This window comes from Balaenoptera ricei, chromosome 16 (assembly GCF_028023285.1).
Source record: "Balaenoptera ricei isolate mBalRic1 chromosome 16, mBalRic1.hap2, whole genome shotgun sequence".
Taxonomy (NCBI): domain Eukaryota; kingdom Metazoa; phylum Chordata; class Mammalia; order Artiodactyla; family Balaenopteridae; genus Balaenoptera; species Balaenoptera ricei.
The window spans coordinates 38,068,518-38,135,603 of record NC_082654.1 but is presented as its reverse complement, the minus strand read 5'-3'; the positions used below and the strand labels follow the sequence as shown (position 1 = coordinate 38,135,603).

Genomic DNA, 67,086 nt, shown 5'->3' with positions numbered 1-67,086 from the left:
AACAACAAACATTTATTTTTTTATGCTCACAAGTCCACAGTCTGGCTGGTATGGCTCTATTTTACACTGAGATCACCTGGGCTTGGCTCAAAGCTGTGGGTTGGGTCCAGGTCTGCTCCACATCTTCTCTTCATTCTGGAACTAGCAGCTCTCAGGGTTATGTTCTTCACATGACAGATGCCAAGAGCACAAGAGGGCTAGCTAGATCACGCTAGCATATTTGAACCTCTGCTTGTTCACATGCCTTTGGCTAATTCAGATCACATGACCAAGCCTTACCTCAGGGGGGTAGAATAGTCTGCTTCACCTACAGTGGGAAGCTGCAAACCACATGGCAGAGAGTGTGGATATATAATGCTATTATACAGGTAGTGCAGAATTGGGGAAGATACTCCATTCTACCATATATAGGCATAAAATTAAAAAGACAAAAATAGGGAATACAATAAAAAGTAAGTCTTCCTCTTTCTCCCAACTCTTGTCTTACACTCTCCACTTCAAAGACACCTAACTCTTACCAATATTTTGCGTATCCTTCTACAGACTACGCCATGCATATTCTAATGGATCCACAGATACCCATTTAGTTTTTTCTCCTATCTGTACCGTACTATTCATACTTTTCCACGTCTTGCTTTGATCACTTAGTATATCTTGGAGATCATTCCCCATCAGTTCATATGGAACACTATTAAAGGTTACATGGAAATTCATCATTAACAGAGATTAAGATGAATTAGGATTTTTTGTAATTACACACAGTGTTGTAGAAAATAATGTACAAACATAAGTTTATACTTTATACAAATATCATTTATACCTACAGGATAAATTATCTTTGAACCAGTAATTCTGGTTCAAAGAGCATGTAGAATTTTAATTTTGGATGAAAATATTTTTTAACTTTGTTGCTTGACATGAAATCGCAAATCATAGCTGTTAGGGTGGCTATTATCATTAAAACAAAAGACACCTAGTGTTGACAAAGAAGTGGAGAAATTGGAACCTTTGTACATTGTTAGTGGGAATACAAAATGGCGCAGTCTCTATAGAAAGCAGTATGGAGGTTCCTCAGAAAGTTAAAAATAGAACTACTTTATAATCCAGCAATCCCACTTCTGGGTATTTATCCAGAAGGAATGAAATCAGGATATCAAAGAGGTGTCAGTACTCTCATGTTCAATGCAGCACTATTCACAATAGCCAATGTAGAGAAGCAAACTAAATGTCCATCGACAGATGAAAGGATTAAAAAATGTGATTGATAGATATAAATATAGATATAGATATAGACATAGACATAGACATAGATATAGATATAGATATCTCACAATGGAATTTTATTCAGCTTTCAAAAAGAAGGAAATCCTGTCATATTCAATAACATCGATGAAACATGAGGACTTTATGCTAAGTGAAATAAGCCAGAAAGACAACTACTGCATGATTCCACATACATGAGTTATCTAAAATAGTTAAACTCATAGATGCTGAGACCAGAATGGTGATTGCCAGGAGCTGGGGGTAGGGGACAATGGGGAGTTATTAATCACAGGTATAAAGTTTCAGTTTGCCATTTGAATAAGTCTAGAGAGCTGCGGTACATTGTGCCTATGGATAAGAATACTGTATTGTACACTTAAAAAACATGTTAAGAGGGTAAATTTCATGTTAAATGTTCTCACCACAATAAAAAATTATTAAGCTATATATTTATAATGTGTGCATTTTTCCTCTTATGTATATTTCAATAAAAACATTTTTTAAAATTTTTTTTTAATTTAAGCTTTTCTACTTTAAATCAGTAAGTTGAGAAATATAGAAGAATGCCCCACTCTTACCAATACTACTGCTTTTTTACATATTTTATACTTTAGCTCTGCATATGATAGCAAGTATATTGACTATTATAGGTCAGAGTGATAGTTTACTTTCAGTTAAGAGTTCTACCTTAAATATCTCTTTTAAAACTTATAACCCCATGAGATAGTACTATGGTATGGTCATCTTTACAGATGAGGAAACGGAGACACAAGAAAACTGAGGCATAAAAAGTCAATTTGCCTAAGATTGTGTAAGTGAAGGAGTCATGGTTTTAACCCAGGAAGTCTGACATCCCAAAACCCACACTGCAGCATATACTTGTACAACTGGGCTCAAATGGCATATGGAACACCATAGAGGTCACACTTGTATTACTCTAGACTAAAATTACTTGGAAAATTAAGGCAGGAGATGGGAAAATGGTTTTTTATTTTTAAATTTTTTGTTTTGCAAACTCTAACTTTCAAATTGAGATGAGTGGATAGAAGTACCATATGATCTAGCAATCCTACTTCTGGGTAAATATCCAAAGAAAATGAAATCACTATCTTGAAGGAATATCTGTATACTCACATTCATTGCAGCATTATTTGCCATAGCCAAGACCTGAAACAACCTAAGTGTCTATTGACTATGACACTTAGGTAATGAGAATGTGATATATGTATGTATGTGTATATATACACATACATACATATATGTTCATATATGTATATACAATGGAATAATATTCAGCCTTTTTGGAAATCCTGCCATTTGTGACAACATGGATGGACCTTGAGGACACTATACTAAGTGAAATAAGTCAGATTGAGAAAGACAAATACTGTATGACCTCACTTATATGTGAAATCTAAAAACATCAAACCCATAGAGACAGAGAGTAGAATGGTGGTTGCCAGGGGCTGAGGGGTGGCGGGAATGGGGAGATGTTGATCAGAGAGTACAAACTTTCAATTATAAGATGAACAAGTTCTGAGGATCTAATGTACAGCATGGATGGTGACTATCGTTAACAACACTGTGTTGTGCACTTGAAAGTTGATATGAGAGCAGAGCTTTAATGTTCTCACTGTAGCAACAAAATGGTAATTATGTGAGGTGAAGGATGTGTTAGCTAACCTTATTTGTGGTAAACATTTCACAATATATAGGCATATCAAATCATCACAATGTATACCTTAAACTTACGCAATGTTAAATGTCAACTGTATCTCAATAAAGCTGGTAAAAAATTGAGATGAGTGTAAGATTTCCAGTCAAGTCAATTATAACACATTTTCATTATTTTATCCAAAATATCAGTATCCTTACATGTAGGCATAGAGTCTAGCAATCCATCATGGATGAGGAACTTGGCTACAGACTTTGTAATACAAATTTATGGAAATTTTGGCAATGTTTCTCCTTTTTGTCTTAACCTTGCATTTATGCGAAGCAAGAAACTCATGCTCACAACCCCATAACAGGCTCATTATATTACTATAGTTTCCCAAGCTTAAACAACTCACTGATATTTTTTAATGGAACAGGTAAGTGATAACATTAATTTCAATCAATGCAAATTCATGTCAAATGTAAATTCTTTGGTGAATTTCTTTCAGGAAGTGTAATCAGTTTCAGAGAGGTGAAACCAGACTAAAATAATGGCTTTCTGAGACTCATTAATCCAAAAGCTAGGAAGATATTTGACCATCAGGGGCCTTGCTCAGCTCCAACCACTTCCCCATTCTCCTCCCATGGGGAGCTTACCCACATCTTCCAAGGTCTGGCCAAAACACCACCATATCTGAAAAGTTTTTCCTGAACCTCATGCTCCAAAATTAATAGTTCCTCTTAATAAATCTTTTTTGTTATGTTCCAGAATTATCTCTTTGAAGAGTTTTGTGTAAATCTATCTTCCTAATAAATTTTAGGAAGAGGACAGGAGTGATGTCTTTCTTATCTTTTAACTTTTTAAAAACTTTTTATTTTGAAATGATATCGATTGATGGGAAATTGCAAAAATAGTACAGAGAGGTGCCACCTACTCTTCACTGTTTCCCCCAAAGGTAACATCTTACATAACTATAGCATACTCTCAAAGCCATGAAATTGACCTTGGTACAATCCAGAGTTTATTCAGATTTCACCAGTTTTATACGCACTTGTGTGCGTGTGTGCGTGCGAGCGTGTGTGTGGATGTGTACAGTTCAGTGTAATCTTATGTGTAGGTTGAGTAACCACTATTGCAATTAAGATATAGAACTGTCTGATACCACAAAAATTTCCCTCATGCTATCCACTTATAGTCAACAACCACTCCCATCACCCCCCATCCCTCCTTGGACCTAACCCCTGGCAACCACTAATCTGTTCTCCATCTCTATAATGTTGTATAAATGGAATCATGCAGTATGTGACCTTTTGATGTTGGCTTTTTCTCTCAAAGCAATGTCCTTGAGATCCATCCAAACTGTTAACCTGTATGTTTGTTCCTTTTTATTGCTGAGTAATATTCTACAGTATGGATCCGCTATGGTTTATTTAACCATTCACCCACTGGAGTACCTCTGAGTTGTTTCCAAGTTTTAGCTTTATGTTTTAACTTTTCATTGCTTTCAGCAAGGGGACTTGACAACAGAAAACACTCAATTAGGATTCATTAATTTGAATTAATTCCTAGTCTCACCCAAAGCTGAATTCTGTGCTGATACCATCTCTAACATATATACGGACCTAGAGGGAAATGTCAGTTCTCTAAAAGCTTCCATTGACTTACTACACCATTCTCCACTCATATTTTAATCTGACATTTAGAGATTACAAGATATTGATGTGGTTCTTATTACATTTTAGAGTTCTAATGTGATTTTAGTGCTTTGGGGTAGAGTGAAAACAGATTGCTGGTATTCTTGATAGGTTAAGAAATACTTTCCGTAGCCAGTGTCAAGGTGTGACAGGGCTTTAGTCCCATCAGAACTTCAGTCACTTTTAAAATAAAACAAACAAAAATTTCATCAGCATCATCACATCTCCCACAGAGCCAGTCCAAATACAAATAATAATAATAATGAAAATAATATTGTGCAATCATTAAAAACATTATATAAAGTATAAATAAAAGCACCAATAAGTTTTTTGTGTGCCAACTGCTCTCCTAACCAAATCAGTCAACTGAGCTGAGAAAGTTAATTTAATTGGAATACTATGCGTCCTCAGTAAGCTTCATCAAAATTAGCACTTTAAAAAAAAATACCTTCCACAAGCTGCCACTTCCTCCTCCCCCAAGAAAAGATTCCTGGAAACTCTGCTATAGGTAATGAACGCCTGGTCCCAGACTGTCAAAGCATGTCATCAACAGTGTGGGATGGAGAAGCTCTGCACATTGAAAACAGAAGCCAACAAATCAGCATTGGGGTGGAGCAAAGGGAAAATTACTAACCGCATACTGTACAAGACTTATCATAAGGCTATGTGGTGATAAGTTTTACGTTTATAGTTATAATGAAACAATACTATTCATACTATAAAAATAATATACATGTATGATGGAAAATTAGGAAATGCAAATGTTATTAAAATTGTTTAATACTAGGTAATGTCTTTAAATAGATTTGGGGGAGGGGCATGACATTGGTGTAATGCATATCCGTATATCCAGTTATTTAAGGTTTGAAAGGCAAATACAGAAAATTACAAGTTTTTAAAAAACTATTCTTTTATTGAAAAGACTTAGTTTTTCTAAGTAAGCAAAGATCTGATAACGACAATATGAAGTACAGGAAATATTTAATACGACATAGAATCTTTGCTTCTTAGGCAGATTACATAAAAGGCAAAGAAAAACTTTTATAATCTTTTAATAACAGAAGACCCATGATCTAAGATGTCTTATGATTTTAACAAAGAGGAAATTAAACTCCAGTTTTGTATCAGAACATTATGAGCAAGTCTGGGAAGGTACTCAGGAAACTTTTCTAACACTGAGGATGGCATCAAGGGAAAACCTAAAGTGTTGGCAATGATGAAGCCGCCACCTCAAATGCCTCCTGGGGAAATTCCTGGTAAAGTCCCTGAAGAAAAACTGTCTTCAGATGAAGAGTTCCTTGATCCTCTCCATTCTCCCTCTATTCCATTTTCACCCACCCCCTCTACCTTCAAGCTGAAGGGGTCATCTCCCTGTCTAAACTCTGTAGTTCTTTATTGCTCCTTGTCCTATGGACCTGGCCCTTTCCTACCTTATGTTGCCCTGATTTATAGTCATCGACCAGAGCGAGACCACCTGCGTGCAGGGACTTTCCTTTACCCCTCAGCAAGACTTGCAAGGAGGTTTGCACTAATCCAATGCCCAATGCATGATATCTCACAGATTTTCCATTGGTGATTTGCATTCTTCATGAATGAGAAGGAAGGTGTTTTTCCCTGTCTTGCTGGCTCACCCTCTACCATCTACAGAACCAACTGTCAACAGAGGCAGAAAGGAAATTCCGTCAGTTCATCAGGGGAGGCCTCATGCAAAACAAAGTGAGGGGCAGAGTCATCCCTGGATTCCCTGATTCTCCCCTAATTTTAAGTAGGGTGGTGTTCTACTAAGGCAATATTTCCCAAACTTCAGTCATTCACATTCCTCATTCACAATGTTTGCCCCATCTGTATGCCACCTATAATACTGCTTATTTAAAAGTCTCAAAATCAATTTGCCAGTTTAATTAAATAACTTTTTAAAAGAAACTTTCTACAGTTACTGTAAATGGGAGGAAAAAGTATTATTTGCCAAAATTTGAGGATAATAACAATAAAAAGGAGATAATTAATAATAAATTAGATGACTAGTCAGGACACTCGAGTTTCAGAACTGCCTTCTTTTTGTTAAATATGTGCTCTTTGTTCGAAAGAGAGATTAGCGGGTGCTAGAAACAAAGACATAAACCAAAGTTAGACTTTCTTCTTGATGCACTCAAAAGACTGAAAGAAATTTGAGAGGGAGACTATGGTAGGATGAATAATGCCCCCCCCCAAAGATGTCCATGTCCTAATCCCAGAAACCTGTGAATATGTTACCTTACATGGCAAGAGAGACTTTACAGAGGTGATTAAGTTAGGATACTCGAGGTGGGGAGTTTATTCTGGGTTATCTGCATGGGTCCAATGTCATCACAAAGGTCCTTATAAGAGGGAGGCAAGAAGGTCAAAGTTAGAAAAAGGAAATATGACAATGGAACAACCAGAAGTTGACATGATACACTAGGAGCCAAGGAATGCAGGCAGCCTCTAGAAGCCAGAAAAGGTGAGGAAACAGATTTTCCCCTGAAGTCTCCAGAAAGAATGCAGCCCTATCAACCTCCTGATCTTAGATTTCTAACCTTCAGAACTGTAAGAGAATAAACTTATACGATTGTGAGCCACTAGGTTTGTAGTCATTAGTTACAGCAGCAGCAGGAAACTAATACAGAGACTAACTCTCACAATCATGTGATTCAGCATTATTTAATACCATGCACATGTACCAGTTAAAATCTTCCAGAGCCCCAGCGGTGTATACCTACACTTGGGAAACACTGCCTAATGAACTCCACTAGGGCATCAGGGAAAAAGGTAGCCACAGATTAAAGCAACTGTAGAAGAATTTAAGCCTGAGGCAGTGAAGCTGGTTACTAAAATGGTAGCTGATTATAGGGGAAGCTCTGTGTGGTCGGTGTCCTGCTTCCTCCTCTGCTTTGGCCTCCCTTTATACTGTAGCACCTGAGCCTGAGCAGACAGCATTCCTGAATCAGCCTTCCTTCAGTGAATGGACTCTGTACTGAGGTAGGTCATAGCTAGAGTTCCTTCTACTCCTTAATTACATTGCCTTTCTCTTAGATTAAAATAGGCTTGGGAATATTTTCTCAAGTTAAAAAAAAAAAAGACTTACTGTGTTTTTGTACCATTGCAAAAGTAAAATTGTTTATTACAGACATTTTTAAACATAGAGAAAAGCTAACAAAGAAAATAATAAATAACCAGTAACTTCAGCTCCCAGAGGAAACTACTTGATTAGTATTTTGATAGATTTTTCTCTGGTCTCATTTCTACTCATGTCTGCTTATAACTTAAAAAATATTCAATAAATACTGTGTAGTAGCCTTCATTTTACCCATTAAAACATATTATGAATACTTTTGTATTAGCTATAATACACATCTACAATATTTTTGTAATGACGGAACAGTATTGTGCTGTAAGGATCAAGTAGAATTTCTGTAACCATTTCACTCACATGGCTATTTATGCTGCTTCCAACTTTTCACCCTGTTCCTTATAAATATTTTTGTTCACTATTGCTGGCCCCTAGAAATAAATTTCTGAATCAAGAATACTTAAACTTTTTATACATATTGCCAAATTTCCCATCAGAGAGTTATAAAAATTAACATTGAAAAAGAATGTTTTTAAAAGAGAATTAAATGCATGTCTGAGTAAATAAAAGAGAGGAAAATAAGTGGTAACCTTTTGGGAGAAGAGAGTAAGAAGAATATTTCATATTTTATATGATAAGCAAGGGAATATGCTTGCCTGTTTCTTGACTTGACCATCTACTGGAGAAAGAAGAGGGCAGAAGGAGATGCTCTGGAAATGGAGTGACTTCTTAGAGGGGAAAAAAATAAGTGAGGAAATGTTTAAGGGTGTTTAGATGAATTAATAAACACCTCTAGAATCAGTGTTTTCGGGTTACAGAAAGGTATAGCAGATGGAAAATCCCCATTATGGCAAAATGTGGAAGGTCTTTTCAAGGCCATTGCCTAGTTCAGAAAAGTCTTGTGGAAGGTACACACTCAACCAATAATAGATTTGATGATTTAATCGATACAGACAATCAAATTGTGTAGACAAAGTAAATTTCTGCTTTGGCTGTCTACACAAATTATTAGTTGGAGAACTTCGAAATTCCTCACTTGCCAGGTGCTGTCAAGGTAAAGCCCCTGGTATCCACAGCAGCCTAGCCCAACCAGGCAGCTTCGCCTAGACCTCACATGGCAAACTTCATCCCCTAAAGAGCATGGTCTGTTGTCGGGATCACCCATTCCAGGTTCCGTATACGTTAAAATATGAGGTAGAAAATTTCCAAGTAAGCCTGGTTTTCAGTCTTCTCCACCTCAAGCCAAATTGAACAGAATCCCAATAATAAGAACAACAACAATAAATAACAGCAACATATTAGGGTAGCTTCTGGATGCCAGACATCACTCTGTGCACCTCACACATAATTTTACTTAAGCTTTACAACAATGCTGCAAGAAGGTGTTATTATTATTAACTTATAGGTAAGAAGAGAGAAAATCAGAAAATTGTCCAAGGGTCCACAGCTGGTGAGAAGCAGAGTTGGGATTTGGACCCAGGTCTGTCGGATTCCACTACAGTTAATTGTCCCTTCCAGGTGGGACTCCCTGCTAGGTGTCCCTGTGAATTGAGACCTCAGTTGGTATTTCCAGGCTACATAACTAAACCTACACATTCTCACACTTACCCCTTTAATGACCCTGGGAAAAATTTTTAAAGAAACTCAATGACGGCTAGAGTCTTTTATAATCCTCAATTGTACCATCCTTTATTAGGTGTATTATAGGTTTTAAAGAGCAGGAAAAAATTGTTTTTCTTCTATATCTTTAAGGGCATTGTTTTAAAATTGTAAAGTTTCTAGATTTTTCATTGTTTGTTTTGATCTATTTTATTTGGTCTGTATTAATGTGATTAATAATAGGCTGCATATTCCCTGTTGGAAAGATATACTAGACATATCACAGACAATCAAATAAACATTTCAGGACAGGAACCCTTGGGGAGAATCTTTGGAAATCATACATCATGTTAGTAACAGGGTGAGGTAGGCAATCAGCTGCTATGTTCTGGGAACAAAGAGAGTCTCAAAATCAAGGATGCTCTTGCACTGCTGGTGGGAATGTAAATTGATACAGCCACTATGGAGAACAGTATGGAGGTTCCTTTAAAAACTAAAAATAGAAGTACCATATGACCCAGCAATCCCACTACTGCGCATATACTCTGAGAAAACCATAATTCAAAAAGACACATGTACCCCAATGTTCATTGTAGCACTATTTACAATAGCCAGGACATGGAAGCAACCTAAATGTCCATCAACAGATGAATGGATAAAGAAAACGTGGTGTATATATACAATGGAATATTACTCAGCCATAAAAGGAATGAAATTGGGTCATTTGTAGAGATGTGGATGGACCTAGAGTCTGTCATACAGAGCGAAGTAACTCAGAAAGAGAAAAACAAACATCGTATATTAACGCCTATATGTGGAATCTAGAAAAATGGTACAGATGAACCTATTTGTAGGGCAGGAATAAAGACGCAGGTGTAGAGAACGAACATGCAAACACAGTGCGGGAAGGGGAGGGTGGGATGAATTGGGAGATTAGGATTGACATATATACATTACCATGTGTAAAACAGATAGCTAGTGGGAACATGCTGTATAGCATAGGGAGCTCAGCTCGGTGCTCTGTGATGATCTAGATGGGTGGGGTGGGGGGATGCGGGGAGGGAGGTCCAAGAGGGAGGGGATATATGTATACATATAGCTGATTCACCTCAGTGTACAGCAAAAACTAACACAACACTGTAAAGCAATTATACTCCAATAAAAAAAAAAAAAAAGAATGCATAGAAAGGAGAGGCAACCTCTGAATACAGACACACTTACCATCTAATGATTTTACAGGGGTACAGTGGATGTTGCTAGGAGGTCCCATCCCATGAATGCTAGTGAGGTGATAGAAGGGGCCTCTATTTATCCTGTTTCCTCTCGAGACCTTCTCTCTGTTTTTACTCCCCATGCCGCTTGCTTTCCTTAGCTTCCATCATGCTGAAGCTGGTCTTACACATTTGGGAAAGTTGTTTCCCTCTTCTGGGCCTGTTTTATCTGTGAAATAAACTAGTTGATCTGTTAGGTGTTTGTTAATCTCATTGTGCTTTATTCCTATAAATGTGATCACTTAAAAGATCAGGGCAGATGAAAGCAGAGTTGAACACCAAGTACTTCCACACCCCAGCAGCCAGGGAAATTCCAGTGCCGCCACTTTAGTGTCTTTGCATGACCCTTTCTATGGTTTAGTTCCCCTCTCCCTTCATAAGGATCTGTAGTGCTTCATGCTACTCCCTGTCTGACCCCAGATTTTAAATTTGGATCCACCCAAGCCTGATTCATCTTTCAAGTACCCCTGGACTAAAATAATTCCAGCCATTTCTCTACTGCCTACACCAAAATTTTCAAAATCTCAAAGGGTGACAATATAAGTAGAGACCCTGCTTCAGTTAGTTTAGGGTGGGAACTGAAATCAGCATCATCAATCAGATGATTCTCAGTCTGATTTTCTTGCAAATGAGAGGTAAAATCAAGTCTGAAAACTTCCTCCGTACCTGGTCCAGTAAAAGCCAGTGCTTTGAAATGAACACACAGTTGATATATGTATTTGTCATCCAGAGGATAAAACACTGTGTTCTACAGTTGGTGAGCATAAAACATTTTACTTATGAGACTAGGGAGCATCGCGTAGAAAAGACAATGAGGAAAGGTCACATTTTTTCCTCAACTGCAAAACAGACAGCTACTAAATCATGATAACAAGCTCATATGCAAAACAACTCTAAGAGGATTTGTCAACGGATACAAAAAAAACAATAATTTTAAATACTGATTTTAAAAATATGTTCACATACCTCTTCTAAGTAGAATTTTTTTTTCAGATTTATATTCATGTACTGTGATGACTCTAGGCCAAGATTTCTCAACCTCAGCATTACTGACATTTGGGGTTGGGAAATTCTTTGTTTTGCAGTCCGTCCTGTGCATTGTAAGATGCTTAGCCGCACCCCTGGCCTCTAACACTAGATGCCAGTAACATTCCTATAGTGATGACATCCAAAAACGTCTCCACGCATTGCCGGAACTCCCCTGGGAGATGAAATCACTCCCAGCTGAGAAGAATTGCTCTAGGAAAATCTTGTAAGCTCAGAGGCTTCAGGATTTTGTAATATAAGATGAAAGTGTAAAGGTGGCTTTCATGGCAGTGGAATCAGAAAAGACTATATAGTAAGTGATACTGGTAAAATTAAACAACTACTTAGAAAAAATAACCCAGATTCAATACCTACCCATACTAAAAAATAAATTTCAAATGGTCCAGAGTGCTAAATGAAAAATATTGTAGAAATATTGAAAAGAATATAAACTATATTTGTATAACCTTGGAGTAGAGAAAAACTGTCTTAAAACTCAGAAAAGCCAGAAACCCAAAATGAAAACCTCAAGAGACTTAACTCATAACATTTTAACACTTCCGTATGATGAAGTAATAACTAAAGAAAGGCACCACAATCAAAAAGTTTAAGAGAGAAAGAGAAAATATTTGCAATATGTATAACAAACCGTTTATCAATATTCGTAAAAAATTAAAAGCCCAGACAAATTTTTTAAAAAACACAGAGAAAACAGGCTAATAATTTGCAAAGGCAATTCATAAAAGAAAATCAAATAGCCAAAACATTTAAAAAGTCTCAATTTCATTATAACTCAAGAAAATGCAAACTAAAATTACAATGAGATGCCTTGATCCCATCATATTGGCAAAATTAAAAAGATTTATGAAGTGCAGAATTGATGAAGGAAGATGTGGAGAAACAATCATGTTCATGCCCTATTAGGAGAACTTACATTGGTTTGGTCTTTTGGAGGCAACTTAGCAGTATCTATGAAAATGTAGATGGCATACATTACAGTATAGATTTATATCTATAAATCTTTTCTATAAAAATACTCTCATATGTGCTCACTATATATATATATATATATATATATACACAAGGGTAGTTGCTATGGTATTATTCATAATAATGAAACATTGCAAACAAGCTAAAAGCCATCAACAAGGAATATTTGGTCCATCATCATATCTTGATACATACAATGTGGCTTTATGCAGTCACATAGAATGAGATAGTTTAAAATATTGAAATGGAAAGGACTTTTTATATATGCAAGAGACTTTCAGAGCTGTATATAAATATGTAAATATACACATATTTATGTAAATGAATTCATTCATGTAAATAATGTTATATGTATGTATAACTATCAGTATGCATAATTATGTATATATGTAAACTTATAAAAAGTGTCTTAAAAGACACACATCAAACTATCAATGGGAATTAATTCCAAGAAGAAAAGTAGGATGTACATCTCATTCCATGTGTTTCATAGTGTTTGAAGTTTCACCACAAATATGTATTCTACATACTACATAATTTTTTAAGAAAAGTGATAAAGTTGAACTAAATGATTTCAGAAGTGTATGATTTGGGCTCTAAGAAACTATGACTTAATCCTGGTTTAGAACTAAATCTGAAAACTTAAGCCACCAAGCTTGTGTCCATATCACAGGATCCTTTAAGAAGAAAAGATAAAGGGAAAGGAAAGACAGTTCTTTAAGCACCCACTATGTGCTTATTCCATTTGCATACATTTTCCCATTTATCCTGATAGCACCTCATTTTTTGTTTTTTAATTTTTTTTTTTAATGCTATTCTTGTCTGCTTACATTCTTTTTATGTATGTATGTATGTATGTATGTATGGCTGTGTTGGGTCTCCGTTTCTGTGCGAGGGCTTTCTCTAGTTGTGGCAAGCGGGGGCCACTCTTCATCGCGGTGCGGGGGCCACTCTTCATCGCGGTGCGCGGGCCACTCTTCATCGCGGTGCGCGGGCCTCTCACTGTCGCAGCCTCTCCCGTTGCGGAGCACAGGCTCCACACGCGCAGGCTCAGTAGTTGTGGCTCACGGGCCCAGTTGCTCCGCGGCACGTGGGATCTTCCCAGACCAGGGCACGAACCCGTGTCCCCTGCATTGGCAGGCAGATTCTCAACCACTGCGTCACCAGGGAAGCCCGCACCTCATTTTTACTGAGGCTCTGAGAGGTTAAGTGGTTTAACAAAACTCACAGGGCCAGGAAGGGGCGGAGTCAGGATTCGCACTTGGACCAGTCTGTGGGGGATATGATTGCTGCTCTCTACATCAGAGGTTTCATAGTTTCACTAGTTGATGAAGACACTCCAGCTTACCTTATAAAAGTCAGATCAAAGCACAGAGGGCCATGACTCCACAAGAGCCAGTGTGCCCACAGTTGGGCCGACTCTTGCTCTCTCCCCAGTCCCCACCACGATGTGTGTGTCTGCAATCAGTCCCCGATCCCTAGCTGCTGGACCTGAAGGCACTACTGAGGGCCCCAAGAACACTTGCAGTCACTGTGAGCCCTGTAGCACTCACCAAGGACCACACCGCTGTCGATACTGTGGATCCCAGCAATCTGAGCCCAAGAGACCTCACTCCCTGGTGCCACCACACACTCCTGCACTTGGTGCCCTGCACAACTCGACCTGAGGCCATAGCACACTTCAGCATGCCCCATCCACAGGTAAAAGTCTTCCTTTACCACAGTCAGACCATAAAGTCTGGAAGAGACGACTGTGTGTCCAAATACAGACACCTACACAAGGCTTTAAGGATCACAAAGAATGAGGAATACAGTAAACCTTCATGAACTGGCCCCAGAGAAATGGAGAACCAGGAATTGCCCAACAAAGAATTATAAACAATTGTTCTAAAGATACTCAGCTACAGGAGAACACAAATAAACAATTTGATGGTATCCGGAAAATACAAGAACAAGATGAGAAGTTCAACAAAGAGATAGAAAACATATAAAGAACCAAACAGAAATTTTGGAGCTGAAGAATACAATGACTGGTACTGAATAATAGAGAATTTCAAAGGCAGATTGAAACAAACAAAACAATGAATCAATGAGCACGAAGACAGATCAATTGAAATTATTCAATCAGAGGAACAGAAAACAAAAGATAAAGAAAAGGAACAAAGAGAGTCTATAGGACTTACAGGATAAATTAATGAAAACAATGTACACATCACTAGAGTCCCAGAAGGAGAAGGAGAAATTCCCAAATCTGGGGAGAAATTTGGACATCCAAGTTCATGAAGCTAATAGTTTGCCCCAAAATATCAATTCAAAATGACTTTCTCCAAGATACGTTATAATAAAACTATAACAAGAAAAACGATAGAAAAAATCAATGGAACACTGAATTAGTTTTTTGAGTAGATAATCAAAATTGACAAACTGTTAGCTAGACTATGAAAAAAAAGAGAGATGACTCAAATAAATAAAACTAGAAATTAAAAGAAGGCAACATTACAACTGATACCACAGAAATACAAAGGATCACATGAAACTACTATGAACAATTGCATGCCAACAAATTGGATAACCTAGAAGAAAGGGATAAATTCCAAGAAACATCATGATGTTAATGGACCAGTACTGTATATTCTTGAATTTTCTAGAACTTCATAAGGTGATAAGTTTAGGTATAAATATTTGTGTTTTTAGAAACCAACTCACCTACAAAGGTTATACCTTCTATAATACCAGCAACCTCAATATTGTGCCATGATTATTTTAAAATCCTGTAGTTTTCCTTGTGCTTCAGCATAAACATAAGTACATTCTGTTGTCTTATTTTTCAATAATCTTTAAAATGTTTTCCCAAAGATCTAAATTTTTTTAAATTTAACTACAACTTATTTTAGAGATTAGTAACTTTATTTTAAGACAAAACAATTTATATTTTAAAAAAAGAATCATCACATGTTGATTAATGCAGCTGAGAGATATTGATTGGTGTCAGAATGACAATCGTATATTTTCAGGCATGTCTAACAAACTGGGAGGGCAGATAAACCAAGAGAGCATTTGCCTGATGGCCCTGAGTCTCTTGTGAGATAATTCATATTGAGAGAAGGAGTAGGGCATCCGTTTGTACAAAAGTTTTGGTCATTTGATCATAGAGTGATTCTGACGAGAGCACTGACTTGGACCTTCAGGCAGATTCCATGGCACAGCCTTCATTGGACTTGAGGTTTTGGATTATAGAACCTGAAAGAATTGTTTTAATAAAACTCAATTCAACCTTGGGGGAAAGCAGCACTTGAGAGCCCTTTAACCTGCAACTCAAATAGAAAAGAGGAATTCACTCCCAGTTTTGCTTTTTTTTATACTCTTGTGTTACTGGTGTGTGTGTGGAGGTCGGGGTATCCTGTTTTGTTTAACTGATTCAATTTTTTATAATTTTTACACACAGTACATCTATAGGTAATGATCCTCTATTCACTTTTTTCTTAGATTTTCCTTAATCTCTCTCCTATTTGACCTGTCCCTTTTTATGTAATTTTGATATTTAACTGATTTATAGATAGTGCTCATTAGGGGAGATGTATTTTCTTAGTTTCAAGATGTCAGGATACTTCAGATCCTCCTTTGTGTATTGAGATGGCAAAAAACCCATTTTAAAATATCACAGCTTTCCTTGATGGAAACTTCTAAAGAGAAATCTCTCAAGATAAACAATTCCAAGTTGGAGGTCACACTGGCACATTTGGATTCCCCGTTCTCTATAATGATAATTTCCACAAGCTGTGGGTTGCTCAGGTGTTGAGGGCATTGTTAAAATTCTGCAGTGGGGAAGAGCTATACTTATTTCATATTTGTTCAAAACGTAGCTCTTTGAGGTGGACCTTGCATGTCACTTTCTTGCTTCCAAACTGACAGTTGTGAGCTCATAAAGTCACCCAAGAATTTGATAGCGAAATTGAACTCTATTTTCTCTACATTTGCTTGTATGCAAGGAGAGCACAGTTTCTAAAGGCTGTAAAAGAGGCCGTGTTGAAGGGAAGTAGTCCTACCATCAAAAACGTAGGATTTTTTCAGAACTAATCAGTTTTTTGGCATCAGTTCTTTCATTAATAAGTCTATACAGTATTCACATGTATATTATGTGAGAGTTGACCTCACCTGAATATATTGGAACAATGTGAGATTATATGTCCCAAATTTATAATGAAATTATTGAGAATTGTTCTGAATTTTAAATCCAGAGAGAACTTTTAAAGAGACAATTCACAGAAACTGATGTAATTGCTTTCGATAGTAGGTGAGCCTTTGTCCTTGAATGCAGAACATTGAGATGTTACGTTTTATTCCCATGCGTTAATAATATTCAATGATGAATTAAAACACCTGAATTTTAGTTATGGCCTTGCCACAATCTAGCTAGGTAATGTTGGACAAGGCTTTTTAACATATCTTCCCAAATGAAAATGAAAGGGCTGAATGAGATTTTCTTTCCTTCTGGCTACATAACTATTTTTTTTAATTGAAGTATAGTTCATTTACAATGTTGTGTTAGTTTCAAGTATATAGCAAAGTGATTCAGTTATATATATATATATATATATATATACACACACACATATATGTATATTATACATGTATTCTTTTCCAGATTCTTTTCCATTATACGTTATTACAAGATAGTCAGTACAGCTCCCTGTGCTATACAGTAGGTCCTTGATATTTACCTATTTTATATATAGTAGTGGGTATATGTCTGGCTGATTAACATTTTAAAATCCTAAAATGTCAATATTGGGAGTCCAAGTTCTTTTCCAAAATTTTATTTTGCATAAGTTCGGAGTGAGCTCAGTGGGTGCTGAGGACCTGGGGCTCTGCCAAGTGTTGGGCAAATGCTCCCTCTGCCCTCCTAAAGTAGGTCAGATCGCTACTCCGTAGCACACATGAGATCACTAGTGGTGGGAATGTTGAGACTGCTCCAGAAAAGAGCTGCAAACTCACCTCATGACACCTATGCAGGCGGCCCAGAGTGGGTGAGGCTGAGAGTGTGGGCAGCTGTCTACACACAGACTCACCATTCCTGTTCTGGCTTCCCCTCCTTCACCAACCCACATTCCAAAAGCCTCTCAATTAGTGTGGCTGCTGGTAGCTCAGTTCTGAAGAGCTGATGTAAAAGTAAAGAAATATTTTACTTTAAATAGCATTTTTTCTTAAATTCTAACACATTCTTTACTTAAAATGACAATAACTATTCTCCTGGCCTGCTTAAATATTAGTAGGCTAAGGAATTGCTCACATGGCCACATAGTTGATTGAACTGGGGCATTTAGTTCATGAAAATAGCTAGGCTGCAACTCCTTTTAGTTATTGCAGATGATTTAATGACCAGGTATCCATCAAAGGAATCTCTCAGCAATTAACTAGTGATTACAAACCCAAATAAAACTTTTCATGTCTATTTAGTTGAGCTACCTAGAAATGGCCTAAACATGGAAGATTCATTTTCTTCCAATCAATGTTCTTGCCCATAACTAAAAATAGAAAATGTCCTAAAATTTTTTGACATTCTTGATAAGTAAAAATGCTTATCACTACATTGACCTTCAACCGAAGGACAATGATCGTTGAAGCCCCAGACTGTGACTCTAAAGGGAAATAAAGTTTTCTACAGACTTCATACCTTTCTACCTATAAAAGATAGATAAGAACTAGGAAAAAGTTCATTTGTAACCTTTTTTTCAGATCCCACATATAAGCAATATCATATGATATTTGTACCTATTTACAAAACAGAAATAGAGTTACAATTTTCTACAGGTGTAGAAAATAAATTTATGGTTACCAGAGGGTAAAGGGGGAAGATAAATTGGAAGATTGGGATTGACGTATACACACTACTATATATAAAATAGATAATTAATAAGGACCTACTGTATAGCACAGGGAACTCTACTCAATACTCCATAATGGCCTATATGGGAAAAGAATCTAAAAAAGAGTGGATATATGTATATGTATAACAGATTCACTTTGCTGAACACCTGAAACTGACACCACATGGTAAATCAACTATACTCCAATAAAAAAACTTTTTTTTTAAAGAACTAGGAAAAAAAGAAAATGATGCTTCCTATGGTCCATATTACCTGATGATGAACAGGGATTTTATGAGTTGTATCATATCACATAACTCCAGGTTGCATCAAAGAAAGTTCTTTCTACACACCAAGTTGTGTGAGAGTGGGAGGAGCCAGATAGTATTGGGACATCCTGGATGTTGTTTCCATTCTACTCTATATTCTTTTGTTCCTGTCAACCAGGCTTGTTTAAGTTGCTTCAGAATTTGGAGAAGAAATTACAGCTGGAAAATATATGAAAGAGTTTTTAAACCTACAGATTCTTCTGACTTTAGAATCAGTTGTTATATTACCAAGAACAGATAAATGCAGATGTTGGACCATGTCAAAAATCTTGTCAAGAGAGTGGATTGTTTCACACAGAAACGAGATGTGTCTTCTGATTCTGATGGCACATTTGTTCCAGAGAAATGTGAATTCAGGACATATGCCAACGAAAGCTGTGGACCCAGAGGCATTCATGAATATTGTAAGTTGGGATTTTCCATATTTGGGGGGAAACAAAGTACCTTACATGTTATTGTTTGTCTCTGTGTATTATCTGCATTATATATTATATTTACATGTGGTGGTGATTTCTGCTAGTAGAGCATAGTTGTAAATTAACATATTGTACTGGAAAGAACACTAAGTTGGGTGTGGGTAAACATGGGTTCCTCTTCAACAATTTCAATAAACTTAGGCAAATGACTTAATCCCTTTGAGCTTCAAACACAGTTTAACTTTTTCTTGAATTCTTAGGTTCATTCCAGGAGCAGTTAAATCATTGCAGTATCTTGGGTCAAGCTCAGACCCATGATTATTTCCACACTGTCTGTGCTTTCTGTTCTTTTTCTACCTTTTCCAGTATTAGAAAGATGTTAGACCTCCTCTCATACTCTCAAGACAGCCACTTCTAGTAACACCCTGTGCCGCCCAATCTATTTAATCCTAGTTTGAGCTGGTAACTCTGTGGATTAGAAATAAAAGGACCCCTATGAATGCTAGACAGGTCCTCCTATGAGTAAACTTCATGAATGAAGTGAAATTTCTAGGTATCTCAGAGAATACTTTTTGGCTTACTTTCACATTCTTAGTTGAATTTTAACAATGTCCACCATATAGTAATACTTATCCCATAGCAGACATTGTGATGAAAGCTGTAGAGATACTGTTTGATTTTATCTCTTTTTTGTTTTTGATCATCTCAATAGGTCAGAAAAAGCTTTTGATTTTATCTTCACAGCCCTATGCCATAGATAGGGCCATCCTCATTTTTCCAGTCAAGGAACTGAGATTAAAGAGGTTAAACAACTCAAATCAGGCCACACCCCTGGTAGGTGGTAGAGCTAGAATTTAAATCCAGGCCTGCCAGAACACAAAGCTCATAATTGTGACAACTATGCAATAAACCCTCCCAGGGAAGGAGAGGCTACCTCCAGTTGAGTGAGGTGATTGTGTGTAATGTTCATGCTCCATACATTTATCATAGATTTAACATGCTTTTATACAGATTTAAGACCTTTTTTACAGAAACCTCCTTGAATGAATTCTAAAACTCTGACAAGCTATAGAAATATTCTGAATCTACATGAATGCCAAATATCAGGTTTCTTTTGACCATTCCAACTATTGACTGTCTTTTGATGGTTTGTCCAGATAGTTAGCAAATTGGTGTAGATCCTTAAGGGCCATCCTTCTGGCCCTGAGAAGCTCCCATACAAATTCCTCTAGGTCGTTAAGTGAAGGGGATCTCTTTAGTTGTAGGTAAAGCCAATCTCCCTGGGCCTCACCCACTGGGTGTGGCCAGCACCTACACACTGTTTGGGCTTCAGGAGCCCTAAGACTAAAATCCAGTGAATTGGACTCTGCTATTTAGCAGTCATGCATGGAGAGGCAAAGTAAGATAGAAAATTCTTGTAATCTCCCATATAAATTAAATGAAGTAGAATAAAAAGTGCTTCAGAGTCTGAATGGGTTTGACTCTGAGTACTAATTTATATGGATATAATTTATCCTGTATTTTGGTATACAACTGTCCTCATTCAGGTATTTTTCTAGCTAGTGTTAGTTGAGCACCTATGAGGCCCCGATACTGTGTTATGCACTGAGGTTACAGAGAGATCTAAGCGCCCTGACTTCATGGAGTTTACAATCCAGCAGAGAAGACAGACACTCAATTCCTAATCACTCAAAACTAATCACAAGAGAAGAGAAATCAAAGAAGAAAACATAAAATAGGGGGACTTAGGGAATTTAGGAAAGTTTTTCTGAAGAAAGGTTTCTTAACCTGAATTCTGAAAGATGAATACGAATTACTTGAAAGGGAGGACAGGGGTGATTTTTAATTATAGTAGTAGCTAATGCTCATTGAGTCCCTACTATGTGCCAGCCAATCTTGTTAGTCTCATATGTGCATTATCTTTTTACATTCTTTGCAATAATCCCAAGGAGTATAAACCACTGGTATACCTAATTTACAGACGAATAAACTGAGGAATAGGGGCAAGTTAACTAAATTTCCTAAGATCACACAGTTAGTTTATGCATTAGTGTGAGAGCCAGGATTTAAAAACTCAAACAGTGGGACCCCAGGGCCTTTCTCTTAACTATTATGCCCTTTTGTCTTATATACTACACTGGGCATTTAGCTTTCTCCTCTCTTGTTCCTTTAAAAGCAGCAGCTAAGGGCTTCCCTGGTGGTACAGTGGTTGAGAATCTGCCTGCCAATGCAGGGGACATGGGTTCGAGCCCTGGTCTGGGAAGATCCCACATGCCGCGGAGCAACTGGGCCCGTGAGCCACAATTACTGAGCCTGCGCGTCTGGAGCCTGTGCTCTGCAACAAGAGAGGCCACGACAGTGAGAGGCCTGCGCACCGCAATGAAGAGTGGCCCCCGCTCGCCACAACTAGAGAAAGCCCTCGCACAGAAACGAAGACCCAACACAGCCAAAAATAAAAATAATAAAATAAATAAATTTATAAAAAAAATAAATAAATAAAAGCAGCAGCTAAGAGAAATAATTCCCTCCTTCTCTAATTAACTACAGTAGGCAGAAACTGAGGATACTGAGGAGATTGCAGCAGCTTTATATTTTACAAAGAGTTTCTATATGTAACAACTGTATTGAGTAGGGGTCCTTAACCAGGAGTCCATATATAGGGAAGAGGAAATCTGAAACCCCTGAAAGTATATGATGTGTCCATGTGTATATCCATTTTTATATTTTCCTCAAATTCACTGAGGGATCCTTAACCTAAAAGTGTTAAGAACTACAGTCAGCCCTCCATATCCGTGAATGCGGAACTCGCCAATACGGAGGACTGACATACTACCCCATTTTATGTAAGGGACTTGACCATCCTCAGATATTGGTATCTATGGGGTGTCTTGGAACCAGTTCCTCGCAGATACTGAGGAACGACTGTACTGCTCTTGAGTCTGGTTTTAAAGCTGAAAAGAACTTTAGGGAATACATGGACCAGGGGTTCTCATAAGCTGTCCTGCCCCACTGGCTGCATTGGAATTCCCTGATCCCTAACCCAAAGTGGGCCCAGGAATATTTATGTTGAAGTGTCCCAGATGTTTCTGACACACACCCAGGTTTTGGAATCAGTGTTCTTTTCCAGTGGGTCTCAAATATTAGAGTGCATCAGAATTTTCTAAGGAACTTGTTAAGACACAAATTGCTGGGCCCCAGCCCCAGAGTTCCCAATTCAATAGGTTTGAGTGGAGACTGATCATTTGCTATTGCTACCAAGTGCCCAAGTGATGCTATGCTCTTGGTCTAGAGCCCACACTTTAAGAACTACCCTTCTAGTTCGATCTCCACATTAAAGATAAAGAAAATGAGCACTGGAGAGGGTTTGCTAATTTTTTTTACGATAACATAATTAGCTAGTGAAAAGCAAGGAATTTCTTGTCTATCTCTTCCAGCATCAAGGAATCTACTTTTTACCTTATAATCATTGAGAACATAACCATACAGAACTGAACTCAAAAAAAAATTGTGTTTTTTCCATAGAGTGAAATCATCCAACATAAAGGTTATCCCTGTGAGGAGTATGAAGTCCCAACAGAAGATGGGTATATTCTTTCTGTTAACAGGATTCCTCAGGGCCTAGTGCAACTTAAGAAGACAGGTATGGTTCACCCTATGTTACCCCAACATAGCAGTCCTTCCTACATTAAACACTTCCTTGTGATGTGAGTGTGTAGAGGGAGTCTGGGCTCTTGGTACAGACTGGACCCATTGTTCCAGCCAAAAGATGCCTTCAGCTACCTCACAATCCCCATCACCACTGCCCCATCCCCAATTATCTCAAATAAACATAGTGTTTGCTTTTCAAAAAACACCTTCAAGTAAAGTTCATTTCTTGATCCCTTCTAGTACTTAATTCATTCCCCAATCCCCTCCTATATAGATATTCTAGAATATCCACTGATGATCTCTTAAGCAGACGACGTCAACCTTTGCTCATGAAGAATGCAAACTCTGCCATGGCATCTGACCCCCACCCTAGCACACTCTATATTCCCCATCCAGACAGCCCTTTAAATATTTAAGACATTGCCCAGTTTTTCACTAAAGTCTTTTAAAAAATTGGGCACTATGTGTACATTTAAAATTTTTGGTATGTGTTTCCATATAATCCCTTTTTTTTCTGTATGGGATTTTTGGCTATTGTTGGCTTTTAAGAAATTCACCTTCATTACTATTAAAGTGTAATAGTACACTATTGCCCATCCTTCATCTCTGTTTGGCTCTATTCCTTTTAATACTCTAGCTCTATGTTTATAGCAGCAACTACATTATCTGTCATGCGTACAGATAATGTAATTCCTTATTGTGTTCTTTCTGTATGCCAGGTACAATGCTAAGTGCTTTATTTGTGTTAGTCTCATATAAGTTTCACAATAATCCTGAGAAAGTGCCACTCACAGAAGTTAAGTAACTTGCCCAGAGAGTCTTTGCTAGTCCTTGCTAGTATGCTGCAAAATCTGCACTCATATTAAGATTTGTCTGCCAGTGTAGCCCATGCTCTTATCTAGGACCAGAAATTGCTGGGGGAATGTTATTGGGCTTTGGTATAAAGAAGCTGCAGGGTTCTGTTTTATTCCAATTTATATTTGTGCAGCTTTTTGAAAACCAGCTTTTTTTACACCAGCTGAACAGCCGTGCCTTATATATGTCCAGCATGCCCTTATCTCAGTGCCTTTGAAGTTGCAGTTCTCCTTCTGGACCACTGTTTCATCAGATATCCATGCAGTTTGCCTTGGCCCCTCTTTCAGGCCTTCTCTTTCCCATTCTTCCTTCGACCACCCTATTCAAAATTGCAAGCCCTTGCCAGCTACTGAGATTTAGCCCCTAATCCTGCTTAATTTTCCTTATAGCACCACTGATATGATAGATATTTGCTTGTTTGTTTATTATCTGTCTCTCCCAACAAGAATGTAAACTCAGCAGGCACAGAAAATTTATCGATTTTGTTCAAGGCTATAAAAAGTACCTAAAAGAGTGCCAAGCACATGGCAGGTGCCAATAAGTATATGTGGAATGAATGAATGAATTTTATATAAATAAATGTATAGCCTGGAGACACAGAGAGAACTTTTTCACTAAGCTCCACAAATCGGGAGACTGTGGCAGTTCATAAGCTTAGGGGTCACCTGTAGCACCTATTCATGGATGGAGTTCTGTTTTCTCACGTCCTGTTTATTTAGACTGTTCACTCATTGCCCAGGCGATTGGAGTTCAAGGTATCAGCCTTTAAGGTCCAGTCGGTGCAGAATACTCCCCTCTAGTGTCTGATGTTGTTCTTGCAGCTCCCGTTGGCCTCTTTAAGGAAGAAATCTCCCAGCCATGAAGGAAAAAAAGATTTCTAACCATCTCTTCAAAAAGAGGGCCAATGTTTTCTTTTTTTGTGACATCTTCGTCTGGTTTTGGTATCAGGGTGATAGTGGCCTCGTAGAATGAGTGTGGGAGTGTTCCTCCCTCTGCTATATTTTGGAAGAGTTTGAGAAGGATGGGTGTTAGCTCTTCTCTAAATGTTTGATAGAAGTGGCCTGTGAAGCCATCTGGTCCTGGGCTTTTGTTTGTTGGAAGATTTTTAATCACAATTTCAATTTCAGTGCTTGTGATTGTTCTGTTCATATTTTCTATTTCTTCCTGGTTCAGTCTTGGAAGGTTGTTCTTTTCTAAGAATTTGTCCATTTCTTCCAGGTTGTCAATTTTAGTGGCATATAGTTGCTTGTAGTAATCTCTCATGATCCTTTGTATTTCTGCAGTGTCGGTTGTTACTTCTCCTTTTTCATTTCTAATTCTGTTGATTTGAGTCTTCTCCCTTTTTTTCATGATGAGTCTGGCTAATGGTTTATCAATTTTGTTTATCTTCTCAAAGAACCAGCTTTTAGTTTTATTGATCTTTGCTATCATTTCCTTCATTTCTTTTTCATTTCTTTCTGATCTGATCTTTATGATTTCTTTTCTTCTGCTAACTTGGTTTTTTTTTTTTTTTTTTTTTTTGCTCTTCTTTCTCTAATTGCTTTAGGTATAAGGTTAGGTTGTTTATTTGAGATTTTTCTTGTTTCTTGAGGTAGGATTGTATTGCTATAAACTTCCCTCTTAGAACTGCTTTTGCTACATTCCATAGGTTTTGGGTCCTTGTGTTTCCATTGTCATCTGTTTCTAGGTATTTTTTGATTTCCTCTTTGATTTCTTCAGTGATCTCTTGGTTATTTAGTAGCATATTTTTTAGCCTCCATGTGTTTGCATTTTTACAGTTTTTTTCCTGTAATTGATATCTACTCTCATAGCATTGTGGTTGGAAAAGATGCTTGATACGATTTCAATTTTCTTAAATTTACCAAGGCTTGATTTGTGACCCAAGATATGATCTATCCTGGAGAATGTTCCATGAGCACTTAAGAAGAAAGTGTATTCTGTCATTTTGGGATGGAATGTACTATAAATATCAATTAAGTCCATCTTGTTTAATCTGTCATTTAAAGCTTGTGTTTCCTTATTTATTTTCATTTTGGATGATCTGTCCATTGGTGAAAGTGAGGTGTTAAAGTCTCTTACTATGATTGTTTTACTGTAGATTCCCCTTTTATGGCTGTTAGCATTTGCCTTATGTATTGAGGTGCTCCTATGTTGGGTGCATAAATATTTACAATTGCTATATCTTCTTCTTGGATTCATCCCTTGATCATTAGGTAGTGTCCTTCTTTGTCTCTTGTAATAGTCTTTATTTTAAAGTCTATTTCATCTGATATGGGAGTTGCTACTCCAGCTTTCTACATGCCAATATCACTGACGAACATAGATGCAAAAATCCTCAGCAAAATACTAGCAAACAGAATCCAACAGCACATTAAAAGGATCATACATCATGATCAAGTGGGGTTTATCCCAGGAATGCAAGGATTCTTCAATATATGCAAATCAATCAATGTGACACACCATATTAACAAAATGAAGGATAAAAACCATATGATCATCTCAATAAATGCAGAAAAAGCTTTTGACAAAATTCAATACCCATTTATGATAAAAACTCTCCAGAAAGTAGGCATAGAGGGAGCTTACCTCAACATAATAAAGGCCATATCTGACAAACCCACAGCCAACATCATTCTCAGTGGTGAAAAACTGAAACCCTTTCCACTAAGATCAGGAACAAGACATGGCTGCCCACTCTCACCGCTATTATTCAACATAGTTTTGGAAGTTTTAGCCACAGCAATCAGAGAATAAAAAGAAATAAAGGGAATCCAAACCGGAAAAGAAGAAGTAAAGCTGTCACTGTTTGCAGATGACATGATACTATACATAGAGAATCCTAAAGACTCTACCAGAAAACTCCTAGACCTAATCAATGAATTTGGTAAAGTAGCAGGATACAAAATTAATGCAGAGAAATCTCTTGCATTCCTATACACTAATGATGAAAAATCTGAAAGTGAAATTAAGAAAACACTCCCGTTTACCATTGCAACAAAAAGAATAAAATATCTAGGAATAAACCTACCTAAGGAGACAAAAGACCTGTATGCAGAAAATTATAGGACACTGATGAAAGAAATTAAAGATGATACAAATAGATGGAGAGATATACCATGTTCTTGGATTGGAAGAATCAACATTGTGAAAATGACTCTACTACCCAAAGCAATCTACAGATTCAATGCAATCCCTATCAAACTACCACTGGCATTTTTCACAGAACTAGAACAAAAAATTTCACAATTTGTATGGAAACACAAAAGACCCCGAATAGCCAAAGCAATCGAGAAAGAAAAACAGAGGTGGAGGAATCAGGCTCCCTGACTTCAGACCATACTGCGAAGCTACAGTAATCAAGACAGTATGGTACTGGTACAAAAACAGAAATACAGATCAGTGGAACAGGATAGAAAGCCCAGAGAAAAACCCACGTACATATGGTCACCTTATCTTTGATAAAGGGGGCAAGAATATACAATGGAGAAAAGTCAGCCACTTCAGTAAGTGGTGCTGGAAAAACTGGAGAGCTACATGTAAAAGAATGAAATTAGAACACTCCTTAACACCATACACAAAAATAAACTCAAAATGGATTGAAGACCTAAATGTAAGGCCAGACACTATCAAACTCTTAGAGGAAAACATAGGCAGAACACTCTATGACATAAATCACAGCAAGATCTTTTTTGACCCAGCTCCTAGAGAAATGGAAATAAAAACAAAAATAAACAAATGGGACCTAATGAAACTTAAAAGCTTTTGCACAGCAAAGGAAACCATAAAGAAGACGAAAAGACAACCCTCAGAATGGGAGAAAATATTTGCAAATGAAGCAACTGACAAAGGATTAATCTCCAAAATATACAAGCAGCTCATGCAGCTCCATACCAAAAAACAAACAACCCAACCCAAAAATGGGCAGAAGACCTAAATAGACATTTCTCCAAAGAAGACATACGGATGGCCAACAAATACATGAAAAGATGCTCAACATCACTAATCATTAGAGAAATGCAAATCAAAACTACAATGAGGTATCACCTCACACAGGTCAGAATGGCCATCATCAAAAAATCTACAAACAATAAATGATGGAGAGGGTGTAGAGAAAAGGGAACCCTCTTGCACTGTTGGTGGGAATGTAAATTGATACAGCCACTATGGAGAACCATATGGAGGTTCCTTAAAAAGCTAAAAATAGAACTACCATACGACCCAGCAATCCCACTACTGGACATATACCCTGAGGAAACCATAATTCAAAAAGAGTCATGTACCACAGTGTTCATTGCAGCACTATTTACAATAGCCAAGACATGGAAGCAACCTAAGTGTCCATCAACAGATGAATGGATAAAGAAGATGCGGCACGTACATACAATGGAATATTACTCAGCTGTAAAAAGAAATGAACTTGAGTTATATGTAGTGAGGTGGATGGACCTAGAGACTGTCATACAGAGTGAAGTAAGTCAGAAAGAGAAAAACAAATACCGTATGCTAACACATATATATGGAATGAAAAAAAAATGGTTCTGAAGAACCTAGGTGCAGGACAGGAACAAAGACACAGATGTAGAGAATGGACTTGAGGACACGGGGAGGGGCCAGGGTAAGCTGGGATGAAGTGAGAGAGTGGCATTGACATATATACACTACCAAATGTAAAACGGATAGCTAGTGGGAAGCAGCCACATAGCACAGGGAGATCAGCTTGGTGCTTTGTGACCACCTAGAAGGGTGGGATAGGGAGGGTGAGAGGGAGATGCAAGAGGGAGGGGATATGGGGATATATGTATACGTATAGCTGATTCACTCTGTTATACAACAGGAACTAACACAACATTGTAAAGCAATTTTACTCCAGTAAAGATGTTAAAAAAAAAAAGAGGGCCAGTGAAATTCATCCTGAAAACAACTGAAAGATGTCTATAAGCTTGTGACAAAAGACTTTTTAGGTACTTGCCTGGTGGCGCAGTGGTTAAGAATCCGCCTGCCAATGCAGGGGACATGGGTTTGAGCCCTGGTCCTGGAAGATCCCACATGCGGCGGAGCAACTAAGCCCATGCGCCACAACTACTGAAGCCCTCGCGCCTAGAGCCCATGCTCTGCAACAAGAGAAGCCACCACAGTTTGAAGCCTGCGCACCGCAACGAAGAGTAGGCCCCACTCGCTGCAACTAGAGAAAGCCCGCCTGCGGCAACGAAAACTCAACACAGCCAAAAACAAAATAAATAAAATAAATAATTTTTTTTTAAAAAAAGACTTTTTAAACTTTTATTTTGTCAGGTTGGCTTGTGGGTCCTTTTCACATGAGGGCCCATAATCATCAAACCATTACATACATACATATATATATATATATATATATATACACACACATACATATATATATGTATACACACACACATATATATGTATATATGGTAATATTAATATATATACACATATATGTATATATGTGGTAATATATATACACACATATATACACATATACGTGTATATATGGCAATATTAATAATTATATATAATATATGTTTATTTATTATTAATATAGCAAATATATAATATATTAAATATATTTGTGTATATATGTATTTTTATAAGTATGTATATATGTGTGTATATTAACAGTATGTCAATAATTATATATACTCTATAATACTATATATTATATATTAATTTTATATTGTATATTAATTTTATGTTAATAGAAATGTTATATAGTATACATTATTTATAGTATAACATTAATATATACACATATATTCATGTATAATTCTATAATATATAAATAATATATTAATATATAATAACAATTTCTTTTTATTAATATATAGTAGCTATGATTATTATATATAATTATCTTAATCATTATACTATACTACCTCCTGGGGCACGTCCAATTTTCTCTGATCCCAGACAAGTCTAGTAATAATAATAACTACACAAAAGCAACAACAGAGGCCAAACTTTATTGATTCTTTCTCTGTGCCAGGCATTGTGCCATCTGCTTCTTTTTTTTTTGAATTTTATTATTCTTTATACAGCAGGTTCTTATTACTTATCTATCTTACACATGTTAGTGTATATACGTCAATCCTAATCTCCCAATTCATCCCACCACGACCACCACCACCACTCCCACCCCCGCTTTCCCCCTTGGTGTCCATACGTTGTGCCATCTGCTTCTTGTGTACTATTTTATTTAATCATAACAAAAATACTATTTTTTTCACGAGGCGATCAAGGCACAGAAAGGTTAAGTAACTGGCCAAGATAATCAAGCTAGCAAGCAGCTGAATCAAGATTTGAACACAGGTTTGTCTAACTTGAAATCTTTTGCACATTAAGGGATAACGAGAAAGGTGCAGAATATTTCACGCTGATGAAGTTCACTTCTTTGTAGGTCCCAGGCCTGTGGTGTTACTGCAGCATGGCCTGCTTGGAGATGCTAGCAACTGGATTTCCAACCTGCCCAACAACAGCCTGGGCTTCATTCTGGCAGATGCGGGTTTTGATGTGTGGCTGGGGAACAGCAGGGGAAACACCTGGTCTCAGAAACACAAGACCCTCTCCATAGACCAAGATGAGTTCTGGGCTTTCAGGTATATGAAAATCTTGAGAGTGGAGGTGGACACGGATGGCTTTGGGAGAACTGGGTAAAGCATTATGGCTTCTGGTATGTAGATAATTTACTTTGGTTGGCTCATCAATATCTCAACATAATATCTCCCAATTGGCTTAACTGACTAGTGATTCTTTGGATTATGTAAATTGGGTTCCCCAAGTAGAAGGTTAGTCTGGTGAATGGGATGAGAATGGTGGTTGGTGTTAGGTGATTGAGACCGGAATGGGAGAAGTGTAGGTTCCTCTCCTTTCAGATGAATATCCTGGGACTAACTCTTCCCTGAGTGATGACAAGGACTAGTACCCCCAGAAGGAGATGAGGCCAGGCAGTATTAAAAATATACGGGGAACTAATAAGCCTTAGGGACCATCAATTTGATTAACGCATCTCTCACACTCTTACAAAAGTTTTTTAGTGTTTTTATTTAAATTACCTACTGATATTCAACTTTCTCTTTATCCATTTCACCAGCGAAAGGCCCCTGCAGCAACTTTAATACTTTTCATATAAAGAATCTGAATGGCCCTGTGCTGTTCTGCTAATAGGATAAGAGGACACCTCCACCAGCAGGTGGAACTTGTGCTCACTAAATGTTCATTAAGCTGGTTATTTCTCTATGATAATATCGAGAGAAAACAGCAGTTTGCTAACAGCCTGTGACCCCAGAGGCACCCATGCATCACAGGTTTGAAGCAAGTCCATTCTGAGTGTTGTAAGGGGCACAGTAATAAGCTGATGGGGTCAACAATTCAAGGCGTTATTTGTAAACCATGGGGGCTGCTTTTGTTTGTTCTGATTATAATTTTTCATATAACTTTGTCTTTTCCCCTTGTAGTTACGATGAGATGGCTAGGTTTGACCTTCCGGCAGTCATAAACTTTATTTTGCAGAAAACGGGCCAGGAAAAGATCTATTATATCGGCTATTCACAGGGTACCACCATGGGTAGGTTCCAAAAAAATCGGGTTTGTATACTCAGAAGAAATGTGAGCAAATGACGCACAGCCAGGCCTGGGATCAGGCATCGCACACTTCTCTCTGATCTGGCCTTATCTGCTTCAGGGCCACGGAATTCTAGTTTCTCTCTGCCCACCCTTCTCCTCCACAACCTGCAAATATCAGCTTAAACAGAGAGTATACAGGCTCTTTTGAAATAGACCCATAGTATTTCAAATATAGTGACCATGCCCTGGCTGTATATGATAGTCTTTTCCTCCCAAAGGCTCCAAAGAGATTGTCCCTTTGTGATTGGGAGAATTAGTCTCTACTTTACAGGTATAGAAACCTACACCTAGACTTAACCGGTGTCCCGTACCTGGTCTATGGCAGAAATAAGAGTTGGACTCCAGTTCACTAGACAACTTGTCTACTAGATTATGTTCCAATTTGGGTTCCAGAAAAGTTAGAGATCCAGGAGAACAAGCAAAACTCTGCTATCTCAACACCCATTATGTTACAGAACATGCTTCTTATCAATAAACAAGACAATTTCCTTAACTCTCGCTTTCTCTCACTGTAAAGATTTATTAAAAATACCCCCAAGAATCTGAGAATTAAACAAGAACCATGAAAGTCTCCTGCAAAGTGTCTAACATATAGTTACCTCTCAAAGTCCATGTTACTGGACTCAATAATTTAATTTAATAATTCACTGAGAACCTAGTACTGGGCAACAAGTATCTAAATGTCAGAGGGAACACAGAGCAGTTGTCGCTGCTGTTGTTTTTCCCTGTCAAGGAGCTTATAATTTCACAAGAGAGTTAAAACACAGTCACGTGTAATTGCTGAAATATCTTGATAAAAGTAAAATAAGCACTTTATTAGTTCTAGGATATTCAATATCCATGCTGACATATTTCTCTATTGCAGGCTTTATTGCATTTTCCACCATGCCAGAGCTGGCTCAGAAAATAAGAATGTATTTTGCTTTAGCACCCATAGCTACTGTTAAACATGCAAAAAGCCCTGGGACCAAATTTTTGTTGCTGCCAGATGTGATGATCAAGGTGTGTGACTCCTCAGAAAATTCCTTGTCTAGGCACAAGAGTTTTCCAGCCCATTTGCTAAGACATACACTTTTACGTTAGAGACACTTCTTTTGACTGTAATGTAATGACTATTCCATTTCATATTTTTACAGGGATTGTTTGGTAAAAAAGAATTTCTCTACCAGACCAGATTTCTCAGACAGTTTGTTATTTACCTTTGCGGCCAGGTGATTATTGATCAGATTTGTAGCAACGTCATGTTACTCCTGGGAGGATTTAACACGAACAACATGAACATGGTAAGTGGGAGTCTAGTAAATTCTCAGTGTCCCAAAGCAAAGTGAAGAGTTATTAGTCTCACTCCTTGAGGGTGAGCTAATGCCAGGGAAGACTTAGAGAAACTATACTCCAAGAAACTCCGTTTTCTTCAAATCATAATAATATGCAGAAAACGCTTCAACATGGTCTGAGTCAAGGTTAACACAAGGGCGTGACTACACATTAACTTCATAGATTAAAGATCGAAAAGGTCTGAAAGCAGCTTTACTACAGTGAATCAACAGACGCAAAAAAAATATGATTAGAACCCAGAAGTCAAAAGAGAAAACTGCCATGTGCCACCCACTTCTTCTTTCTACTAGGGTGCTTCCGGTTTGTAGCTTAAGTCCTGTGATAGGCTGTCTGGGAGTTTCGGTTTGGCTAAGGCATAGCTACGACTTGGTAAGTGTGACAGTGGGTTCCCCAGGAAGCATACTGTGAGATGGAGATTTGTGTGCAGAATGATTTGGGGTTAGGCCCTTGGGATAACATCTAGAGAAGGGAAGGAAACAGGATTTGGTGGATAAAAAAAAAGTCCAGCTGTGATGCAGTCCCAGTGGGAAACTCAGTTGATCCTCTAGGGATCTGTGAAAATGGGATGACCCTTCAGAATTGTCCCAAGTTAGCATCAGAGGGCTGGGTCTTTATACCCCCATATCAACTAGTCATTTAATGCAGACGACACCAGTAATCAGGAGACATTGGACAGGGCAGCTCTCTGCAGATGGAAGAATACCCCAAGGACACCAGACAGCGAACGGGCTATCTGCCAACAGCTGGAAGAGCATGTTTGTAATTCCTGAGGATTGTTTTCCTTTTTTAATTAATGATACGATTAATAGCTACCTTTTGGTAAGCATTTTATTATATGCCAAGTTGTTAGTCCCTGTAACAACCCTATGACACAGGTATTATCAATATTCCCACTTTATAGATTAGATTTAGTGGATTAAGTAATGCTCCCAATTTCACCTAAAAATTATATAGCAGAGGTGAGATTTGAATACAGGCCCAGTTCCTGAGCCTTCATCTTTAATTACCCTAGGAAAGTTTTTCAAAAGATGAAGTCAAGATGTCTAATGAGAAGCTTTTCTCTGATGAAGAATATAGGATACGTTCAGTGGCATTTTTTTACTTATGTGCATGTGTATATTCCTGTTTCATAGATAACTGCTGATACTTTAACGATGTTCCCATTTCTTAGTCTGATAGCCTGGAGATGTGGTCTTGACAAGGTGCACATCTTGTGAGTTTTTCCACGTCCCACTAACTACTCATGCTTTATTACAGAGCCGAGCAAATGTGTATGTCGCTCACACGCTTGCTGGAACATCTGTGCAAAACATCCTGCACTGGAGCCAGGTAAGGATGCTGAATTTGTAGTCTTTGTTAAGGGTCTTTGTGCAGTTTGTCTGGAATAGTTAAAGGATGCCCTTTGGACAGCCCAGGGGTTATTTCACATTTATTCCAAGATGACTCGTGATTCCGTCAACGCTTTTTCAACTGTGAGCTTGATCTAGAACACTGAAACTTTTCAGGATATGGGAGGAAAGGATTGGCCCTAGGACATCTTTAGTGGACCTTAGAAGTGTGAATTCAGATGGTTCAAGTGAGACCTTTCTCAGTCTCTAGCCATCTCAATGATGAGGCTGGAGATCACGTTTCCACATTCTCCTTTCGGCTCTTCCAGCAAGACAGTGTGGTCACGTAGTCATAAAAATGCAGATGTGGACCTAATTACCCAAGGAGATTTTCACAGGAGTCCTTTGTGCTGCAGACTTCACCTGAGGTCACAGGAGGGAATGTCCTGATTACCAGTCACAGGAACTGTCTCTAGGCGCTGTGTGGTGGGTTCCTTCAGAATTAGTTCAAAGACAATGTGACTGCTAATTATTCTTTCACATGTGATGAAACACTGAACCTAATATTGCTTATTATAGATGACACTATAGAGTGACCCCGATTGGTTGTGGAAAGAAGAATGTACATAGGACAGAGAGCTAAGCATCACTAACCTTAGATTCTTACCTACTAAAAATACAACTTTGTTAAAAAAAAGTGGGAGACTTTTAACTCGAGCAAAAAGTTTTAATAGTGATGATGACACCTATGAATCCTAAATATTGGTCCTATCTGTTTTTCTAACAACTTAGAACCTAGTCAAATTTTTCTTCAAATGTCATTGTTATGTTTTAGTATGTGTGTGAGAGAGAGAGAGATTTTATAATCAAAACCAAAGAAGAATTCTACACTGGATTAAATGTTGGTCAACTTCTCCCAGAATCACCACGTTGCACAACTCTAGGGGTTGCTCTCCCATTGTAGCCTACAGAGTTGTGCAGCATATCCCCCTACGTAGACTACAATGGGGAAGCACTTTTTAGAGTTGTATAATATGGTGGTCAAGTATTTCTATAGCACATTTTTCTCCCTGAAAGAACCTTATTCTTGCCTTTACACTCTCCCGAAGATTATCCTAAAGTTGAACCGTAGAGCAGCCTCAGCCTTTGTTCTCTGCTTCCCTCACAATTGCAGACTTGGTAGCACATTTTCACCCCTCCTCCCACCGTTATCCCATGACACATTTGAATGCCATGTAAATTTTTATTTCCTTTTAGGCAGTGAATTCTGGGGAACTTCGGGCATTTGACTGGGGCAGTGAGACCCAGAATCTGGAAAAAGGAAATCAGGTAACAAAAGCAAATACCATCTGCTGAAAATATACCCTTTTGAAATGTGTGAGAGGGAAGTTATACTGGCAGTTTATTCTAGAAATGGGAGTAAAATACAAGAATTCAAGTAGAATGGAATACTACTCAGGCATAAAAAATAATGAAATAATGCCATTTGCAGCATCATGGATGGACACAGAGATTATTATACTAAGTGAAGTACATCAGAAAGAGAAAGGCAAACACCATATGATGTCACTTATATGTGGACTCTAAAATATGACACAGATGGACTTATCTATGAAACAGACTCACAGACATAGAGAACAGACTTGTGGTTGCCAAGGTGGGAAGGGGATGGGGGGAGGGATAGACTGGGAGTTTGAGATTAGCAGATACAAACTATTATATATAGCATGGATAAACAACAATGTGTCCTACTATACAGCACAGGGAATACAATGGAAAAGAATATGAAAAAGAAAGAATTCAAGTAAAAATAATTAGTTCTGGTTCAACTCCATTTGAAAATGGAAAAGTTCAAAGCTTAGCCAAGAGACTTTTTTTTTTTTTTTTTTTGGCTGTGTTGGGTCTTCGTTGCTCCTCGAGGGCTTTCTCTAATTGAGATGAGCAGGGGCTACTCTTTGTTATGGTGCGTGGGCTTCTCACTGCGGTGGCTTCTCTTGTTGCAGAGCACGGGCTCTAGGTGAGCAGGCTCAGTAGTTGTGGTGCACGGGCTCAGTAGTTGTGGCACGTGGGCTCAGTAGTTGTGGCTCGCAGGCTCTAGAGCACAGGCTCAGTAGTTGTGGTGCACGGGCTTAGTTGCTCCGCGGCATGTGGGATCTTCCCAGACCGGGGCTTGAACCTGTGTCCCCTGCATTAGCAGGCGGATTCCCTGCTAATGAGATGCCAGGGAAGCCCAGCCAAGAGACTTTCAAGGGTTAAAGAGAACCACTTTTATAATGCAGTAGGAGAACTTTTTTGATGAGGCTGCCTCCATAAACAAGGCACGGGGCTTCTTAGGAGCAAGATGGGTAGACTTAGTGAAGGGAAGGGTGTAGTCCGTGGTGGCTGCTAGAGGATCTTTCAAGATTAAAAACAACAACAACAACAGAAGAAAACCACAAATGAGGATGGCAGGGGTGAGGTTGGTTCATGGTACAGTAAAAAGAGTATTAATGACAAGTGAGAATTACTGTATTAGCTTTGCCTCTGCACTACAGATTTGTGTGATCATGGCTAGGCTGCTTTGATTCTTCAGGCCTCAATTTCTTTCTCTTTAAAATAAAAATTATTGGACTAGATAACATGTAAGAGTTCTCCCTGGTCACACTTTTAATGAATCTGTAATTTGCAAGTGAAAAATATAAAAAAATATTACCCAAGAAAATCTGTGTGTGTAATCAATGTTATGGAATAAAATTTAAAATAAGTTATGGAGAATTAGAAATGAGTATTAAACTTTTCTAAGCATAAAAACTTCACTGAAGATTATTAGTTAGCTTGTGTGAGAATGTAAGCAAATATTGACCACACACATAAAGCTGGAGGGAGCAGAATACACACGCAGGCTAATCTTTGAGAGTCTCATATCACACTTAACATCCACTTCTGTAGATATACTTCTGTATATCTAGATATAAAAGTCTCGGAAATTGGACAGACCACTGTCGTGCCTCTGAATAGCAAACTCTCAATCACAGGTACCAGCTACATTTTTAAGATCCTTCTTCATTGTTTCCTAAAATATATCTTTAGAGAAAGCATCCCAGTTCCAAGATAAGATTTAATTTATCAACATTTAAGGTCATGAGTTAGAGAGAATGTGACTTGTGCAGAGCAGGTGCCAGAAAATGGTCATGGAAAGAAAGAGAAAACACACATGCAAAAAGGTGTCATAGACTCACAGAGCCTTAGAGCCAGACCTGACTTTCAGTTCAGTCTTTTCACCTGTTAGATGAGAAAAACATATTACAGGCTCCATAGAATATTCCAACCTTTCATATCTAAGTGACTCTATAAAAGAAAGGTCTGACCACCAAATTCCAGTATACGTGTGTGGAGGGGAGTTTCTCCACATGAACAAACAATGCTCCAACACCAGGTGGGTGACAGAGTTTAACTCAATTCTGACACTGTCTACCCAGCGATAACATCAGATTCCACAGGTTGAGGGCTCAGTCCCACAAGACTATCCTCCAGTTCGGATGCCAGTTGCAAGCCCAGGTTGTCACCTGTGTGTCTGACCTGCTGGCTATAATTCAGAGGTTCCCATGACCCCCTTCTCAGGCTGAGGTTTGATTAATTTGCTAGATTGGCTCATAGAACTCAGAGAAACACTTTACTTACTAGATTATTGGTTTATTATAAAAGGATATAACTCAGGAACAGCCAGATAGAAGAGATGCACTGAGCAAGGGAAGGGGAGCAGAGCTTCCATGTCTTCTCCATGGGGCCACTCTCCCCACATTTTCACATGTTCTCCAACCTGGAGGCTCTGAACCCTCTCCTTTTGGGGTTTTGTGGAGGCTTCCTTACAGAGGTCCAATTGATTAAATCACTGGCCACTGGCGATTGAACTCAATCTCCAGCCCATCTCCCCTCTCCAGAGGTCATGAATGGGACTGAAATTTCCAACTCTCTAATCATTTGCTTGGCTCCACTTCTGGAGCTCAGCCCCCATCCTGTTCAAAAAATCACCTCATTAACGTCACAAAACACACCTTTATGGCTCCTGTCACTTAGGAAACTCCAAGGGTTATTAGGAGCTCTGTACCACAAATGTGGATGAAGACCACATACATATGTCTTATTATAACTCACAGTATCAGATGCTATAACTTCAAATTCTTAAAAGCCACAAAGAGAAACAAGGACTGCCGGGATTGGAACCCCGGCTCCTGGGTGGATTTTCTGAGTGAGAAGCGGACCTTGACATGTCTGTTGAAAGTTCTGAGTGTTGGTTAACCTCAAGGGCTCTCAGTCAGCCAGCTTGATCTAGCAGATCTGTTTGAATAGGGAAGTTCTCAAGAATTAGGAATCCTAGATAACCTTCCGGGACTGGACCCGGAATCTAATTTTTATCTCCTCTTGGTCCAACTCCCTGAGTTCCAGTGCCATTGACTTCCCCATGTTTCTGGAGACACAGTCAAGCTGGGCGTGCCCCAAGGGCTTTCTGTTAGGACAGAAAACTCCTGTGAACACCCAAGTCCTTTTCAGTAGGTTCCATCCTCTTGTCTTTCTCTGTAGAGTATCTTCAAATCTGGCCTCATGAAACTTTGTGAAATTATCTTTGAAAAAGATAAGAGTGTTAACTTTTAAAAGGCACTTTATGTGTTAAATATTTATTAATAGGAAGGAAAAGAATTGAACATGTAATGCCTAAAGTGCTAGGCAGTTGAGATGTTTTCTCATTTAATCTAGTAAATTATTTCAGATATCCCCATTTCGCAGATGAAGAAACTGAGGTTCAGTGAGGCTAAGTCATTTTTTTACCTTCAAGTAGGGGCTGGAGCAGAAACTCTTAATGCAGTTCTATATGGCTTTAGTGCCCATGCACCTTTCATTACAACACAAGGCATATTTACTGTGTTTATTAGAAAAGTAAATTATGAGTCTGGAAGTCCAAATGTTACCTACAGTTAAAAACTATTCCTTTTCTCTAGCCAGCTCCTGTAAGGTACAAAGTTAGAGACATGACAGTCCCTACAGCAATGTGGACTGGGGGTCAGGACTGGCTTTCAAATCCAGAAGACGTGAGAATACTGCTCTCCGAGGTGACCAACATCATCTATCATAAGAACATTCCTGAATGGGCTCACGTGGATTTCATCTGGGGTCTGGATGCTCCTCACCGTATGTACAATGAAATAATACATCTGATGAAGCAGGAAGAGACCAGCATTTCCTAGGGAACTGTCAGTATCAGATTGTGAAGCATCTGATAATGACAAGTCTTAGGAAAAATCTCATGAAAGATGGGGCCGGGGTACATGAATGGAGGACTTCAAAGATTTCCAGCACTGGAAACCTACCATATTAGTAGAAGGGAAGTGGAGAAGGGAAGGCAGAAATACAGTATACATTCCTTCAGATTTTCTGCATTTGGCACTAAAACTGGCATTTAATTTTTTCAATTAATTAAATTACTCATTGGGTGAACATACTTTTCATGTGCTATTATGTGCTCTGCCATCTTGAAGGGTAGGTTTTACCTGACAGCTAGAAATTATCTAGACATTCTTTATGTCATTCAGGTACATTTCCTTAAAACATTTATTTTTTTGTCTACGAGCCATATTTTTGGAACAATAAAGTAAAAAGACAAATTGGGGTCAGAGGTCTTAAATCTCTGGATTGTTGTTGAATTTGACAAAATAAGCTAGACGTTTTCACCTTATTGCTACAGAGACGTAACGCTACCTCAGGAAGCCAAGCTGCTTTAACCAAAAAACAAAAAGAAGGGACTTCCCTGGCAGTCCAGTGGTTAAGACTTTGCCTTCCAATGCCGCGGGTGCGGGTTCACTCCCTGGCCGGGGAGCTAAGATCCCACATGCCTTGCGGCCAAGAAACCGAAACATAAATCAGAAGCATATTGTAACAAATTCAATAAAGACTTTAAAAAAAAATTTTTTTTTTTAAAAGAAAAAGAAAAATCAATGTACAAGTAGAGATGAAAAGGCCAAGTTTTGTAGTTGAGTGTCAGAGAAGATAATTTTGTAGGGTATTCTGAGTTTTCTAATAAATGCATTATGCATTGCGTAAAGCATGCACGTGTATTTCAGTACCTAAGTTCTAGTCCAAGCTTGTTTGAGAGTTTACAGCTTGCGGCTAGGAGACCTTCTGGTTTCCAATGTCTGGCCCAGGTTTCTGCCTTCAAAAATTAAACGCTGGGGGCTTCCCTGGTGGTGCAGTGGTTGAGAATCCGCCTGTCAATGCAGGGGACACGGGTTCGAGCCCTGGTCTGGGAAGATCCCACATGCCGTGGAGCAATTAGGCCCGTGAGCCACAACTACTGAGCCTGCGCCTCTGGAGGCTGTGCTCCGCAACAAGAGAGGCCGCAATAGTGAGAGGCCTGCGCACCGCGATGAAGAGTGGCCCCCGCTCGCCACAACTAGAGAAAGCCCTTGCACACAAACGAAGACCCAACACAGCCAAAAATAAATAAATAAATTAAAAAAAAAATTAAACGCTGGGAAGAAAGTTTTAAAATGTCATGAGCATAATAAAACATTATGCTTTGATCTTGACAAAGGTACTATTAGACAATCATCCCAACTCATTTATAAATCTGGATTTATTTCTTTAGAAAAGTGTCCAATTTTCACACTGTTTCAAAGACAACAGTTATAAATTACATGGCATGGTAATTTTGTGAAACTCTGGCACCAAATTGAAGGTATACTGGCAATGTGTTGAAGGTATACTGATTTGTGAAGTTTCACTTGCTTTTTTTTTCAATCCTCAAGGTCACCTGATAACTCAGTTCAATGTGAATGGATCTTAAATAATCTAGAAAGAGATGTTTAAGGGCTTCAGAATCTATATCTATGTACAACTACTTCCCTCACAAAATATGTGCCTTAAGGCACTGTGCATAGTTCAATAAATATTCCTGGATTTGAATTTTATTAGACCTTTGTGCTGTTCAAGGACGGTAAATCTTTCATTCTTAGACTATATTTGTTACCACACGGTGTGGCTTAGTCCATGTCTAAAAGTATTCATGATTCAGTCTTGCTTTGCAAAATTCAGTCATTTTTATTTTTTTAATAAATTTATTTATTTTTCGCTGCATTGGGTCTTTGTTGCTGTGCGCGGGCTTTCTCTAGCTGCGGCGAGCGGGGCCTACTCTTCCTTGCAGTGCGCAGGCTTCTCACTGCGGAGGCTTCTCTTGTTGCGTAGCACGGGCTCTAGGCACTCAGGCTTCGGTAGTTGTGGCTCGCGGGCTCTACAGCTCAGGCTCAGTAGTTGTGGCGCACGGACTTAGTTGCTCCGCGGCATGTGGGATCTTCCAGACCAGGGCTCGAACCTGTGTCCTCTGCGTTGGTAGGCGGATCCTTAACCACTGCACCAATAGGGAAGCCCTCAGTCATTTTTAAATGTGCTTATTTCTGCTCTGTGTCACTGACAAAGGACTTGAGAGAGATATATTGATATTCACAATCTCTCCTCTAGAAGTATAATCCAGACACTACCTCATCATATAGCTCTATTTCTTGTAAAGAATTACTTTATCCAAATAATTGACAGTAATAGTTTTAATTTTATGAATAAAAAATAAACAGTCCTAACAAGATTAGTAACTGCCTTGCATTCACAAGAGAATCATAAAGCTATTTTTCAATAAACAACTTGATAGTTACATAATCTTGTTCAAAATCAAGACGGCTCTTATTTGTAAATTGATAGCAAAACATCTAGAGGTATGCTGGTACACTGGCTCCTTGGAAAGGAAAACAAGGCTCTGACTTGTAGCATTTGCTAATATCTGTGGTGACAACTAATAGACGATTTTGTTGAAGCTGGAATATTTATATACGAATCTCTAAACCGGCACACATACACACACCATTCTATACAAATGTGCATGCTTTGATTCTTCCTCTTACTACTCAAAGGAGCCTCAGAAGAACAGTTTTTGTCCTGGGGCACGATATGGACGGGACAGCTTCTTTATAAGAGCAACACAACTGAAAACAGATAACATGGATAACGCTGATCCTCTCCTTCAGGGGAGACTGAGTTTGAAACATCACCGTTTTTTGACTGAAGTGGAGAATCCGACAGCTATAGTGTTTCCGCTAGAAGGATTTTGACCACAGTGAACTCCACTGAGCAAAAATACATTAGAAATACAAAGCTCTTCCAAAACATTACCCATGGCAACCATAGTTATCCTCATACCATGGTGACCTCCAGACTGAGTGGTCTACAGACCAACAGTCCAAGATGGAAATAGAATCCAGTCCTTTTTGTACTTCTTCCTATGAGGTCATAACGATTATGTTGCTTTCCTTAGCAGTAATTCAATCTGGGAAAATTTTAATCTCCGTGCAATATCCAGGGAACTCTCACCATGCTGAGGAGAAAAAGAAATCATAGCTATTTATCTCCGAGAAAGTCAAATGTCAATGCAATGACCATGTCATCCTATTAATGCTAGAACCGAATGACAGACAGTGTTGACTGTCATTCGGTTCTAGCATTAATAGGATAACTTGATTCCTTAATGAGGACAATTAATTTGCTCTTAACAACTTCAGAGGCAATTAATTTATGTCAACACAAAGCCAAAGTTAGAAGGTTATGATGATAGAACCTCCGACCATGGTCCACAGATCCTTACCTTATTCTTTATCATGGGGTCTGCATGGGCTTCAAGGAGCAGAGGAATGAGAGTCTGGTTTTTCATTTTGCAGGCATAATGTAGCGCAGTGCAGCCATACTGAAACACCAAGAATCAACGTCAATCGGAATCCTTACACGCTGCAGCATATGGCTTCTTTAGCAAGCACTTTTCATATTTTGTAATGTACAACTAAGCCAAACAAACAGTCTGCAAACCATCTTTGTGGAACTATTTCACGCAAGTAAACTTTTGGGAGAAGAAAATGATTGCAAAGGTTTGGGGCAAAAGGTGAAGACAAAACCTTATAAACAGGAAGAATTTAGCCTATGGTACTCCTGTTATCACTGTTCTTACTGTCGTTTGGATTTCTCTTTGACCTTTGTCCTTATCTTTCCTTAGTTTGCGGATGGGGGCCTTCTCACCAGTGGGTTGGGATCTTGGCTGCAGCAGCAGCTGTTAGGATTCACTGAGCACTTACTATGTGCCAGGCACTCTGCCCAATGCTTCACATAATGATCCCTATAAGATTGCCAACAAACACATGAAAGGATGCTCAACATCATTAATCATTAGAGAAATGAAAATCAAAACTACAGTGAGATATCATCTCACACCGGTCAGAATGGCCATCATTAAAAAATCTACAAACAATAAATGCTGGAGAGGGTGTGGAGAAAAGGGAACCCTCTTGCACTGTTTGTGGGAATATAAATTGATACAGCCACTATGGAGAACAGTATAGAGGTTCCTTAAAAAACTAAAAATAGAACTACCATACGACCCAGCAATCCCATTACTGGGCATATACCCTGAGAAAACCATAATTCAAAAAGAGTCATGTACCAAAATGTTCATTGCAGCTCTATTTACAATAGCCAGGACATGGAAGCCACCTAAGTGTCCATCAACAGATGAATGGATAAAGAAGATGTGGCACATATATACAATGGAATATTACTCAGCCATAAAAAGAAACGAAATTGAGTTATTTGTAGTGAGGTGGATGGACCTAGAGTCTGTCATACAGAGTGAAGTAAGTCAGAAAGAGAAAAACAAATACCATATGATCCCTACAAGTAAGGACTAGTGATGTTCCCATTTTACAGATGAGGAAACCGAGAGTCAAGTAAGTTTAAAACTTGCCAAAACTCACTTAGGTAAAAAGTGGCAAGCCTAGGTTTACACATAGGCATTCTGACTCGAGCGTAACTACTGATGGTGGAATTTTGTAATCAGAGCCTGTATTTTTCTTAACTCCCCACCTGTGGTGGAGCAGTTCTTTTAAAAATATTCTATATTCAATAAAAATGTTATTCCCATGAGTTCAGTGGCAGAATATAAACAATATCAAGGTTGCCTGACGCAGTAAAAAGGAAGGAAGGAAGGAGGGGAAGGGAGCAGAAACTAAACGTACAAGTGTTTCGGAAAATAAAGCGAGCAACTTTATAGATGACAAGTACACTACCCACAAATACCATTTGCAATGTTATTTCAAAGTGACTAAAAATATAAACTTACACAATCTATAGCATTAACTTCTGCACCAGCGTTAAGTAGCATTCGTACAAGAGACTCATTCTGCTTTGTCTTTGATACCTATGACAAACAGCAAGCACGAGAACAAGAGAGGTTTATTTACAAACATTGTCTCCCTCTTACGTCTGGAGTATTCCAGTCAATAGGCTTCATTTTAATCCCAACACCCCTATGCGTCTATGCATCTTTCTTAAACTCTCCCCCACCTCCTCACTGCCCATTAATATCAATTAGGTAAAGCCATGGTTGCCAGAGTGTGGTCCTGGAGTAACAGCATCTGCACCTTGGGACCTAAAAATGCAAAATCTGGGGCCCTACCCCACACCTGCCAAATCCTACTGAGGATGGAGTCCAGTGGCCCGTCTTTCCCTTCCTTGCTCAAAACCCTTCTATAGAATCCCATTGCTCCGGGGGCAAAAGCAAAGTCTTCAGCCTGTGACAAGGTGCCATATATTTTGCCCTCCACTTATGGCCCCAACCATCTCATCCACACCCCCGGCTCACCTTGCTCTAGGCACATTGGCCTTGGTTAGTCTTTCATTCCCACCAGGCTCCCCCGTGCCATAGAAGAGCTGCCCTGAATGTTTCTTCTGCCTAGAAGGCTCCTCTCTCCTCTTTGCCTGGTAAGTTCATCTTTAATATCTCAGCCCAGGCCCCTCTCCCTCCAGGAGGCTGTCCCTGACCTAACTGTCCAGGCGACATCTCTCTCCTCTGGGCTCTCCTAACACTGACCATCTCTCTCTACCAACTACCTCATAGGAACTTCACATGTGTTCTGTCACTATTGGATCAATGACTTATTCTTCACAATCCTCTAACTCTCACGAGGACAAGGACTACACCTGTTTAGTTCATCATTGTATTCCTAACACCCAGCACAGTGTCTGACACATAAAAGTCTATAATAAGTATGTGTTGAATGATTGAACACATGAATGAAATTAACTAGGCTCCTCAGAAATCCACTTTTCCTGCCTCGTTCCCTGAGATTCTGACCACAGGACACTTTGAGCATCCCCCCACCATCCTATTCCGTTAGGGATCGTGGCTTTCTCTGCTCAGGTGGGCATGTCCTGGAGTTCAGTCCCTTTACCACTTAGGAAGCGCCACCCAGCTGTCTTCTCTTTGGGCTTCCCTCCTACGTCAATGTCTAAATTGCCTTTCTCCTCTTATCTTCCTCTAATATAACACAGTCTTTTCTGATCCTTTCCCCTATCATTTCCTCTCATGTCATTTATTCCTTAGGCATCACAAATTTACAATTTCAGGCCCCATGAATTAAGATAAAACACGTGCAATCAGAGCTGAGTTATTCATAATAATTCGTATATTTGCCCAGGGCTCCAGCTTTAAACATTTTACTGTCTTAGAGAGCAAGGTTGTGTGTCAACAAATTCTGAATGAGCCTTGCCAATCATAGTTGTGATTTTTTTCTTCATAATCTCCAAAAGCATTTGAAAATGAATGGCAGGTTTACTCCACCCCAAAACTACAAATATTCAAATGCTGTGTACTAAATACACAATTTTTCAAGAACTTTTCAAGGGTATAAACAGAGTATGTGTTTATCAGTGAATTAGAGTTTCCTCTCTCTCATAAATCCAAGCATCAAAATCAATGTTATCATATTTAATTATAGTTCTTCAAAATGTATAACATTTAATTACCCAAGGAGATAATAACATTACCTACTGGCAGATTTTGTTCTGGAGTTTATGTTAACAAGAATAACTAACACCCATAGTCTATTAGCAAGAAGAGAAGGGAGTTGGTCATTTAACTGGAATAAATTACGTATCTGTTGAGTTATCTCTCAACGGCAGAACTGGCCACAAGAGGAACCAGATGGAAAAAAAGTGAATGAGTCAGTGCAAACCTGTCGCTCTATTTGGAAAAAAAAACAAAACACCTCAAGCTTCATCTTCTACTCATAATATGACTGCATTCCTCTACAAACTACATCTTCCTTTATGTAAGCAGCTTACTGCATGCCAATGTTTCCTTCAAACATGAATAAATCTACCAAGGTGAGAGGTGGGCTTCAAATTCTCTGTAAAGATCTCCTGTGTTTGTCAGCTTCTGGTGCAAGTCTCCTGGGATCTGTTTTTTAACTCACACCAGGATGGGTCCTTAAAAATCAGAAACTCAAAAAGATATGTACAAAAATCTAAACTCTTCTTACAAAAAAAAAAGGAGAAAAGAAATAGTAGGGGGGCTTCCCTGGTGGCACAGTGGTTAAGAATCCGCCTGCCAATGCAGGGGACATGGGTTGGAGCCCTGGTCCAGGAAGATCCCACATGCCGCGGAACAACTAAGCCCGTGCGCTACTGAGCCTGCGCTCTAGAGCCCGCGCTCTAGAGCCCGCAAGCCACAATTACTGAAGCCCGAGCGCCTAGAACCTGTGCTCCGCAACAAGAGAAGCCACTGCAGTGAGAAGCCCGCGCACCTCAACGAAGAGAAGACCCCGCTCAGCGCAACTAGAGAAAGCCTGCGCACAGCAAAGAAGACCAATGCAGCCATAAATAAATAAATAAATAAATAAATAAATAAATAAATAAATAAATAAATAAATATTTAAAAAAGAAAAGAAATAGTAGGGAGGGGATTTTTTTTAATATTCAGGATTTTTGCTTTTCCTTCAGAAGATTCTTAAACAAATTTAGTTTATTTTTCCTAATAAACATTGCACAGATTATTTTACCATTGACTGATTTCCCTGGCTACCTTTCTTCTTGCTTTACTTCAGTCATAACATTGCATGTATGTTAGAGGTGCCATTTGTAGAATACAAACCAAGAGCTTACTTTGTTACTATTTATTTACATCTCACCAACTTGGCAAAATTTAATGACTCATGCTGTCGATCTCTTACTCATTTATACTCATTTATCTTTTGCTCTCACGAGTGTTGTACTCACCATGAGGAAATAGCCAATAAGCAGGACAGGCATTAAGAGGATAATGAGTAGATAATCAAAGAAGGTAAATCTTTTCTTCACAGCATAATGCAAGCAGGTTCTCTGTTTCTAAAAAATTAAGAAAAGGACTATTTATTAATAAAATATTGTTTTAAACTGCATATTTTTAGATTACCCTATCAAAAAATTTAGTCTGCGCTTTTTATTTTTGTGGTATTCATGGCATCTCTTTCTGTGGAATAAATCTAATTAATAAACCCAGAATTCCATTGACCAGAATATTGAACACAGTACAGTCTGAAGAAAAAGTTGGGCCATAGAAAGACAAGTGAAATGTACATTTTACGAATCATCAAAAGATTCTCACATTCACTTTGGTTTGGGGGAAAAAATACATTGAGATATAAACATAGGACAATTTAGTATGAAAAGCTATAGTTACTCCTTAATCATCTATGGTACACAATTATTCATTTTGTGGTTTGTTTACAGGAAAATTTTAACCACATGGCAATTTTTCCATGTTCCTACATGAACACAAGCAGTGCTGGACAAATGGAAATAACTCAATTTAATTCTTCAAATACATGAATAATTATCAGGTGACAGATTTAAGCTTCTAGGAATTGCGGGGGATATAAAACCTCAGGGCCTCATAATCAAGCAAAGGTAGACCGAAACACACACAAATAAGTGTAATGCAAAACAAGCTATGGTGACTGGAATTCCAACCAAATCAATGAGAAGAGAGGAAAGTCAGGAAGAAAAGAGAGGTTCATTTCTACTCTTCTTAAATAAGAGTATTTTTGTTTTTCTAATATCAAGGCATCTGTGTTCTCTGTAAAAATTTTATAAACTAGACAATAGTATAAGGATAGAATTTAAAATCACCCATTATCAAACAGCCCAGAGTTAACTGTTGATATTTTGCTGTATCTTCCTCCAGTCTTTAAAATGCATATATGTGGAATTTTTCAGTGTAGGATCATACTGCACATGCAAAATTATATCTGCTTTTTTTTCAGTTAACATGTAGAATATGTGCATTTTCCTATGCCATTTAATATTTTTAAACACGTAACTGTTATGGCTGCACTGTTTACCGTTCTATGGAGCTGTTCGAATTTATTTAGCCAAACCCTACCTGTTGAACATTTCAAGTAATTTTAACTTTTCATTTTCACAAATAACATTGCTTGAATCCTCATGTATAAAGCTTTATCAACATTTCTAAATTTGTCCTTAGCGTAAGTTTCAAAAAACAGAATTCCTGGCATAAAAGGCATTGATGCTTCTCACACCGTACTGCTAAATTGTGCTCTGGTAAAATTATAATGATTTACACTTCCTTCCTGATCAGCATTTGATTTTCTGTCTTAATCCTGGTCAATCTGGCACACCAAAACGAACAAACAAACAACACAACAAAAAGATATCTTTATGTTTTAATTTAATTTGCTTTCCATAAAATCCATCACTCCGTTAGGCATGTATGTACATCTGTACCAACACCAGAGCTTTTTGTTCGCTTGCTTTTAAGGCCTCTGTTCAGTACTTCTGAAGATAACTCAAATATAGATTTAAGAAACGGGAAAGCACCAATTCAGATTATTAATGTACAAGGATTAGTATTGGGGAAAATGGAAAGGATTAAACCTTTAAAAACCATTAAAAATATTTTTAAAATGGACAGTTGCAAACCAAACACTTCTCATAAAATCTCTGCTAAGATATCCACTGAAGTCCTTCCCAGGATTTCCATAAGCAGCCTGGCTCACGTTCTCTGCAAAACAGAGATAAGCATGCCTCCTCAGCCCCATCCCTGTGTTGACAAACATCTCCCTCCCTCAGCTTCCTAACCAGCAAGTCTCCTGAGAGGGCACCAACCCAGAGACATCTGTCTTGGCCACCCCATCTCACCACAAGGCCACACACCTGGTTCCTCAGCTAGGTGCTGGGGCAATCATGTCACACTCCACTAAGCAGCCTATCTGTTAGATTAACGCAGCCGTGACTTGCTTTTAACCCAACCCACAAAAAATAGGAAGCACAAACAAGAAAGTCCAGTAGTGGACTTCCCTGGTGGCACAGTGGTTAAGAATCCGCCTGCCAATGCAGGGGACACGGGTTCGAGCCCTGGTCCGGGAAGATCCCACATGCCACAGAGCAACTAAACCCGTGTGCCACAACTACTGAGCCTGCGCTCTAGAGCCCGTGAGCCACAACTACTGAGCCCAGGTACCACAACTAGTGAAGCCCGCAGGCCTAGGGCCCATGCTCCGCAACAAGAGAAGCCACCGCAGTGAGAGGCCTCTGCACCACAACGAAGAGTAGCCCCTGCTGGTGGCAACTAGAGAAAGCCCATGGACAGCAACGAAGACCCAATGCAGCCAAAAAATAAATAAATAAATAAATAAATAAATAAATAAATAAAATTTAAAAAATAAAAAAATTAAAAGAAAGTCCAGTAGTGAACCATTTTCTGATAATATATTATTACTCCCAATGAGCTAGACTTTAAACTGACTTGGAAGGGAGAAGTGGGGCCCTACAGGCTATTTTCCTTCATTGAATGTACTTGAGTGGGTACAGGGCATTCATAATTATTACAAAGAGTGACTTTTTATATTGACTTAAGTGTATTTTAAACGTTGCCTTTACTATGATGCAGATACTGGATGTTCCCATAGGGTTGTGAAAGGATGTTCACAGCATGTCCTGCTCTTCCTTAGTTCTGAAGACTCCAAGTCAGCTAATAACACATATTTAAGTATATTCTTCATGCCTTTCTGTCTGGTTTCAAGTAGCCTCTGGTTCGTGAGCATATTTGTTCTTGGCAAATTTCTCAGTGAAATTCTTTTATTCCACAAGCATATTATAGGATCTTCTGTAGATCAGAACACTGATATAGTAGGTAAAAATCTAACTAATGAAATAGCACCACCAGGTCAATACTTGTTTCCCAGGAAATCTTTCCTTTTACTTCTGTAATAGTGAGGAAGAGGAGCAGGGAGAGAAGAAGGGCAAAGAAAAGCATGGGGAGGAGGAGGAGGAGGAAAAGAAAGGAAGAAGCTCTATCCAGAAAAATGAGTGAACCATTCCTTTTTTTTTTTTTTTTTTTAAGAAATACAAGGACATAATTAGCCATGAAACCCACAAAATATGCCTGTTCATTGACCTATGTTTTATTTTGTTTTTTAGCCTGGTAATATGGCCTCAGTGTGTGTCAGTCTCTCTAAAGTAAGGCCCAAAAAAATTGTTGGTGTTAGGAGCTACAAACAATAAGCAAATGACATCCACTACTTCCACTGGTGCGAGGAGAAAGGAACTACCATGGTCATGGCCTCACCTGGTTTTTGAGGTTCACATCAGCGTTTCTTCTCAGAAGGAAGGAAACGATTCTCAGGTGCCCTCGCCTGCAAGCGCTGATCAGGGGGGTGTCTCCATTAAAGCCATCTTGAACGTTGATACAGTTGCCGTCTTCCCTCACCCAGTGCCACACTTGACCCAAGTTATTCTGATAGGCCGCCTGGCAGATGGGCTGAGGAGAGGAAAACAAAAGCAGGTTTTGAAATATAGGAATAGTTAAACCACACCAAGAACAAAAAATCACCCGACACCTTAAAATTCCATATTTCCAAATTGTAATCTACTGCTTTGTTGATGAGATTTGGGGTCTCAGTGATGTCTAGCCATAAGTCTAGAACAAGCGTAGGGCCACCAGGGACCCCTTACTATTTCCTAAATTGCTTGGCACACAGGAATGTTCATTGAATGGACGAATGAGTGAAAAGATGGATGCAATATTGCCAACTCAGTAAGGAAATTGTGTGTTGAGTTCATGGATAAATGATGCCTGTCAGAAAAGCAGGTTTCTACTCAAGATAAAATCTGCATATCGGAGGAGTTTAGGGCACCACTAAGTAACGGGACAAAGACGCATGGCCCCCTGTACTCAAGGAAATCTGCACAGTGGGAAAGAGCTATTTTAGACAAATAATATACAAATAACGAATTATGGAATTAGCTGCAACTAGATGCTTTTTATTTTAGAAAGCATTATAAGGAATTTTGCAAAGCACGATGGGAGTTTAACAGCAAGATCTGAGCAGACATCATCTTGTCTACTTTCCCTCTCTTCTCTCCCTCTGGACTTCTCTCTTTTTTTCAATATCTCATGTTTAGTTTCTTCCATTGGGGGCTCTGCCCTTACTCTACAAAACAAAAGCCAAAAAAACAGCCACTTTTTCGCCTCTCTCTTCACCTGGCTAACTGCTAGCTCATCCTTCATGTCATAACTTATTTTCATTTTATCTGTCTTTCCTGAGTCCAGCATTCCTTCACAGCAACTGACAAAACTATACCTCTTTTCTTAATTATTTATAATTGTGTGTTGCAAGCTACTGTGAACCAGGAGGGGTTGAGGCCACAGTGAGTGAGGGAAAGCACTGAAGTTCAGGCTATAAATTCCACATGAATAGAGGCTACTTCATTCCATTCACTGCCATAGCCCCAGCATATATATAACACAGCACTGGGCACATGGTAGGCACACATTAAATAGTTTCAGATTGATTTTAATTAGACAGTATAAAAAAGCACTTAGAATACCTGGCACATGAATGATGCTCAATTTATGGAGGTTATTATAATTGCTTATTAAGTATTAATTAAATTAATTAGCGATATCTGCCAAGAGGTAAAGAAGTGATGGTCAGAGCGGTTGCAGGAGAAATCAGAAAAAGACATGGTCCAGATGCAAAGGAGGCAAAGTTTTTTTAAAAAGTTAGAAAATTAAATTAAATTACTAGACATCACGTAGTGTTTTGTTGCATGAGGTGTAAAAGCAACTGAAAAAGTTCTATGCTGTTATAAACTTTGTCTCCACTAGGGGGCACCTCAGGGTCATAAAAGCACTGACAACATAAGTCTATAATCCGAGGGGACGGAAAAAAAGTCTGTTAGATAGAATTAGCTCTATGGAAAAACCTACTTCATTTTTTAAAAAAATTTCGCATACACCAATGAAAATTTGCCACTGATGACTACTACTCACGGGCTAGCACTTGGAAACTGATGGTCTTCTACGCAGAACTTGAAAACAGGTGGCTATAGAGTTAATTTTTCTGCTAAAAAGTAAAATGTCTTCCTGGCTCACTTAGACATCACATGCAAATTGTTAATTCTTCTTTTCCTAGCATTTTAATTTACAGTATTTCAAAAGCTGGAGTTTTTCATGTAGTGATCTGGCTTTCCAGATTCTCTTTAAAAATTGAAAGATTTGACAACACTGGGCCCACATTCACACAGGACACCACACAAAGCTCCCTCTGCTTGGGCTCCTCAAAATCTTCACTGAGGGCTTCCCTGATGGTGCAGTGGTTGGGAGTCCGCCTGCCAATGCAGGGGACGCGGGTTCGAGCCCTGGTCTGGGAGGATCCCACATGCCACGGACCAACTGGGCCCGTGAGCCACAATTACTGAGCCTGCGCGTCTGGAGCCTGTGCTCCACAACAAGAGAGGCCGCGATAGTGAGAAGCCCACATACGGCGATGAAGAGTGGCCCCCGCTTGCCGCAACTAGAGAAAACCCTCGCACAGAAACGAAGACCCAACACAGCCATAAATAAATAAATAAATAAATAAATAAATAAATAAATAAAAGTTAAAAAAGAAAGTTTTTTTACCCCTCCCTCAGCTGCCTAAAGAATTTAGATAAAAGATTCTCTGACATAAATCATACCAATGTTTTCTTAGGTCAGTCTCCCAAGGCAATAGAAATAAAAACAAAAATAAACAAATGAGACCTAATCAAATTTACAAGCTTTTGCACAGCAGAGGAAACCATTATATATAAAAAAAAAGAAAGCGCCTACAGAATGGGAGAAAATATTTGCAAATGATGCAACCGACAAGGGCTTAATCTCCAAAATATACAAACAGCTCATACGACTCAACAGCAAAAAAACAAACAACCCAATTGAAAAATGGGCAGAAGACCTTAATATACATTTCTCCAAAGAAGACATACAGATGGCCAGTGGACACATGAAAAGATGCTCAACATCACTAATTACTGGGGGAGAGATAAATTGGGAGATTGGGATTGACATATACACACTACTCTATATAAAATAGATAACTAATAAGAACCTACTGTATAGCACAGGGAACTCTACTCAATACTCTGTGATGACCTATATGGGAATAGAATCTAAAAATGAGTGGATATACGTATATGTATAACTGATTCACTTCACTGTACAGCAGAAACTAGCACAACATTGTAAATCAACTATACTCCAATAAAAATTAATTTTAAAAAATCACTAATAATCAGAGAAATGCAAATCAAAACTACAATGAGGTACCACCTCACACCGGTCAGAATGGCCATCATTAAATAGTCTACAAATAGGGACTTCCCCGATGGTCCAGTGGCTAAGACTCCAAGCTCCCAGTGCAGGGGGACTGGGTTCGATCCCTGGTCAGAGAACTAGATCCTGCATGCTGCAACTAAGAGTTCGCATGCCGCAACTAAAGATCTCACATGCCGCAACTAAAAGATCCTGCATGCGGCAACGAAGATCCTGTGTGCGGCAACGAAGATCCTGTGTGCTGCAACTAAGGCCCGGCTCAGCCAAATAAATAAATAATTTTTTTTAAAAAAAAGTCTACAAATAGCAAATGCTGGAGAGGGTGTGGAGAAAAGAGAACCCTCCTACACTGTTGGTGGGAATGTAAGTTGGTGCAGCCACTATGGAGAACAGTATGGAGGTTCCTCAGAAAACTAAAAATAGAATTACCATATGATACAGCAATCCCACTCCTGGGCATATAGCTGGACAAAACTATAATTCAAAAAGATACATGCACCCCTATGTTCATAACAGCACTGTTCACAATAGCCAAAACATGGAAACAACCTAAATGTCCATCAGCAGATGTATGGATAAAGAAGGCATGATACATATATACAGTAGAATACTACTCAGCCATTAAAAAAGAACAAAATAATGCCATTTGTAGCAACATGGATGCAACTAGAGATTATCATACTAAGTGAAGTAAGTCAGAAAGAGGAAGACAAATACCATATGATATCACTTATATGTGAAATCTAAAATATGGCACAAATGAACCTGTCTACAAAACAGAAACAGACTCACAGACTGTTGGTTGAGATCAGACTGTGGTTGCCAAGGGGCGGGGGGAGGAGAGGAATGGACTGGGAATTTGGGGTTGGTAGATGCAAACTATCACATTTAGAATGAATAAACAACAAGGTCCTACTGTAGAACACAGGGAACTATATCCAATCTCCTGGAATAAACCATAATGGAAAAGAATATTAGAAATAAGAATGTGTACATGTGTAAAACTGATTCACTTTGCTGTACAGCAGAGACTGGCACAACATTGTAAATCAACTCTACTTCAATTTAAAAAAAAAGCGGGGGAGAGGGGGCCCTGTTCTGGAATAGAGCTTTCAGCAGAGATCGCTGCAAAGAGTATGGGGGAAACTCAGCAGAGCCTAAAGATCAGAGTTCACTCTGTGCCCCATTGTTTCTGCAGGCCCAGCAAACATTTATTTACCAAACATTTGCTTTTCCATCTTTTGTGAATTACCTTCCTCCCCTTCAAAGTCCCAAATCACTACCACCAACACCCTCTCTGTCTTTAGCTGAAGATGGTATTTAACGTGAGGGTTTCAGCCATTTTGGTGAGTTATTCAGTTTTCCTGGGTCTCTCCCATGTATACATGTTATCAAACTTTTGTTTGATTTTCTCCTGTTAATCTTCCTCATGTCCATTTAATTCATAGACCAGCCAGAAGAAGAGGAAGGGTACGTGCCTGGCTTTCAAAATAGCTGATAACTGTTTTCCAGGCCCTAAAATTTAAGAAGCGCCTCTGGGGAGCACAAGACATGTTCAGTTTGTTGATGATTAACTAAACTATTCTGTATGGGTTATTTAACATAACCGTGTTTTACACTGCTCCAAGTAAAATAGATATCACAGCTGGAAAAATAGTTGACATTATTTGAGTACCATGGAGGAAACTGAGCTGCTTGCTCTGTAACAGAGGTCTTGAAAAGCAAAGTTTTTTCCCCATCATCCCCACTTTCAGTATTGCTTCCCCTGAAGTGTAGCGGATCCTCCCTAATTGTCAGTCTAAAGAGAGAGACTTTGGAACTCTGCCTTGATAAGTTGCTTATTAACCGTCTCCATGCTGCAGCTCCCCCCATTTAAAACCTTCCCTAACAATTTCTGAGGATAATCTGTGGGTTTTTTGGGTTTTTTTTAAAAAAAAGCTTCCAGTCTTGGTGTCTTCCTAACTGATTTAATAGATTTTTTTTAAATTAATTTATTTATTTTTAGCTGCGTTGGGTCTTCGTTTCTGTGCCAGTGCTTTCTCTATTTGCGGCGAGCGGGGGCCACTCTTCATCGCGGTGCGCGGGCCTCTCACTATCGCGGCCTCTCTTGTTGCGGAGCACAGGCTCCAGACGCGCAGGCTCAGTAGTTGTGGTGCACGGGCCCAGTTGCTCCGCGGCACGTGGGATCCTCCCAGACCAGGGCTCGAACCCGTGTCCACTGCATTGACAGACAGATTCTCAACCACTGCGCCACCAGGGAAGCCCGAATCTGTGGTTTTTGATGCAACACGGTTCAGATATTGCACAAGAGAAACGTGTACACTAATGAAATGTCTTCCCAGAAAAGGCAAGAAGACGTTTTCTTCCTCTTCAACTTAGGAAATCTTAGGGAATAATAATGAAGGTTTTATTTTATTGGTACAATAAATCTCAAGCCTTTCCTTCTGATGACTCATTTCTTCACATACCATGATTTAAATTTCTTAGTAAATTCTTTCTTTCAGATAAAAAAGGCACAGGAATTTTTTTTTTTTTTTTGTCTTAGGTCCACTTAGCCTTTATGTAACATAAAGGACAGCCCCAGCAGTGGTTGGGTTATGAGTAGTAACAGTGAAGGGGAAATCAAGGAAGGGCACACATTTATCTATTTTCTATTCCTTCTCCAACAAGGTCTTTTTGAGAATATGATGTTGTCTTCAGGGCCAGGAAGTTAAAGAAGCTTCATTACCACACTTGAGACCTGAGAAGCTCTGAGGCCAGGGCAGGGCAAGAAAGCCTTTGCCTCCAATCATGAGGAGAAAGGACAGAGGAAAGGTGGGTTCTAGCTACTTGATCTAGCCAATCGGAGGCCCTGATATCTCCCTACTACCTCAGACCACCAAAGAGGTAAATGCAGGGCTTTGAGGAAGCAGTAGTGTCACTCTCACTGCCTCCTGGGCTCCAGGACTTTCTGCCAAACAATGGCTGCCCAAGGGTGGGGATGACCATGTTAAACTGACATTATTTAGAATTACTGGAGCACCGTGATGACAAAAAGCAAATCAACCTTTAGTCAGTATTATTAGTCTCTAAATTCGGAATAGACAATAAAACTTCTTATTGCCTGTACCTAATGAACTGCTCTCACCCATACCTTTCGTATACCACTCAGTTATTCCAATTGGCCCAACTTCCCATGCTTCAGATTCTCCATACATACACCCCTTGTCCGGAACACTCTCCCCAAGATTCCCAAGACTAGATTCGTATTCCTCAGAGTTCAGCTCGAATGTCACTACCTCATTGGAGCCTTTCAGGTTAAATCTAATTACATATGTACACCCCTCTTATATACTCTCTCTTTATCCTGTTGCTTCCTTGATTTCTCTTTTCACTACTTACAATTATTATTTTTTTAACTTGTGTATTCATTTTACATTGGTAGCGCCAAGAGGTCAAGATCTACTCTTATTTATTTATCACTATGTACCAGGAGCTAGCATGTGCCTGGAATATAGTATGTGATGAATAAATATTGTTGATTAAATAAATGGATGACTGAATGAATGAATAAATATTTACAAATGTTTAGTGCCGGTTTCTGTTCATACATTGAAGCTATCATTTCCTTTTTAAAATGTGATTTAGTACCACATTATCACTTGTAAAATACTTAAAATATACAAGGAAAGAATCAAGAAATCAGTTGGGATAGAACCTATTTGGTGCTCTTTTTTAAATATACAATGCCAGATCTTCCCTGGTGGTGCAGTGGTTAAGAATCCGCCTGCCAATGCAGGGGACTAGGGTTTGAGCCCTGGTCTGGGAAGATCCCAACTGCTGCAGAGCAACTAAGCCCACGAGCCACAACTACTGAGCCTGCGAGCCACAACTACTGAGCCTGTGAGCCACAACTACTGAAGCCTGCACGCCTAGAGCCCATGCTCCGCAACAGGAGAGGCCACCGCAATGAGAAGCCTGCACACCACAGTAAGGAGTGGCCCCCGCTCGCCGCAACTAGAGAAAGCCTGTGCACAGCAACGAAGACCCAACACAGCCAAAAATAAATAAAATAAAATAATTTTTAAAAATAAATAAATATACAATACCAAAATCTTTAAAGGGTTCAATACCCAAACTAAGTAGATAGAGATTGTGAGGGAGGCACTTTTTTCAATTGCCTTTGCCTCTCCTTTTCCCTTATCATGGAAGGACACAATGTTTCATGCTGAACCCGATCTCACCCAGCTATCCTGTTTTATATATCAAAACTGTGACCAGAAGAGGTTAAGTGATTTCCCCCAACTGCCCCGAGTTTCTGGCATAATGGGGACTAAATTCTAGGTTTCCTGGATTTCCGGTCCAATGGCCTTCCCATTCATTACATCTCTATTCCTGTTCCCCCTGAGTTCTCCTCCTCGATGGTACCAGCTCTCCCAAAAAGCCCTGCTCAGCCTAAATTGCTTTCTCTGGACACTGTGTAATTCAATATGATCTCCCTCTTCTTTAAACCATGTGCTCTTTTTCTATGGTAACATCTTCCCATCTGAAAAACAGATATATTCCTAAAGCATTAATATTAAGAGTGCGTGTATGTGTGTATGTGTGTGTGTGGGTACCACTGTTCATAGGTAACTTTAACATTAGACTTTCCCAAAGTTTAAAGGGATACATCATTATAATATAATTTTCTAGATATTCCTTTTAAGGCCTTGTTTCCCCAGCTGGCAAGGACAAGAGCCTGGAGAATGTTCTATAGATCTCCTAAGCACAAATTCTTGAGCTCTTTAAGTTCTTATACAACTTCCTTCTTTCTAATTTTTGTAATACTTTGCAGTGTGCAACACTTCTCTACAGGGTGGGAGTAAAATGTACCTCATTGGAACCTGGATTTAGTTTACCCTATTCTTCTAACAAAGAGAAAAGGACAAGAGTGTAACTTCGTGGGGAAGAGCGTTGACAGAAGAGCAGAGTGGTTAAAACCAGCTTATTTATGGAGGGTGACATGCCTATTGAGAGAACTTTAGGGAAAGAACTTAGCATGTTCATCAGGACATGAGCACAATTTCCCTGAATGTACACAGGTCTCTAGCCAGTAAGTACTTTTTAGCTGCATAACTCTAGGCCAGTTCCTGAAACTATCTTTGCCTCAGTTTTTTCACTTGTAAAATAAGGATAATCATAGTGACTCTTTTATATGGTTGGGTGAGTATTAAATGAGTTAATACACTTAAAATGTTTAGAACACAGCCAGGCACATAATAAAGGCCTAATTAAATACTTGTTATTATTGCAAATAGTATGAACAGATATGTGTGATAAGGGTTTAAATCAGTGGACCCCAGCCTTTTTGGCACCAGGGACCCATTTCATGGAAGACAATTTTTCCATGGACCAGGGGAGGGGGGGATGGTTTCGGGATGATTCAAGTACATTACGTTTATTGTGCACTTTATTTCTATTATTATTACATTGTAATATATAATGAAGTAATCATACAACTCACCATAATGCAGAGTCAGTGGGACCCCTGAACTTGTTTTCCTACAACTAGGTGGTCCCATCTGGGGGTGATGGGAGACAGTGACACCCGAAGTCTGTTGCTTATGTCCAGTCTGCTCCGTAAGATGCAGCTTAATTGTCACTTGCCACTCACAGATAGGGTTTTGATATGTCTGCAAGCAATTGATTTATTATGGTGTCTGTGCAGTCAAACCTCTCTGCTAATGATCATCTGTATTTGCAGCTGCTCCCCAGCGCTAGCTTCACCTCAGATCATCAGGCATTAGATTCTCATAAGGAGCGTGCAGCCTAGATCTCTCACATGCGCAGTTCACAGTAGGGTTCGTGCTCCTATGAGAATCTAATGCGGCCGCTGATCTGACAGGAGGCGGAGCTCAGGCAGTAATGCGAGCGATGGGGAGCGGCTGTAAATACAGATGATGCCTGCCCGCCGCTCACCTCCTGCTGTGAGGCCTGGTTCCTAACAGGAGTTGGGGATCCCTGGTTTAAATGAATCAGACCTGTTTAAAAGTCTGGCCTGCATAGCCGGGGGTGATCAATCCAAGCTTAGTTCTCTCACTGAGCTCTAAGCATATCCTCTACTGCAGAGGTTAGGACCCACTCTGGGACACCCCCTCATTCTCCCCTTCTTTCTTACAAATATATTAGAAACAACCTAAATGTCCATCGATGAACACATGGATAAAGAAGATGTGGTACATATACACAATGGAATATTATTCAGCCATAGAAGGAACAAAATTTTACCATTTACAAAAACAAAGATGGACCTTAAGGGTATTATGTTAAGTGAAGTAAGTCAGACAGAAAAAGATAAATAACATATGCTCTCACTTTTATGTGGAATCTAAACAACAACAATGAAAAACAACAAACAAACAAGCACACACACACACAAAAAAAAGCACATGAATATAGAGAATAGATTGGTGGTTGCCTGAGACAGAGCAGGAGGTCAGAGGTGTGAGAAATGGGTGAAGGGGGTCAAAAAGTACAAATTTCTAGTTATAAAATGAATAAGTCATTGGGATGTAATGTACAGCATGGTGACTGTAGTTAATAATACTGCATTGCATGTTTGAAAGCAGCTAGGAATGTGGATCTTGAAAGTTACCATCAAAACAAAAATTTGTAACTATGTGTGATGACAGATGTTAATGGATTTATTGTGGTGATCATTTTGCAATATATACAAATATTGAATCATTCCTTTGTACACCTGAAACTAATATAATGTTATGTCAATTATACCTCAATAAATATATATGTATATGCTATATATATAATAGCATAACTATTAGCAATGCAAGGCTCTAGAGGGTAGCAGAATATGAACCTCAATTTACACCTCTTAGTGTAACAGGTATTTTGAACTAAAGGCAATTGAGAAGAAGCAGATACAAAGAATGTTCTCTGCCCTCCCCCTCTTTAGCTAAAAGCAGGACATAAATATGTGAAGGTGTTGCCCCTTCTTTCTCTACCAGGAAGGACAAAATTACCTTTGTCAGCCCAGAGAAGTCACCAAAGTATTTTACAGAGTAAAATTTCTAACTAGCCCTTGTCTTCCATTAGCTCCCCTACATATTTGCCTTCCCTCAGTTTGCTGCCTTAGAAACTCAAAGTACTTTTCCTTTGTCTTGCCACTCCTCTAAAAATTTATTTTTCTTTTGTTAAGATGCTATGTGAGCCCAAGTTCTAAGTACCTCTTTGAGTTACTCAAAGTAGTATCACTTGTGGTACTGAGTTGCATGGAAACACCATTTATCCCGACACTACTTAAGACTACTGAGAAATAAAATATTGCCTGCCATATCAGTAAACAAAGGATGTCACAGTCATCAGCAATTGCAGTCACCACCAGCCACCAAAGGTGAGCCGGTGAGCCCCGAGGGAACTCAGGAAGGAAACAAAGAATACCTGCCATCTAGCAGCCATCAGACTGCAGCCACTCCAAAGGTGAGCCCTGCGGAAACTCAGGATATAAAAACACAGGATCCTGGCCCCATATAGCTGAGGTGCATATCAAAGGAGTGATTTTAGTGAGCCCAGACTCTTGCATCTTCCCATACATAGAAAAGTACTAAATTCCTTAACTTGACATATCTAGTTTTCTTTTATTAACAGTAATTTTTTCTTCCTACTACCTGCCCTTTGTTGCAAAACTCCTATCTGTCCTAGCTCACCCTCACCTCCTCGGAGCAGTTTTCTCAGGGTTATTTGAGATGCTGCCTCCCGGGCTTGACGCCCTCAGTGTGTCCGCTGAATAAAACATAACTCTCAATTTTTAGGTTATGCATATATTATTTTAGTTGACACTAGCTTTGATTCAATGTTAATTATGAGCTTTGAATAATTACTTATGAGCTTCTAGGTAAGTTAGGGTCTTTTAGGGGTGTGTGTATACGTGTGTGTGTGTGTGATTGTCGTATTTGCTTTCAAATATCATAGTAGATTCCACATTGCTTTGTCCTCAATATATCTGAAAAGTGAAAAGTTCATTCCACTTCCGGGGATATTCTCACTGATACTTATAAGTATCAATGCCTTGCCTTGACTCAACCACTTGCCAAATCCACACCCCATCAACAAACAATTACACTGCTCACACAAAGACTTCCTTAAGTAATTATTTCCAGGACCTAGACTGTACGCTACAATCTGGCTTCTCACTGCATGGTCCAGGACCAGCAGCATATTGCAGAGATGAAATGCATTATCTTATGCCCCACCCAGACCTACAGAATAATAATCTGCATTTGAACAAGATCTTTGAGTGATCTGTATGCACATTAAAATTTGAAAAGCACTAGCCGAGAGCAGCATTTTTCTCCCAGGGGTGGTAAACTGATCACCTACATCAGAATCACTGGGGAGGCTCCCCTAAAAAGCAGGTTTCTGAACCGTACCTCAAACTGAGTGAAACAGACTCTCTGGGTTGGGGGCCCTTGAAACTGCATTTTCAACAAGTTCCACTTCCTGGTGCTTAGGCAATCTAGGGCTTAAGAAAGGCCAGAGTAGCATTTTAGAACATTACATGTGTTGACATTTTCATATATGTGAGTTCTTCACCAGCCTAAAGTCACTGGGCAAGACATATCTAGAAATATAAACTAATCAAAGAAAAGTTGACTACAGAAAGACACACACACACACACACACACACACACACACACACACACACCTGGCATTAGACATAACTGCCAACACTGAGAAACTGCCTTCAGTATTAGAAGAAGCGCCCAAAGAGGTTCTGTTGAGCATCTGCAATGAAATGTAGACGGACCGGTTATTTGTGTGAGAGAGGAAAGGGAGCAAATCATGAATAATAACCTCATTACACCTCTTGGACTCTTGTTTAAACATGACTCTCTTGTACTCCTTTGAAACATTGTTAAAAATCTATTTGATTCTAGTAGGTTACTCTCAATACAGGAAAAAGCATTTCTGTATCCATCAGCTGTGAAAAGAAAAAACTCAAAATATCAAAACTACATTCTGCTTTTATCCTTCTTCTACACAGGGATAGACTTTATTAGTAATTGCTAGAGGTGAATTTCCTTTCAAATATCAAGCGGAAAGGCATTACTCTATACCCACATTTCCATAAAAGAGCCAGGCTATCTTTAGTCTGCTTAGAAAATCCAGTTGAAGACAATTTTCACTTGTCCTCTGGATGTTTGACATCAGAAAACACAACTCCATTAACTCCCTTTTCATAAATTTCATTTTACAGATCCAAATTACCCCCTCAAACATCTGGACATCATGACATGTATACTATATGGCTCTCTACTAGCTACTATCTAGCTAAAGTTTTAGGATTGCAAAATAATTTGCCTTAAAATATTAAAATATCAAAAAGACTAGCACACTGGACTTTGTTTTGACTTAATGCTCTTACAGAAAGTTAGACAGATGAAAAGGAGACATTAATAGGGATAGGAAATTCCATTTGAAAAGCATAAGCAATTTTTAACATCTTGGGAATCTTATTTCCAGAGAAGTTACATACCTCAGAGTATAGGATTCCCATGCTGGTCCTTCACAGACTTATTTCACAGCTTCTTGAATCTTCTGGAGGTATTTCCAATTAACATCAAAATCCTTCCCAGTCGAGAGAAAGGTCCCTAGAAGCCCAGGTTGGTGGCAAGTCCTTTCTTTCCACACCTGTGAGTGTTTTTCCAGCAACCTACACAGCAACACCCCTTCCAGAGAGCCCAACCCAATGAAACAAGGGCATTAGTTTACCGTGTAATGAATCACCCAAGTTGTGCATCATCTAATGTTACAAGCCCGAGGAACTGGTTTCTGAGTCATACCTACTCTGCCAGTGGTGACATGTGGAAAAAAGGAAACAAAGATGAGGCGGGAAGAAAAGTTCTCACACGGGCAGAAACGACTCAGGGCTCAAAACAGGGTACTGTGTTTAGGACATTTCCTAATTGAAATCTGGTTTTCAGTGGCTATTGAGAAAGGCTAAGTGCAAACAAACTCGCTTGTTAGAACCATATATGTCTGCATAGGACTTGACCTTCATGAAAAATAATCTTTAAAACTGATGGATTATTGCTGTCTTTATGCACACATAAGTTTATTTATTATTCCTTGATATTTTTTATTAATATAGACTAATTAAAATAATAAAGTCAATTTATGAGCTATAGTATTTTATATACATAAATGTGCTCATAATCACATTCAAGGGCATCTTTGAGTAAAGTTTGAGCAACTCAAATTAAAAAACCTAAACTTTTTGAAATATCAGTCCCATTTACATTCTAGTGAATTCAATTATACTAAAAGGTTTAAATTACACTTATAGTATTACCATATTTGATTTTCCTTTATAAGCACTTTAATTCTGAGCGTAGTGTAATACATTCCCAGCTAAACGATCTTGTAAATCTAATAAACTAATAAACTAAACTTACTCTAATATAATAAATATTAAGTCATCCTAAACATCCTAATACTGTTTCCAAATTTAGTCAATTTATAATATTCCATTTTAAAATCATGTCTAAAATCAATTACTCTATTATACATCAATTACTCTCTTATACATTTTAAATGGAAACACCAGGCCACTTGGTCAAACGTGCTAACGTGCCAAATCTCTTAAACATCGTAGATATTTTGTATACCAAATATGATACCAAATATTCACACATTTTCTCTGAACTTAACACAATCACAGCAAAGTGCTAAACTTTCCCAGAATTAATACACACCCATGAGAGAAAGCGTTCAACCATCCCAAGCAAACTGATTTGATCAGTTAAGGTTCTTTGTGGCCAAGATTTGGCGCCAGGATCCAAGGCCTAAGCCTATATATATATATATATATATATATATATATTTTTTTTTTTTTTTTTTCAGGGAAATTCTTCCTACTCCAATGATGGACACAATGGGCTATTCTTATCATTGTTATAATGAGACTTAGACACTTTACTATGGACTTAGCTTTGGGGCCTACCTCCCAGGAGTTTTAAGAATTAGCTAATTCTTCTGTTGGAGACGGAAGCCTGCAATACCCACTAAGATTGCAGCTGACTTCCTCTTTGGCTTAGTGTCATTTCTCATTCCTTTATTTCCTAAGACATTTAAGTGTCTTTCCCACTGACTTAAATCCTTCACTCTCTTATGCAAATCTTTCGTAATCCCCTTCAGCTTTCTTTGTAACCTCTTCTAACTAATTTGTAGTTTCTGCAGACTCTTTTCACCCTAACTGAACTCAAAAGTCTTCTTTAGGGAATTCCCTGTCAGTCAGTCCAGTGGTTAGGACTCTGCACTACCACTGCAGGGGACAGGGGTTCAATCCCTGGTCAGGGAACTAAAATCCCGCCTGCCACGTGGTACGGCCAAAAAAAAAAAAAAAGAGTCTTCTCTAATTTCTTATCAGGACCACAACTCCTCTATTTGGATTCTGCATCTCTCCCTTGACTGCATCTTGAAGGTGTAAGGGTTCAGGACAAGCTTCCCCAAAATGTGCCACTTTGGCATGAGGATTATTTTGAACTAAAGGCAATCAAGATCCTGTGGGTTCAAGGGAAACTATTGCCCCTCCCTTAACTACCTAGAAGAACTTAAGTTGGGGGTTTTTCCCAGAAAAACGTTATTACTGGAGGTAAATTTTATCTAAGTGGCCCAATTAATATGGCAGGGCAAATATTTAATTACTAAACATGTCCTCTTTTTATTATTATCCTGTGAATGAACTTCCTGTCCTTGGAAGCCCCAGGCCCCTGTCCCATTCCCTAGCTCAGGATGGCACACATACCTTATTTTACTTTTCTGTCGCTGAACCTCTCATGTATGTTAGGTTCCTATATGTACAAAATTAAATCTGAGTTTTTCCTGTTAATCTGTCTTTTGTCAATTTAATTCTTAGACCAACCAGAAGAACCTAGATGGGTAGAGGAAAGGTTTTTTTCCTTCCTGACAAAGGGTAGCAGAATGTGTCACCCTAAAATATGTCTTTTTAGCATAAGGATTATTTTGAATTGATTATTCTTGAAAAACTGCAGATCTCTGAAAGCAGTAGAATTTACCCTTTTGTAAGGGAGATTTACATTTATAAGGGAATTCTCCATTTGTAAAAGTGTCTCCCTCACTGTACCAGGAAGAAAAGAATGACTTCTGGAAATTTACCAATGGATAAGGCAATGACTTAAATCTGCATAACACCCTTACCCCTGTTTTCTGTGCTTTTCTTGGTCACCTCCCATAACTGCTCCTCCCCCAAAATCTTCTTTTGTCTTTAGCTGAAGGAGGTATTTAAGGTGGTGGCTTGGCCATTTCCAAGAGTTTTCCTGGGTCTCTCCCATGTGTACAAGAGGTATACATGTTATTAAACTTCTGTTTGATTTCCTCTTGTTAATCTGTCTTTATTACAGGTGGGTTCTCAGCCATAGAACCTAGAAGGGTAGAGGGAAAATTCTTTTTCCTGCCCTACAATCTGGTTCTAAAGGCACAATACACATTATAATTGTGAAAGATGAAATGTTTGAATGGACAGATGACACTAAAAACAAAGTAATAAAAAAGCAGTTGATTCATTGCAAGTGGCGAAACACTTGCACTTGTCTCTAGGCCAGTGAACATTGACCAGGGATGATTTTTTTCCCCAGGTAAGACTGCCAGATCTAGCAAATAAAAATACAGGGCACTCTCTGGAGACATTTTTGGTTGTCACAACCAGGTGTGGGCATGATACTGGCATCTAGATGATGGGTGCCAGGGATGCTGTTAAACATCCTACAGTGTACAGGGCAGCCTCTCACAGACAAGAATTATCCTGCCCAAAGTAGTGCTAAGGTAGAAAAAACCTCTTCTAGGCCAACAGGAGAACTAAAGGTGAAGAAAGAGGACTTGGATCACTTATACTGTGAGAATGGAATATAGTCATAGAGGAGGAAAGAAAACATTTCTCTTCCTACCCTTCTAGGTTCTTGCTGGGGCTCAACAAAAGACAGACCAACAAGAGAAAAGCAAAGGGAAGTTTGTTAGCATGTATATCTTACATATACATGAGAGAAACTCAGGGGATGTGTAACTCCAAGAGGTGTTTAGAATTTAGGACTAGATACCATCTTAGGCTAAAGGAAAGGTGTTTGGGGCTTCTGGAGAAGGTTGGAAGGGGAGCGGAGGCAAGTTATGGAGAGGTGGCAGGAAAAGTGAGGTAAACAAGGGTTAAGTGATAAAGTTTGTCAGGCAGATTTAAGTCAGTGCCCCCTTTATTGCTACAAGTTGTTCAGTGTCTTCTACTAATGTCAATTTCCTTTATAGATATAAATTTCCTTTACGAAAGGAAAGCTTGTACCCTGTTTTTAAATCTTGTCTTGCATCTGCTGGTTCTCAATGGCATTTAGCTCAAAAAAATAATCCATATGCCAAAGAGGTCTGAGAAACAGATAATTTTTTTAAATTGTTTAGGGTTCACTATCTGGCAAACTGAGCCTTTACAAAAAGGCTTAATTACAAAAACAGAAGAGAAAAAGTTCTAGGAAACAACTTTCACACATGAACATCTATCAAGAAATAATAGTTGAGTCAGACACTACAGGCGTAAAATTAAAGATGTCC

At 38.8% G+C, this 67,086-nt stretch overlaps 2 protein-coding genes across 2 annotated transcripts; one reads left to right on the top strand and one right to left on the bottom strand.

Moving 5' to 3' along the window:
- Positions 1 to 19,041: 19,041 nt before the first annotated feature.
- On the top strand, positions 19,042 to 39,226 carry LIPM (lipase family member M). The gene is made up of 9 exons (XM_059900874.1): positions 19,042 to 19,188; positions 22,723 to 22,840; positions 30,116 to 30,314; positions 31,173 to 31,282; positions 32,207 to 32,343; positions 32,478 to 32,624; positions 33,934 to 34,005; positions 35,262 to 35,333; positions 38,981 to 39,226. Exons 1-9 carry the CDS (start codon positions 19,042 to 19,044, stop codon positions 39,224 to 39,226), a joined length of 1,248 nt encoding a protein of 415 aa, XP_059756857.1.
- Positions 39,227 to 41,704: 2,478 nt separating this feature from the next.
- ANKRD22 (ankyrin repeat domain 22) lies at positions 41,705 to 63,162 on the bottom strand. Its single transcript, XM_059899960.1, has 6 exons — positions 63,011 to 63,162; positions 50,470 to 50,661; positions 47,121 to 47,228; positions 44,185 to 44,262; positions 42,664 to 42,762; positions 41,705 to 42,396 (listed from the first exon to the last, which is right to left on the bottom strand). The coding sequence occupies exons 1-6, from the start codon at positions 63,029 to 63,031 to the stop codon at positions 42,319 to 42,321; spliced, it is 576 nt and encodes a 191-aa protein (XP_059755943.1). The 5' UTR covers positions 63,032 to 63,162; the 3' UTR covers positions 41,705 to 42,318.
- Positions 63,163 to 67,086: the final 3,924 nt, after the last annotated feature.

Coding starts and splice junctions, on each gene's coding strand:
- LIPM (XM_059900874.1), top strand. CDS start 19,042: ATGTCAAAAATCTTGTCAAGAGAGTGGATTGTTTCACACAGAAACGAG. Junction 19,189..22,722: donor CAGAGGCATTCATGAATATT/GTAAGTTGGGAT, acceptor TTTTTTCCATAG/AGTGAAATCATCCAACATAA. Junction 30,315..31,172: donor GATGAGTTCTGGGCTTTCAG/GTATATGAAAAT, acceptor TTCCCCTTGTAG/TTACGATGAGATGGCTAGGT.
- ANKRD22 (XM_059899960.1), bottom strand. CDS start 63,031: ATGGGAATCCTATACTCTGAG. Junction 50,662..63,010: donor TGGGAATCCTATACTCTGAG/GTATGTAACTTC, acceptor TCCTCTCCTCAG/CCCATCTGCCAGGCGGCCTA. Junction 47,229..50,469: donor ATGTGAACCTCAAAAACCAG/GTGAGGCCATGA, acceptor TTAATTTTTTAG/AAACAGAGAACCTGCTTGCA.